Source organism: Diceros bicornis, chromosome 36, assembly GCF_020826845.1.
Source record: "Diceros bicornis minor isolate mBicDic1 chromosome 36, mDicBic1.mat.cur, whole genome shotgun sequence".
NCBI lineage: Eukaryota > Metazoa > Chordata > Mammalia > Perissodactyla > Rhinocerotidae > Diceros > Diceros bicornis.
Genome location: NC_080775.1, coordinates 13,710,547 through 13,782,635, shown reverse-complemented (window position 1 = coordinate 13,782,635; position 72,089 = coordinate 13,710,547). Strand labels below are relative to the sequence as shown.

At 40.3% G+C, this 72,089-nt stretch overlaps 1 pseudogene; it reads left to right on the top strand.

Annotated features, from left to right (window-relative positions):
• Window positions 1-29,090: 29,090 nt before the first annotated feature.
• LOC131398889 (phytanoyl-CoA dioxygenase, peroxisomal-like) lies at window positions 29,091-54,741 on the top strand (annotated as a pseudogene).
• The last annotated feature ends 17,348 nt before the right edge of the window (window positions 54,742-72,089 follow it).

Here is a 72,089-nt window from a genome sequence, read left to right as displayed (position 1 = left end):
GCTCCTCTCACTGCCTGGGGTGTTTGAAAGCTTGAACAAAGGAATACTGCTCACTGCCTCCTCAGTGTGTATGAGCAGTCCGTGAATGAAAGAACAGGATAAGGTGACTGTTCTGGTGAAACTGTTCTCTGAGATGATCACGGAGCCCAGGTGCTTCTCACATGTCTAAATGAGTTTAAGGTTCAACTGTGGTTGCTTAATCACATCAGTCAGAGCCAGGGTTACAGCAAGGCCCGTTGTAAGCAAGACCAGAAAGCAGGGGAAATTGAGTTGGGGGTCATCTCCTTTTTTGAATAGGCCTGTATTTGTTGGCTAGTGCTGCCGTAAAAAGTACCACAGACTTTGTGGCTTTAAACAGCAGAGATTTATACTCGCAATTCTGAGTGAACGGGGTTTGGAACTTGGAGCAATGCACAGAATCCTGCCAAACAACAGAGGGATGAGGTGTCCTTCATGATTCACAACCTTCCTGTCATGGTCAAGATGGCTGCTGTAGGCAAGGCAAGTGGAAACATGTTTGACCTCACACATGAGAACTCCCCAGTGACATTAGCTACAAGGATCCTGGGCTCAAATCTGAGGGTCAAACTAGTGAGGCTAATGGAAACTTTCATGAGAAGGAAGAAGTCAAGTACATGAGGTTGATTGGATTTTGTGTGAGGTCAGTGTTATAACCTGGCCTTCTTTGTGAGGAATGTTCTCAGCCCCCTCCAGTGCTGTAGCTTACCAGTATCCTGCCATTCTGTGTGGGCTTGACGCATTATAAGTGACTTTTTTTAAGTCCAGTGTTTCTGCAGTTGGTGATAGGATGGGAGGGAGGGAAAACATGGGAAAAATAAGCCATTACTCAATTTCATTGGAAAATTAGCATTTGAAATAACTGTAATACCCACCGGTTACGTTGAACAGGCTGTATTTTTTCCTTGAAAAAAGATGTCTAAAATGGCTGTTTTAAGAATGAAATAGTATATTGTATCTCCAAAGTGCCATTTTTCTTTTATTATTTTTGGAATTTTATCTTTTTTTATTTATTTTTAATTTTTTTTTTATTGCAGTGACATTGGTTTATAACATTGTATAAATTTCAAGTGTACATCATTATACTTCTATTTCTGCATAGATTACATCATGTTCACCACTCAACTACTAATTACAAGCCATCACCACACACATGTGCTGAATTATCCCTTTCACCCTCCTCCCACCCCCCTTCCCCTCTGGTAACCACCAATCCAATCTCTGTCTCTATGTGTTTTGTTTGTTGTTGTTGTTATCTACTACTTAATGAGTGAGATCATTCGGTATTTGACCTTCTCCCTCTGACTTATTTCACTGGCATAATACCCTCAGTGTCCACCCATGTTGTCACAAATGGCTGGATTTCATCATTTCTTATGGCTGAGTAGTATTCCGTCGTGTATATATACCACATCTTCTTTATCCATTCGTCCCTTGATGGGCACTTAGGTTGCTTCCAAGTCTAGGCTATTGTGAATAACGCTGCAATGAACACAGGGGTGCCTGTATCTTTACGCATTGGTGTTTTCAAGTTCCTTGGATAAATACTCAGCAGTGGAATAGCTGGATCATATGGTAGTTCTATCCTTAATTTTTTGAGGAATCTCCGTACTGCACCAGTGGCTGCACCAGTTTGCACTCCCACCAGCAGTGTACGAGAGTTCCCTTCTCTCCACATCCTCTCCAACACATGTTGTTTCCTGTCTTGTTATTTATAGCCATTCTGACAGGGGTGAGGTGATATCTCATTGTAGTTTTGATTTGCATTTCCCTGATAGTTAATGATGTTGAACATCTTTTCATGTTCCTCTTGGGCAACTGTATATCTTCTTTGGAGAAATGTCTGTTCAGGTCTTTTGCCCGTTTTAAAATTGGGTTGTTGGTTTTTTTGTTGTTGAGATGTATGAGTTCTTTATATATTTTGGATATTAACCCCCTATCAGCTATATAGTTTGCAAATATCCTCTCCCAATTGTTACATTGTCTTTTTGTTTTGTTTGTGATTTCGTTTGCTGTGCAGAAGCTTTTTAGTTTGATGTAGTCCCATTTATTTTTTCTATTGTTTCCCTTGTCCAGTGAGACATGGTACTTGAAAATATTTTGCTAAGACCACTGTCAAAGAGCATACAGCCTGTTTTTTCCTAGAATTTTCATGCTTTCAGGTCTTACATTCAAGTCCTTAATCCATTTTGAGTTATGTTTGTGTATGGTGCAAGATAATGGTCCACTCTCCCTTTTTTCCATGTGGCTCTCCAGTTTTTTCCAACACCATTTATTGAGGAGACTTTCTTTCCTCCATTTTATGTTCTTGGCTCCCTTGTCGAAAATTAGCAGTCCATAGATGTGTGAGTTTATTTCTGGGCTCTCGATTCTGTTCTGTTGATATGTGTGTCTGTTTTTTTGCCAGTACCATGCTGTTTTAGTTACTATAGCTTTGTAGTATATTTTGAAATCAGGGAGTGTCATACCTCCACCTTTGTTTTTTTTTTCTCAGGATTCCTTTGACTATTCCGGGTCTTTTCTTGTTCGATACAAATTTTAGGATTCTTTGTTCTATTTCTGTGGAAAATGTTGTTGGAACTTTGATAGGGATTGCATTGAATCTATAGATTGCTTTAGGAAGTTTGGTAATTTTAACTATGTTTATTCTTCCAATCCAAGAGCACGAAAAATCTTTGCATTTCTTTGTGTCTTCTTCAATTTCTTTCAACAATGTTTCAAGGTTTTCATTGTACAGATCTTTCATCTCTGTAGTTGTTTATTCATAGGTATTTTATTTTTTTTATTGCAATTGTAAATGGGATTATATTCTTAATTTCTCTTTCAGCTGCTTCGTTGTTAGGGTGTGGAAATGCAACTTATTTTTGTATGTTGATTTTGTATCCTGCAACTTTTACCATATTCATTTATTATTGCTAAAAGTTTTTTGGTGGATTAGTTATGATTTTCTGTATATAAAATCATGTCATCTGCAAATAGCGACAGTTTCACTTCTTCCTTTCCAATTTGGATCCCTTTTATTTCTTTTTCTTGCCTGACTGCTCTGGCTCAGACTTCCAATTCTATGTTAAATGAGCAGTGAAAGTGGGGATCCTTGTCTGGTTCCTTTTCTTAGAGAGATAGCCTTCAGTTTTTCTCCATTGAGGATGGTATTAGCTGTGGGTTTCTCATATATGGCCTTTATTATGTTGAGGTACTTTCCTTCTATACCCATTTTATTCAGAGTTTTTATCATAAATGGATGCTGTATCTTGTCAAATGCTTTCTCTGCATCTATTGACATGATCACGTGATTTTTATTCTTCATTTTGTTAATGTGGTGTATCATGTTGATTGATTTGAGGATGTTGAACTATCCTGCATACCTGAATAAATCCTACTTGATCATGGTGTGTGACCTTTTAATGTGTTATTGTATTTGATTTGCTAGTATTTTGTTTAGGATTTTTGAATCTATGTTCATCAGTGATATTGACCTGTAATTTTCTTTTTTGTGTTGTCCTTGTCTGGTTTTGGTATGAGGGTAATTTGGGCTTTGTAGAAGGAGTTAGGGAGCTTCCCCCTCTCCTCAATTTTTGGAAGAATTTGAGAAGGATAGGTATTAACTCTTTGAATGTTTGGTAGAATTCACCAAAGAAGGCATCGGGTCCCAGACTTTTATTTTTTGGGAGGTTTTTGATTACTGTTTCGATCTCCTTACTGATTGGTTTATTCAAATTCTCTAATTCTTCTTGATTCAGCTTTGGAAGGTTGTATGATTCTAAGAATTTATCCATTTCTTCTAGATTATCCAATTTGTTGGTATATAGCTTTTCATAGTATTCTCTCATAATATTTTGTATTTCTGAGGTGTCTGTTGGAATTTCTCCTCTTTCATTTCTGAGTTTATTCATTTGAGCCTTCTTTCTTTTTTTCTTGGTGAGACTAGCTAAAGGTTTGTCAATTTTGTTCATATTTTCAAAGAACCAACTCTTGGTTTCATTGATTTTTTCTATTTCTTTTTTACTCTATTTCATTTATTTCTGCTCTGATTTTTATTATTTCTCTCCTTCTACTGATTTGGGGCTTTGTTTGTTCTTCTTTCTCCAGTTCCTTTCGGGGCACTCTTACATTGTTTATTTGACATTTTTCTTGTTTGTTGATGTAGGCCTGTATTGCTATAAACTTCCCTCTTAGAACCACTTTTGCTGTATCCCATAATTCCTGGCATGTCATATTTTCATTTTCATTTTTCTCCAGGTATTTTTTGATTTCTCCTTTGATTTCTTCATTGACCCAATTGTTGTTCAGTAGCATTTTGTTTAATCTCCACCTATTTGTGGCTTTCTTGATTTTCTTCCTATAGTTGATTTCTATTTTCATACCATTGCGGTCAGAAAAGATGCTTGGTAGTATTTCAGTCTTCTTAAATTTATGGAGATGTGTTTTGTGGCCTAATATGCGATCAGGCTTGGAAAATGTTCCATGTGCATTTGGAGAGAACGTGTATTCTTCGGTTTTTGGATGGAATGTTCTGTATATGTCTACTAAGTCCATGTGTTCTAGTGTGGATCATTAAAAGCCACTGTTTCTTTATTGATCTTCTGTTTGGATGATCATCCATTGTTTAAGTGAAGTGTTAAAGTCCCCTACTATTATTGTATTACTATCTGTTTCTCTTTTTATGTATGTTAATAATTGCTTTATATATTTAGGTGCTCCAATGTTGGGTCCATAGATATTTACAAGTGTTATATCCTCTTGTTGGATTGTTCCTTTGATCATTATGTAGTGTCTTTCTTTGTCTCCTTGTTATAGTTTTTGTTTTAAAGTCTATTTTGTCTGATATAAGTATTGCTACCCCAGCTTTCTTTTCATTGCCATTTGCATGGAATATCTCTTTCTATCCCTTCACTTTCAGTTTGTGAGTGTCTTTAGGTCTGAGGTGTGTCTCTTGTATGCAGCATATATATGGGTCTTGTGTTTTTATCCAATTGGCCACCCTATGCCTTTTATTGGAGGATTTAGTCCATTGACATTTAAAGTACCTATTGATAAGTTTGTACTTACTGCCATTTTGTTATTTTTTTCTGAGTGTTTTAATAGTTCTTCTCTGTTCCTTTCTTCTTCTCTTGCTCTCTTCCCTTGTGGTTTGATGGCTTTCTTTAGTATGTTTTGGTTCCTTTCACTTAATTTTTTGTGTATTTATTATAGCTTTCTGGTTTGTGATTACTATGAGGTTCATATATAATAACCTGCGTATAACAATCTATATTAAGTTGGTGGTCTCTTTAGTTTGACCTCTTTCTAAAAGTTCTACTCTCATACTCTCCTTCTCCCACATTTCATGTTTTCGATATGATATCATATGTAACCTCTTTTTTGTGCATTTCTATCCGTTACCCCCTTATCATGGAAATAGATATTTTTTTCCTATTTGTGGTCCTCTCTTTCCCTCTTAAATAGGTCCCTTTAGCATTTCTTGTGGGACTCGTTTCTTGGTGATAAACTTCTTTAATTTTTCCTTGTCTGGCAAACTCTCTCTTCTTCCATCTTGAATGATAACCTTGCCGGGTAGAGTATTCTTGGCTGTAGGTTTTTTCCTTTTAGCACTTTATATATATTGTGCCACTCTCTTCTAGCCTGTAAGGTTTCTGCTGAGAAGTCAGCTGATAGCCTTATGGGGTTTCCTTTGTATGTGACTTGTTGCCTTTCTCTTGTGGCTTGCAAGATTCTCTCTTTATCTTTAACTCTGGGCATTTTAATTATGATGTGTCTTGATGTGGGCCTCTTTGGGTTTATATTTTTTGGTGTTCTCTGTGCTTCCTGTATCTGGCTGTCTGTTTCCTTCTTTAGGTTAGGGAAGTTTTCAGCTATTATTTCTTCAAATAGATTATCTGCCCCTTTGTCTCTCTCTTCTCCTTCTAGGACACATATAACACAGATGTTAGTGCACTTGATGTTATCCCAGATGTCCCTTACACTGTCCTCACTCTTTTTAATTCTTTTTTCTTCTACCTGTTCAGCTTGGGTGATTTCTTCTAGTCTTTCATCCAGCTAGCAGACTTGTTCTTCCATATCCTCTACTCTGCTTTTGAGTCCCTGTAGTGAATTTTTCATTTCCAGTATTGTATTCTTCATTTCTGATTGGTTCTTTTTTATATTTTCCATTTCTGTGTTGACGTTCTCACTGAGTTCATCCATTCTTCTCATAACATCTGTGAGCATCCTTATGACTCTTTGTTTGAAGTCTTTGTAAGGTGGATGGCTCATTTCTGTTTCATTTATTTCTGTATCTGGGATTTTGTCCTCTTCACTTGTTTGGAACATACTCCTTTTCCTCCTCATTTTGCCTCTTTCTCTGTGCTTGTATCTATGTATTAGGTAGGTCAGCTATGTCTCCTGATCTTGGAGAGGTGACCTTATGTAAGTGAAGTCTTATGTGGCCCAGCAATGTGCTTCCATCTCGTCACCAGTTCCAAATGTTCGAGGAGTGACCCGCATGTGGGGTACAGGTGTCTTTTTGTTGTGGCAGGCTTGCTGTAGGTGGAGGTACCCAGGGAGGCTGGGCTGTCCCCCTGGCCAGCTCACTGTAATGCTCAGCTCCATGTGGTTGTTGTGGACCCTTCAGTCTCTTTATTGGGTTCGGGGAGTCCCAGCACAGGTAGCTGCAAGGTCTAGTAGCACCTTCCTGTTGCAATTTTTCTATTGAGTACGCCCCCAGTGTGGCTGGTTGTTAGGCTCAGGGGCTTACAATTGCTATGGCCTCCAGTCTATAAGGCTCTTGTCAGTTCTCTGAGGATTGCAGCTCAGTAGGGCTGGTCCCAGGCATGGGAGCACCCAATTGTTTCAGGCTTTGGAAGGTGGGGCTGATCCCTATGTAGCTGTTTGAGAAGCACAAGTCTTCTGCAGCTGACAAGCCCCACCACCCACAGTGCCACACACACTGTCAACACAGTCCTTCCTCCTGCACATGCCCTGACCCCATCAAGCAGACCCAGTTGCCCCACGGCAGAGGCCCCACACACTCCACCAACATCCCACACACTCCACCTGCTCCTCATACGTGCCCTGCCCCACAGAGTTGGACCGAATTGCCAGGCTGCTGGGAAATCAGGCACCCCACTATGCAGGCCCACAAGTTAGCTGAGGGCTTGTCATTGGGTGGGGCCAGTCCCCACGGTCAGCTGCTTGCCTTGGTTGAGCTGGATTCAATCAGTGCTCTAGTGGGTGGGGCAGGCCCTGGGCTAGCAGGCCAGGGAGAGAACTCCAATGGCATCTGCCAGCCTCTGTGTCAGCATGCCCACGCCAGATTACAACGATGGCCTCTGCCAATGTCTCAGTTTCTGTAGAGGTCTCACCTCTCACTGAGATGCACCCAGAACCTATCAGGTGAGTCTCTTTTCACCAAAGGACTCTGAACCTTTCTTTCTGGTGATTTTAGGTTGCTTTCTGAAATGGCTGAATTTGTGCATGGTCTCTTTAAGAGCCAGCTTTAATTTCCTTATGCCCTAGCTATTCTGGCAGTATTCCCTGTTGTTGTTAGTAGCCAGCAAAGCCAGACATTATGACTCTCATCTCGGTTGTGCTGGGTCCAAAAAATGGTTATAGTGCAAATGCTCCCCAGCTCAGGTCCCCCACTCCTCCAGGGAAGGCTGCAAACATTTGGATTGCTCCCGGGTGGCTGTGAAGCACTGCGGCTTGTGAAAGTGGTGTTTTTACTCTCCAGAAGGGAATTTCTGCCTCTTTCACTTCAGTCAGGACTTTTGTTTGTTACAGGGGTTCCTCTTATCCACTTTTCAGTTCTCTTTAAGGGGTAATTCTTCTAAGAGTAGTTGTAAGTCGGCTGTGTCTGTGGGAGGTGGTGAGTTCAGAGTCTGCCTATGCCACCATCTTGACTTCAGGCTGCAGGGGAGGTATTTTTACAGGTTATACTATTTTCAATGAAGTCAAATTGTTACACAAACATTGTATGTGTGCTCTTGTGTGACCTTTTGTGGTCACATTGTTTATAATGTTTTTAGAACAGTTGTAGTAAAATAGTAAGAAATCAATAATAATATTTGAAGTAGCCATTGAGGAGTACTCACGAATTTAATGAGAGAAGAAAAGCCAACGAATCCACTTTGTACAAAGATGGTATCGTAGTTCAAAGACCTGCTCTCAGTCCACATCTCACCTGAACCCAGCAAGGGTTGAGGCCAGGCCATATCACAAATAACATCACTTTCTCTTTTTTCATGGGCTCATAACTGAGCATCACCCAATTCTGAAGAATGCCTCCCAATGGGCTACAACTTGGTATACCATTCACATTTCCCATTTTAGAAGGTTTTTTCCAGGTAGCCACAACAAACAAGGTCTTTCTAGTGGTGGTGGTTAGGGTCTGAGGGTGTGGTGCTTGTGGGAACAGTTCCCCATAAAATGACCAAAGGGCGAGTTGTTTCTCGTATGTGTTTTGACACCAGCAAAGTTCAGACAAGTAAGCCATGGATGAGCTGCTGCTGTTGACTGCTTCACTGTGAACAGTGAAGGTTTGCAAAGGTGTGTTCTTCAGGAAGGAGGCTATTGTCCATCATGGGGAGATGCCCCAAACCCTCAGCAAAATCCCTGGTCACCTAGGAACGTCCCAAAGGACTAGAGGGAAGAGTGCCTCTTTTCTTCAGACTCAGAAGACCCTCATAAAGTTAATTTCTAAATGGAGTTTGTTACAGTCACTAAAAAACTTAGTCCCCAAACAGCCAATTCAATCTAGACAAATGACTTTAATAGACAATTATATATAATACAATTCCACATGTAACATAGATCAGAATGCTAGCCAGACTAGCAGGACTGCTCAGAGGCAGACTACCAGGAGTCCTCATAACCAGATTACCAGGAGTCTTCAGAACCAGACTACCAGGAGTAACTTATGAGTGAACCTTGTATCCTGTTTCTAATGATCTTGGGTGGTTCATGCCCAAGATTTGGCTTATTTCGCTTAATGTAATTTCACTTAACATAATACCCTCTAGGTCCATCCAAGTTGTTGCAAATGGGACAATTTTATCTTTTTTTATGGCTTAGTAGTATCCCATGGTATATATATACCACATCGTCTTTATCCAATCATCAGTCGAGGGACACTTGGGTTGCTTCCATGTCTTGGCTATAGTGAATAATGTGTGATGAACATAGGGGTGCAAAAGCCTCTTTGGATTGTTGATTTCAGGTTCGATGGGTAGATACCCAGTAGTGGGACAGCTGGCTCATAAGGTATTTCTATTTTTAATTTTTTGCGGAATCTCCATACTGTTTTCCATAGAGGCTGCACCAGTTTGCACTCCTAGCAGCAGTGAATTAGGGTTCCCATTTCTCCACAGCACCTCCAGCATGTGTTGTTTTTTGTCTTGGTGATATAGCTGTTCTAACGGGTGTAACATGATATCTTGTTGTGGTTTTGATTTGCATTTCCCTGCTGATTAGTGATATTGAGCATCTTTTCATGTGCCTATTGGCCATCTGTATATCTTCTTTGTAGAAGTGTCTGTTCACTTCCTCTGCCCATTTTTTGATTGGGTTGTTTGATTTTTGTTGTTCAGTTGTGTGAGTTCTTTATATATTATGGACATTAATCCCTTGTTGGATGTATGGTTTTCCAATATTTTTTCCCAGCTGGTGGGTTGCCTATTCATATTGATCCTGGTTTCATTTGCCTTGTAGAAACTCTTTAATCTGATGAAGTCCCACTTGTTTATTTTTTCTTTTGTTTCCCTTGTCTGAGTAGACATGGAATTCGAAAAGATTCCTTTATGGCTGATGATGAATAGTGTACTGCCTATATTTTCCTCCAGTCATTTTACAGTTTCAGGTCTCACCTTCAGGTCTTTGATCCATTTTGAGTTAATTTTTGTGTATCAGGCCCAAGATTTGGGACTCACTTACCAGGATTCCCCAGGATACAAGTTAAACTTATATTTCCAGGGGATAAAATCAGAGAGATGAGGCAAGGGACAGTCACTTTCTTCAAGTTACTCACTCAGAGGCCAGAGACATCTTGATCCTGAAGCAGTTTCTTTTCACAAAAGTTAAAAAAGCACTGAGCAGCCTGAGTGCTGTGGTGGGATAGAGGAGTCTAGTCAGCTGAGCCTCCAGAGAAAGTGTTCTAGGTGGATGCTTAGAGTCAGTAATGAGAGCTCGCATCCTGATGAGGGCTGCAGAGCCTCTGGCAGGTGGGCACAGGACCACAATCCCTTTGTGGTCTCCAGAAATTGTTCCCAAGCAAGCACTCACTGTCCAACACACATAGGAGCAAATACTATGGCTCTGGCTTTTGAGAAAAGAAAAGGCTTTATTGTGAGGTTAACTGGCAAGGAGACAGGAGGCAAGGCTCTCAAATCTGTCTCTCTGATCAAAGGTTTGGGGTGAAATTTAAGGGGTTAGGGGCTACTAAGCTACAGCTGAGGCAGTGTAAGCTGATTGGCTAGTCTCAAATCACTCCATTTATAGTAATCAAGCTACTTGGGCTGCTGGAAGCCAGATTTTCCTTACTGAAGAAAGATTCTTGGTTCCAGGGTCATCTTGGGGCTATGGGGCCCACTGGGCACATGGGCAGTGTTATCTCTGTTATTGAGCAAGGTTTAATTAATCAACCTATTTATAAGAAAGCAAAACTGGTTTAAGGTGGTTAGTGTCTTATGTGCTGTTTCAACATTGCTGCACTTTTCAAAGACAAATGAGTTAGAAAAAAAATTTTCAAGGTATATTAATATTTAAAGGTTCATGACTATTAACTAAAGTGGCTTTTACTCTGGTTTATTTACCAGGAAATATATTTGTCTACCTTATGCTTTTTTGCTCATATCAGTAAGAAACCAGGTGACCTCAGGCTTGCAACCCTATGGATGCTGAATCACGAACATTCATGGAATTGCTTCAGAGAAAGTGCTCACTGTAAAACTGACAGCTTATGCTTTTGCAGGCAAAAAATAGGACTGACATGCTAAAATAATAAAATTTGGAATGTTTATAGCTCATAGTAACCCCAGAAGAGGAAGGTTTATAACATTATTGCTATAGGAAAAATATTATTGACCCAAAGCAAAGATTCTGAACTGACCACCCAGAAATCAGATTCAGCAGGCAGGCATGTTTTTCACCCCTTAGCCTCAGAGTCTTTGAAACTTTTGATTTCATTGCTTACATTAAAAGTTGGGCAACTTCTCATAAATTCTCAGATTTCTTGCTTCTCTAAAATGGAATCTGATAGTACTGTGGGCTCACATTTCCCCATGGCAACATGGCTGTCAATACTAAATATTGGAGGCTTCTTTTGGTGCTTATTCTCTCACAGTTCATGATAGAAGAGGCTTTGGACATTTGGGCCTTGCACAGAAACTGGCCAAGCAACAGAAAGACAAGTTGTCCTTTGTGACTCACAACCTTCCTGTCCTGGCCAAGATGGCTGCTATGAGCAAGGCTTGTGAAAACACATTTGGCCTCATACATGGGACCTGCCTAGAGACATCAGATACAATGATCTTGGGCTCAAATCTGAGGACTAAACTAGGGAGGCTCACTGAAAGTTCCATGAGAAGGAAGAAGTCAGGTATATGAATTTGACCCACTCTGTGTGAGGTCAGTGCTGATAACCTTGGCCTTCTTAGCAAGGAATGTTCTCAGCCCCCTCCAGTGCTGTAGGTTACCCATCTCCTGCAATGCAGTGTGGGAACTACTCATTTAAGTGACTATTTTAAGTCCAGTGATTCCGTGTTTGGAAATAGGTTGGGAGGGAGGGAGAATATGGGGAAAATATGTCATTACTCAATTTCATTGGAAAATTAGCATTTGAAATAACTGTGATGCCTACAGGTTACGTTGAATGGGCTATATTTTTTTCTTGAAAAAAATGTCTAAAATTGCTGTTTTGTGAATGAAATAGTATAATATATCTCCAAAGTGCTACCTTTTTCTTTTCAGTTCCTGCTTTTCTCTCTTCCCATTACCTTCACTCTTGTGTTTCATCCTTTAAGTCTCCCCTTCTCATTTGTTTTCAATTTTTCTTTTTTATATATAATTTTATTTATTTATTTTCCCCCAAAGCCCTAGTACATAGTTGTATGTCATAGCTGCACATCCTTCTAGTTGCTGTATGTGGGATGTGGCCTCAGCATGGCCGGAGAAGCGGTGCGTCGGTGCGCGCCCGGGATCCGAACCCGGGCCACCAGTAGCGGAGCGCGTGCACTTAACCACTAAGCCATGGAGCCGGCCCTCAATTTTTCTTATTTCTATATTTTTTCTTCTATAACTCAATAGTCTGGCTATCCTGACAAAACAGTTAAATCATCTGGGGATTTAAAAAGTCCCCATGCCTAGGCCTGATGCCTAGGAAACCGGGTTACATCAGTCCTGGGTTGGAGCCCGTCATCAGTAATTATAACAGCTCCCAGAAGACTCTGGGGTTCAGCCAGAGATGAAGACCACAAAGCCCTGCCCATGTGATGTGTCAGCCCTGCAGAAGGGCCTGTGGTTCTCCAGTGGGCCTCCCCCAGCCTTTCCAGGGGACCCTTCAACTCCCTGTCTTTAGAAAAGACAAAATTTATTTTCTAGAAATAAGCTCTAAGAAGGCACTGAACCTTGGGTTCAGTGTCTTTCTAGAATGGCGCCTGCCAACTGATGGGCCTCTGGCGCCACCTGGTTGGCGTGGAATAAATGTTAAATAAATTAAGGAATGTTACCAACAAATGCAATTAGCTTCATTTATTCAAAAATGAGAAGTTTTGGTTTTCTTGCAAAAGTACAGTATATATTTTTCCTGATTGTGTTATTTCTACTTAAAAATATATAAAATTTTCTGTCCTAGGTACTGAAATAGCAATGAAGGTTTTATTAGCATATTTTATACTTTTTCTGTTTTTGAGATAACAACAGGGTCAATGACAGAACCTAGATACGTTGAGTCATACTCTCCTTTTTGAATCTTAATTTTTAAATTTAAAAAAATATACAAAAAGTTTTCTTTGTAAGATGAGGAATTCATGTAGAGAATCAAATTGAAAAGGAAATGTTCTCTTTTGTGTTTAAATATTTCCTTCAGTGTAGGAGGGAAATAATAAAAATCAGAGCAGAAATAAATGAAATTGAGACCAAAAAAACAGTAGAAAGGATTAATGAAACAAACAGTTGGTTCTTTGAGAAGATAAACAAAATCGACAAACCCTTGGCCAGGCTTACTAAGAAAAAAAGAGAAAAGGCTCAAGTAAATAAAATTAGAAATGAAAGAGGAGAAATTACAACAGATACCATGGAAATACAGAGGATTATAAGAGAATACTATGAGAAATTATATGCCAACAAATTGGAAAATATAGAAGAAACGGATAAATTCTTAGACTCATACAACCTCCCAAACTGAACCAAGAAGAAATGGAGAATCTGAATAGACCGATCACAAGTAAAGAGATTGAAATGGTAATCAAAAACCTCCCAAAAAATAAAAGTACAGGAACAGATGGCTTCTCCGGTGAATTTCACTAAACATTCAAAGAAGATTTAATACCCATCTTTCTCAAACTATTCCAAAAAATAGAGGAAGATGGAACACTTCCTAAGTCATTCTACGAGGCCAACATCACCCTGATACCAAAGCCAGACAAATACAATACAAAGAAGGAAAATTACAGGCCACTATCACTGAGGAACATAGATGCAAAAATCCTCAACATAATATTGGCAAACCGAATACAGCAATACATGAAAAAGATCATACACCATGATCAAGTGGGATTTATACCAGGGACGCAGGGATGGTTCAACATCCACAAATCAATCAACGTGATACACCACATCAACAAAACAAAGAATAAAAACCACATGGTCATCTCAATAGACACAGAGAAGGCATGTGACAAGATACAACATCCATTTATGTTAAAAACTCTCAACAAAATGGGAGTAGAAGGAAAGTACCTCAACATAATAAAGCCTATTTATGACAAACCCACAGCCAACATCATACTCAACGGGAAAGACTGAAAGCCATTCCTCTGAGAACAGGAACGAGGCAGGGCTGCCCACTCTCACCACTCCTATTCAACATAGTACTGGAGGTTTTGTCTAGAACAATTAGGTAAGAAAAAGGAATAAAAGGAATCCAAATAGGTAACGAAGAAGTGAAACTCTCACTATTTTCAGATGATGTGATTTTATATATAGAAAACCCTAAAGAATCCATTGGAAAACTATTAGAAATAATCAACAACAACAGCCAAGTTGCAGGGTACAAAATCAATCTACAAAAATCAGTTGCATTTCTGTATACTAATAATAAACTAACAGAAAGAGAGCTCAAAAAGATAATACCACTTAAAATTGCATCAAAAAGAATAAAATATCTAGGAATAAATCTTACCAAGGAGGTGAAAGACCTATATAATGAGAACTACAAGACATTATTGAAAGAAATCGATGATGACATAAAGAAATGGAAAGATATCCCATGCACATGGATTGGAAGAATAAACATAGTTAAAATGTCTCTATTACCTAAAACAATCTACATATTCAATGCAATCCCAATCAGAATCCCAATGACATTCTTCACGGAAATAGAAAAAAGAATACTAAAATTCAACAAAAGACCCCAAATAGCTAAAGCAATCCTAAGAGAAAAGAACAAAGCAGGAGGCATCACAATCCCTGACTTCAAAACATACTACAAAGCAATAGTAATCAAAATAGCATGGTACTGGTACAAAAACAGACATGCAGATCAATGGAACAGAATTGAAAGCCCAGAAATAAAACCACACATATACAGACAGCTAGTTTTCGACAAAGGAGCTAAGAACATACAATGGAGAAAGGAAAGTCTCTTCAATAAATGGTGTTGGGAAAACTGGACAGCCACATGCAAAAGAATGAAAGTGGACCATCTGCTATCTCCATTCACAAAAATTTACTCAAAATAGATCAAAGACCTGAATGTGAGACCTGAAACTATAAAACTCATAGAAGAAAATATAGGCAACACACTATTTGACATTTGTCATAAAGGAATCTTTTCAGTTCACATGCCTACCCACACTAGGGAAACTAAAGAAAAAATAAACAAGTGGGACTTTATCAGATTAAAGAGCTTCTACAAGACAAATGAAACCAGAATCAAGATGAACAGACAACCCACCAGCTGGGAGAGAATATTTGCAAAACATACATCTGACAAGGGGTTGAACTCCATAATATATAAAGAACTCACACAACTGAACAACAAAAAACAAACAACCCAATCGAAAAATGGGCAGAGGAAATGATCAGACACTTCTCCAAAGAAGATATACAAATGGCCAATAGGCACATGAAAAGATGTTCAACATCACTAATCATCAGGAAAATGCAAATCAAAACAACACTAAGATATCACTTCACACCCGTTAGAATGGCTATAATCACCAAGACAAAAAACAACAAATGTTGGAGAGGATGTGGAGAAACAAGAACCCTCATACACAGCTGGTGGGAATGCAAACTGGTGCAGCCTCTATGGAAAACGGTATGGCGATTCCTCAAAGAATTAAAAATAGAGATGCCCTATGATCCAGCCATCCCACTGCTGGGAATCTATCCAACGAGCCTGAAATCAACAATCCAAAGAGGCTTATGCACCCCTATGTTCATTGCAGCATTATTCACTATAGCCAAGAAGTGGAAGCAACCTAAGTGTCCCTTGACTGACGATTGGATCAAGATGATGTGGTATATATATACAATGGAATACTACTCAGCCATAAAAGAAGACAAAATCGTCCCATTTGCAGCTACGTCGATGGACCTGGAGGGTATTATGTTAAGTGAAGTAAGCCAGAAAGAGAAAGACAAACAGTGTATGATCTCACTCATATGTGGAATATAAACCAACACATGGACAGAGAAAACTGTATTGTGGTTACCAGGGGCAATAGGGGTGGGGGGTGGGCACAAGGTGTGAAGGGAGACATATATATGGTGATGGACAAACAAAAATGTACAACCCAAAATTTCACAATGTTAAAAACTATTAAAACATCAATAAAAATAACATATTTCCTTCAGTGTAGCACAGAACAAATAGCCTCCACATTTGTTATTGAGGCCTCAAACACATTACTCCTACACTGTGTCAAGGTGTTCACAAATAGGTCATTTTCACAGTTTAAAGTTTGCTGCTGTGTGTTTGTTAACATAGTAGGAGTTTACAAGGAATTACTTAATTACTCTACAGTTTAGTCTGCGGAATAAGTGAAGACAGAACACAGCAGGCTTCTTAGTTGTACGGAAAGGGCAACTGCACAGAGACACACAAGTTGTTGGCTGAACGTGGATCTGTGCAGAAGTGCATTGGAAAGATGATGGCAGGGAAACTGCTCACACAGCATCACAACTAACCATAATCCTTCCTTTCTCTTGTTTTTCCTTTGCCGGGAGGCCTTCTAATCTGTTTACCACGTGAGCAAGCAGCTCGCTTCTGTGCAGAGATAAAGTCCCCCAAATATGGTGAAGGTCACCAAGCCTGGATTATTGGGATTGCAGAGAAGGGCAACTAGATGGCCAGGATCATAGACAAACTCCAGAACATCAATCACCCCACAAGTGACCACTCAGAGTGTGAATCCCACACCTGGTGCCACCTCATAATCTAGACTGAAAGAGCTATTTCATTTTGTTTTTAAATTGATGTATTTCCTTTATCATCATTTCAATTCAAGACTGTAAACAACAACAATCTGATTGTGTGTACTCATCTGGTGACCCTAGTTCGATTTGTGAGCGGTTGCAATTAACAAAATACAGTCTATTGTCTTTGTTTCCTGTTAAATTAACTGAAGATGCACCTAATCCTGAGGCAGCTTCCAAGTAGAGAATTGTATCGTCATCCAATGCTGTTGATTCATTTTGAATCTTTAGACACATCTCTTGCTGCATAGGCTCTTTTTAAAGGTACTTTCACATAGCACAGATATTATCAATTGTAGTGTCAAATAACAGTTGGTGTCTTTTCATTTTATGGATATTTATCATTATCAGTCTGATCTTTTTTAAGTGTCTTGAGTGGTCTTCTGGAAAGACAGAATTGGTAAGTGACACAACGGTATCCCATTGTAGTATCCCAGTAGTAAGAGGGTTGCATGATTCCTTCGAGGCTTTGACATGTAAAGCCTTGTCTTCTAATTCAGAGCATCTCTTTGACCCAGGACATTTCCCAATAGTGCATTCAGTTAAACAAGGCAAGGGCTTAAGTCTACATGGAAAGCACTTTGAAGACAAAAAGGAAATTTTATTTCTTTTTTTGTAACCTTTTTAATATTTACTTTGGTAACATAGTTTTCTTTATTGATAGTGTTGATGCAAATAATCAATAATCATTCTATAGTGGAGAGATTTATTTGAGCCAAGCTGAGGATTATAGCCCAGGAGTGCAAAACACTCCAGAGAAGTGTTGTTTCTAGCACAGTTATATTCCAGTTTGGAACACAGAGGGATATATCAAGCATGACGGATACATTGTTTCCAGGTTTCCAGGAGATATTTTGTTATAGATTAGCACAAACACAGCAGGTCAACATGATTCTGGCGACATGGGAAGGAAAACTTATCTTTCAAAGAGGTACTGGTATTGTCATCATAGGGAGGGAGGCATTCATCCTTATCTTCAAAGAGTACATTTTTTACTTTAGAGTGGGAGTTAAAGAAGATGTACCTTGTATGTTTGTGGTCACAAGAGGTCACATAAAAGCACACATACAATGTTTGCAAAACAATTCGACTTCATTGGAAATGGTATAACATATAAAAATACTTCCTCTGTCAGTGCATACCTCAATGATTGTGAATTATATTCAGCCATTATAGGCAGTTAGGTCAGGCTGCTCTGGTTAAAAACAAATTTAGGCCAATAGGTTCAAACCAGAATGGCTTCCCCAGGTACTTGAAAATATAAAACTTTCTTATATCATTTCCTCTTTTGATCAGTAACGTTTCAATAAAAGGCATTGATGATCTAAGTACTGTCCCTTAATGCCAGGGTGGTTGCTTCCTGCCCTTGGTCCACAACGTCCCTCAGAGGTGGACTTTGTTTTAACTGACCTGTGCAGTTATTTACATCGGGGACAAATGGCTGAATATAATTCACAATCATTGAGGTATGCACTGACAGGGGAAGTATTTTTATAGGTTCTACCATTTCCAATGAAGTTGAATTGTTTTGCAAACATTGTATGTGTGCTTTTGTGTGAGCTTCTGTGACCACATTGTTTATAACATTTATAGAACAGTTATAGTAACAATAATAAGAAATCAATAGTAATATTTGAAGTAGCCAATGAGGAGTAGTCACGAATTTAGTGAGACAAGAAAAGAAGGCAAAGAATCCATTCCAAGTATTTTGGTGATTTCATACTAATTCAAGTATTGGTTTGCCTCCTTTATCCACTGTTATATATACCTTATGATGTTTGGGAAAACTGATGTAATATAATATTATGATCTTTAGTCGCCACTTGTAATGATTTTTCAGGCCAGTGAGATTTCATTGAAATTCCGTCTTGTGGTGGATATAGTTCTAATTCCCAAAACACTTGATCATCAATATCAACATTAGTGTAGTCTTACTATTTTTAGGCAGTTCTATTTAACTAGAAAAGCTAGTATTATGTCATGTAGCAGTAAGTTATGATAAAAGATACTTTGATTATAACATAGGTCCGAATGTATGACAGAGGTGGTTTTTTTGGGGGGGGGGGTTTGGTGAGGAAGATCAGCCCTGAGCTAACATCCATGCCAATGCTCCCATTTCTTTTTGCTGAGGAAGAGTGGCCCTGGGCTAACATCGGTGCCCATCTTCCACCTACTTTATATGGGACGCTGCCACAGCACAGCTGGACAAGCGGTGCATCGGTGCGCGCCTGGGATCCGAACCCGGGCTCCAGCAGTGATGCGCGTGCAGTTAACCGCTACGCCATGGGGCCGGCCCCATAACAGAAGTATTTTGTAAACCTTCCCAGCAAAATTTTTCTTTATGCATATGCCATAAATTTGTTTGCACGGGTGTTGTTATAGGCCAAGTAGATGTAAATCTGGGGTTCCATTGCTATCCAGGACACAGCCATACACTTTGTCAGAATTTGCAAATCTGAGTGGATAGAGGGGTCCTGTAGGAATTATTTGATAATAAGGGCCATCTTCCCCTAATGGGGAGAATTCAGGTAGAATACAATATGATACCTATTCCTACTAATTGAACAATATCATGGTTTGTTGTAAGATTATGTACTAAATTGTGAACTGCAGGATCCTTTAACAAATTTTCATAAGTTAAGTGGGCTATATAATTTCCATAGATGTACATTTTCGGCTTCTGCCATGAGCAAGGGAGGCCACTGGCCCATCGCTACTTCAGAGTCTGTTTGAATTAACATCTCTAAAAGCCCCTGTTGGGTTAAAGTACATGCGCTTTTCCATTGTTGGGTATGGGCATTTTCTGTCACAATACGTTCCGTTTGTTCTAACCATCTTCTTAATGCTAAATCAGCCCAAGCAGATTCCCATCCTTTACCTCCTTCTTGGAATAATAGTCCTTCTAATTTACCTTTTTGTATTAGAATGTTTTTATTTTCTGAGTTTCCTTTTTTATTGAAGGCAAACAGCCTGTCCAAGGATACCTAACTCTGATTCTATAGCTCCTAAAGCTCACTTTTCCCTTTGGGGTCAGTGCTGATTAATCCACCAAATATGTTGTTGCTGTTGCAGGCTAATGGCTTTGGTACAATTAGGACAAAGGTTTTGGACCCAGAAGTGTTGCCTTCCCCAGACTAATGTTAAATGGGTAGTAGTAACACCTGAGTATAATTTTGTTTGGGTATGCCATAAAGCTTCCCATAGTCTTCCTGGTCTTACAGTAAGATTACATTTAGGAGAGGGGGATAGACAAGTGAGTCCAATGTTGTCCAAAGTAGCAGGTGTAATAAAATGGAGGGAAAGGAAGAATACAGGTCTGGCCCTGAGTCTAGAGTGAGCCATCTACCTCAGATGTCCTCTGCTTCTTGGCCGTGAGAGGGCACTCCGGTTTTGGTTAGTTTCAACCACTTCCCAGTGACAGGTTCTGCAGTCTATTTACAAGTAGGATCTGGAGCCTTTTTTAGATGAGAAACACGTATCCATGAATCAATGTCTAGTAATTTAGCTGTGCATGGGTTGGTCAAAAGTACCCGATATGATCCCTTCCAGCGAGGCTAGAGGGAGATTTTTTTTTTAATTTCTAGTATATGTATTTTTTTATTTAACCCAATACATACAAAATAGTCTTATTTCAATAGGTAATCAATATAAAAATTACTAATGAGATATTTTACATTCTTTTTTCATCCTAAGTTTTTAAACTCTGTTGTATTATTTTACACTTATAGAAATCTCAATTTAGATTAGCCACATTTCAAGTGGCTAGTGGCTTGTGACTACCATATTAGACAGTGCAGGTCTAACCAATAAAGGTATATAAGGAAGAGAAATTGACTGAAGGTCACTAGGTAGCTGGAGAAGTGAGCCAGTTGAAGCAGAGGGCCGTGTTCTGAGAGGGGGAGGAAGTGGGTTAGTGTAATATCCAGTAGTGGCATCAGGCTTTGAGTTTACGCACATTCATATTCCTCCGTAAACTTTTTATACCCTTTAACAGCCAGTGAATTGCAAAATTACAGCCGTTAAGTAGTCTAGAGCAATAGTAAACAATAGCTTATTACAAGAACAGAATATATCATAGCTTTTGAATTTACAGAGGGAATTTGGAAACCCAGATTTTTCTTAAAATTATTTTATTGAGGTAATATTAGCTTATAACATTGTGTAAAGTTCAGGTGTACATTATCATATATCAGTTTCTGTATAGATTGCATCATGTTCACCACCAACAGTTTAGTTTTATCTGTCACCATACATATGTGTCCGTTTACCCCTTTTGCCCACCCGACACCCTCTTGCTCTCTGGTAACCACCAATCTGTTCTCCTTATCTATGTGTTTATCTTCCACATATGAGTGAAATCATACGATGTTTGTCTTTCTCTGTCTGGCTTATTTCACTTAACATAATACCCTCAAGGTCCATCCATGTTGTTAAAAATGAGAAGTTTTTGCTTTTTTGCAAAAGTACAGTATATATTTTTTCTTTATTGCATTATTCTACTTACAAAGATATAAAATTTTTATCCTAGCTACTGAAATAACTATGAAGGTTTATATCAATGTATTTTATACTTTTTCTGTTTGGAACATAATGACAAGGCCAATGACAGAAGCTAGATACTTTGAGGCATACACTCTTTCTTGAATCTTAATTTTTAAATTAAAAAAAGTACAAAAAGTCTTCTTTTAACAAGAGGAATTCATGTAGAGAGTCAAATGAAAAAGGAAATGTTCTCTTTTGCTTTTAAATATTTCCTTCAGTGCAGCATGGAACAAATAGCCTCCACATATGTTATTGAGGCCTCAAATGTCGTGCTCCTACACAGTGTTAAATGATTCACAAGTGGAGAGAAGTCAAGATGGCGGTGTAGGCGGACTCTGAACTCACCTCCTCCTGTGGACACAGCCAACTTACAGCTACTCTTGGAAAAATTACCCCTGAGAGACAACTGAAAACTGGATAGGAGGAACCACTGCAACAAACGACAATCCTAATTGAGGTGGAAGAGGCAGAAATTCCCTTCTGGAGAGAAAAAACACCACCTTCACAAGCCCCAGCACTTCACGGCTGCACAGGAGCAGCCCAAATGTACATAGCCATCCCTGGAGGAGTGGGGGACCTGAGCCAGGGAGTGCTGCCACTATAGGGATTTTTTGGACCCAGCACAACCAAGACAGGCGACATAATATCTGACTTCACTTGCTGCTAACAACATTGTGGAATACCCACAGAAATGCTGGTCTGCAAAGAAATTAAAGCCAGCTCTTAAAGGGCCCATGCACAAATTCACCCATCTCAGAAAGCAACCTAAAATCACCAGAAGAAAGGTGCACAGTCCTTTGGTGAAGAGACTCACCTGATAGGCTCTGAGTGCATCTCGGTGAGAGGTGACACGTCTCCAGGGACTGGACATTGGCGGCAGCCATTGTTGTGGCCTGCTGTGGGTGTGCTGACACAGATGCTGGCAGACGCCATTGGAGTTCTCCCTGGGGCCTGCTAGCCCAGGGTCTGCCCCTACCACTAGAGCACAGATTTAATCCAGCTCAGCCAGGGCAGGAAGCCCACCCTAGGGACTGGCCCCACCCAACAACAAGCCCTCAGGCACCTTGTGGGCCTGCATAGATTGGTGACGGGATTCTCTCTGCCTGGTGACTGGGTCCACCTCTGTGTGGCAGGGCGTGCACAAGGAGCGGGTGGATAGTGTGGGGTGGTGGTGGAGTGTGTGGGGCTCCTGCCTTGGAGAGACTGAGTCCACTTCAGGGGGTTGGGACACAAACGTGGGGCAGGACTGTGTGGACTGTGTGCGTGGACTTGTGGGCAGCAGGGCTTGTCAGCTGAAGAAGACTTGTGCTTCCAAAGACCCACATAGGGCATTGGCCTTACCTTCCAAAGCCTGAAAGAATTGGGTGCTCCTGTGCCTGAGGCCAGCCCCACCCAGCTGCAATCCTCAGAGAGCTGACAAGAGCCTTCTAGGCAGGAGGTTTATTGCAATTGTAAGCCCCTGAGCCTAACACCCAGCCACACTGGGGGCCTACTCACTTAATAGAAAACTGCAAGAAGAATGTGCTGTTAGACCTTGCAGCCAACCGTGCTGGGCCTTCCCACACCCAATAAAGAGACTGAAGGGCACACAACAACTACACGCAGCTGAGCATTACAACCAGATGGCCAAGGGGACAGCTCAGCCTCCCTGGGCACCTATGGGAAGAGCAACCCTGCCACAACAGAAGGACACACATAGTCCACGCAAGAGTCACTCCTGGAACATTTGCAACTGGTGACGAGAGGGAAGTACACTGCAAGGCCTCACAAGGTATCACTTATATAACGTCACCTCTCCAAGATTAGGAGACGTAGCTGACCTACCTAATACTTAGACACAAGCACAGGGAAAGAGGCAAAATGAGGAGGCAAAAGAATACATTCCAAGTGAGGGAACAGGACAAAACTCCAGAAAAGGAACTAAGTGAAACAGAAATGAGCAGCCTACCCGACAGAGAGTTCAAACAAAGAGTGTTAAGGATGCTCACTCATCTTGGGAGAAGAATGGATGAACTCAGTGAGAACGTCAACAATGAAATGGAAGATATAAAAAAGAACCAATCAGAAATGAAGAATACAATACTGGAAATGAAAAATTCACTAGCGGGACTCAAAAGCAGAGTAGAGGATACAGAAGAATGGATCTGTGAGCTGGACGAAAGACTAGAAGAAATCACCCAAGCTGAACAGGTAAAAGAAAAAAGAATTAAAAAGAATGAGGACAGAGGCCAGCCCCATGGCTTAGCGGTTAAGTGCATGCACTCCACTACTGGCGGCCCGGGTTCGGATCCCGGGCGCACACCGACGCACCACTTGTCCAGCCATGTTGAGGCGGTGTCCCACATACAGTAACTAGAAGGATGTGCAACTATCACATACAACTCTCTACTGGGGCTTTGGGGAGAAAAGGGGGGAAAAAAGGAGGAGGATTGGCAATAGATGTTAGCTCAGGGCTGGTCTTCCTCAGCAAAAGGAGGAGGATTGGCATGGATGCTAGCTCAGGGCTGATCTTCCTCACCATTATACTAGTTGAACCCTCCTGTTTTTATTTTTTTAATAAAAGCTAGACTTTATTTCTAGCATAACAAGAAATAATACAAAGGAATCAGAAACACATATACCTATAAGTAATTTCTCAAATGTTAGAATACAGCAGTTAAGCTGGACAATTTTAAATGTTATAAAGTTGAGTAGCCATTGTCCACCTACAGCAGTCAAATAGGTCTAGTAAATCCCCACTTACGTTAAGAAGTTTTGAGGTGCTTAAAATCCAGGCGACATTTATTTCTTTTCCTAACTTTTTATTTCGAAAAATTTTAAACACAGAAACTTGAAGAAATAACAGATTGGATCCTCCTAGCAATGTGAAGTTGTTGATATCTACCACACTTCCTTTCTCTCCACATACAACATATGCAGCATCCAGACACATATACACAGTCTTTTTCTGTTTGGCCGAGCCACTCACAGAAGGAAATTGCAGACACTGTGACACTGTCAGGTGGCAGGTGGAGGACATCTACATTGTACCAGCATACACTTTCCTCAGGTGATCGGTTGCCTTGCATGTAGCCATAGTGTTTTCATGGAAGATTTTATAGTTTTAAGGGAAGAATGAAAGAGAATTTCCAGAGTATAATATAATCAAGGTTGAGGAAAACTAACAGAAGTACCATGTGAGAGAAGGCCTTTTTAAAAATTGGTATATGCTACACATATGGTTGTATAACTTGTTTCTTTTCACTTTATATATCCTGGACATGATTTCCTATCATGTTTTATGACAGAAATGGCCCCATTCATTTTCACACTTAGGTAGTATTCCATTGTATGGCTGTAGGATACTCAGTCACTGAAATGTAGATAGATAGGGAAGATATTTCAGATTGTCTGCAGTTCTCTCTCCTTAAGTTTTGTTGACAGCTGGTCCTTGAAATGTTGGAAACCTAAAAGTTGTACTTCCAGAACCTAGCTAATAAGATTTGAGGATTCTCTAAAGTAGCTGTTTACATAGCCCTTCATGGCAGTCTGCCCGAGTTCATTTCCTTTTGAGGCAACAGGTGTTGGCTCAGACACAGTGCTTTTTACACCTATTCACAGGAATTCCTTATGTGGTCCTGCCAAGTGGGGCCAGCAGGGAGGAAGAGGTCTCCACCACTTGCTGCCCAGCCCTGTGCACACAGCAAGCCTGGGCCTCCAGGTGGATTGTGGCATATTCTGCTTTTCTGTGGTGCAAGAATAAGCTTGCAGATTGTGAGAAATATTTTAGAGAAATGTCTACTCACCAAACACTTCATTCATAAAACAGCAGTGAAATTGTGGACATGACAGATCTTGTAAGGACCTTTCCTTCCCCTGGTTCGTAGTGTTTCTCCCTGGCCCACCAGCTGCAGAATCCTACTGTTTTACTAAGAGTGGTGTCAGTGAAATGATGAGAGTAAAAGATTGACTGGCTTCCTAAGAAAATAAGAGGAGGAAAATTGGAGACAGTGAATTTATACAATTTTTTTCAAGTTTTGCTGCAAACAGATGGAGAAATTTGTGAGTGATAACTGGAAGGAGAAGTGGCATCAATGGGGGGCTTTTATAAGATAGAGGAAATATCAGCATTCTCGTATGTTGATGGGGGGAAAGATCCAACAAATATGGAGAAGGAGAGGAGAATCACTGGAACAAGATTCTAGAATAGTTAATGCAGAAGGAGGGGCTGGTTTTTGCTGGGAACACTGAACAGTCTTATAGTCAAAGAGAAAGGTGAGAATGGGCAGAGCTACTGGTAGATGGCAAATGTGTTTGCTTCTGTTTGGCGCATGAATGAATTAAATGAACTTTAAACTTTCTGCCAAATTCCCTGGCCTACAGTGATATCTGTTCTCAGCGGGGATTGGCATTTTTGAATCTGGAATTGATTACAATTTCTCATTCATATGATGAAATGTTCTTTTTTTTTTTTTTTTTTTTTGTGAGGAGGATCAGCCCTGAGCTAACATCCGTGCTAATCCTCCTCTTTTTGCTGAGGAAGACCGGCTCTGAGCTAACATCTATTGCCAATCTTCCTCCTTTTTTTTTTTCCCCGAAGCCCCAGTAGATAGTTGTAGGTCATAGTTGCACATCCTTCTAGTTGCTGTATGTGGGATGCGGCCTCAGCATGGCCGGAGAAGCAGTGCAGCGGTGCGCACCCGGATCCGAACCCAGGCCGCCAGTAGCGGAGCGTGCGCACTTAACCGCTAAGCCACGGGGGCCGGCCCCTGAAATGTTCTTAAGTGTCTGCAACACTTGAAGAATTTACTGCAAGGTTTTCTTAGGTCACACTATTTTTCTTTAGCTGCTCAAATATGGCAATTATTGAAAAATCATTTTCTTTAACTTCTTATACATTTGGGGAAACCTCTTCCTTAGATGAATATGAAAATTGTTGTGTTTCAATATTTGCCTTCAAGGTAACTTTCAATATTTGGCTAAACCAAGTACATTGCTTGAAGAGAAAGGAAAAGATAGTTTTTTTGTTTTTCTGGGGTTTTTTTGTGAGGAAGATCAGCCTTGAGCTAACATCCATGCTAATCCTCCTCTTTTTACAGAGGAAGACTGGCCCTTAGCTAACATCTATTGCCAATCCTCCTCCTTTTTTTCCCTTTTTCTCCCCAAAGCCCCAGTAGATAGTTGTATGTCATAGCTGCACATTCTTCTAGTTGCTGTATGTGAGACACCCCCTCAGCATGGCGCACCCCGACGGTGCGCACCGGGGATCCAAACCCGGGCCACCAGTAGCGGAGCACGTGCACTTAACCACTAAGCCACGGGGCCGGCCTCCAAGACAGTTTTGAAGTAATATTCAAAATTCCAACTTTAATAAGAAATGAATAAATACTAAACACTGAAGGAGAAAGAAATTGTCATTCTTGTAACAATGTTTACTTTTCATTAATGTTCTTTCCATAGTTCTAAATTTTTTTATTTTAATAACACAATTACTAAAGATGTCTACTTAGGAAATTTCTAAATAGTCCAAATTGCTATTTTTAAAAACTAGCAGCATTCATCAAATGACCTCATTACCTAGGAGAAATTTTTCTTTAAATTCTCCATGGGAACATAAATGAAAAATTTTAAACCCAGCACCCCTGAAATTCTAAAAGGCAGTTAACAATTGGAAGCATTTTCTTCATCTCTTGTAATAATCATAAACTTAAACATATGGTTTGAATAATGCCTTATTGTAGATAGGGAGGGATTTTCACACACTTGTAAAATGAAGGTATTTTGGGGGAACATTTGAAATACAAGTGCAGCTAGCCTCATCTCCTTTGTATTTCTCATTGGTCAGGAAAGCCAATAACTTTCAGGCCCTTTGAAGGTAAATGTCCTGATCATTAAATAATTTGGGTGGAGGTGAACTGAATTCACATTTCCAGTTTCTTTCTTTTTCCTCCTCCCAGAAGTCCCCACTTTTCACCAGGCGAGAGCAGTCAGGAGCCACCTAGTTGTCTGTTCCCATTACAGTAGGGCTTTTCTCAGAAACAGAAAGATGATTCCCTTTCCTGTACCTGCCAATGGCCAGATACTTCATTTTAAACAGAAGCGCTTCTCCTGAAAACCCTTGTGGGATTCAATAGACAAGTTCAGGGTCAGTTTCCAGCCCTGGGATGACCAGGGTAGGGGATGAGAGTTAATGAAGGAAGGGCCAGGGCCCTTCTGTTAATCTAAAAGAATCTGGGAGTCTGGGTGAAGAGGATCATGGGAAAAGAAGAAAGAACACAGAGCAGAAGGCGCAAGGGCAGGCCTTGCTCTGGACGCTGACTTTCTCCTCTCTGCCACCCTGAGTCCCAGCCTGCTTCTCTCCGTGACTCAGGCAGGTTTGCCACATGATAGAAAGTCATCACTGCAGAAATGATAGCATGTTTATGAGGAGCACATTCTGGAAATAACTCGTGAAGCCAAAGAAACAGTGAAAAAAATGAGAGAGGAAAATGATGGATTTTCCATCAATCTGTAGACAATGGATGGAAAAGAGATCTTACAGAAAGAATTTCTAGTTTGTACAGCCATCATGAAAAACAGCGTGAACATTCCTCAAAAAATTAAAAATAGAACTACCGTATGATCCAGCAATCCTAGTTCTGGGTGTTTATCCAAATGAATTGAAATCAGGATCTCAAAGAGATATCTGCACTCCCATGATCATTGCAGCATTATTACAGCCAAGACATGGAAACAACCTAAATATCCATTGACAAATGAATGGATAAAGAAAATGTGGTAAATACATACAATGGAATATTATTCAGCCTTAATAATGAAGGAAATCCTGCCTTTGCAACAACAAGAATGAACCTTGAGGACTCTGTGCTAAGTGAAATAAGCTAGTCACAGAAGGACAAATACTACATGATACCACTTATACGTGGAATCTAAAAAAGTGAGACCCATCCAAGCAGAGAGAAGAGTGGTGGTTGCCTGGTGCTGAGAGCGGGGGAAATAGGGAGATTTTGTCCAAGGCTACAACGTTTCAGTTACGCAAGATAAATATGTTCTGGGTATATAAAATACAGCATAGTGCCTATAGCTAACCTGCACTGTATGCTTAAAATTTGCTAAGAAAGTAGATCTTATGTTGTGTTATTACCATACACACACAACATAATGAGATAAAGGGTATGGAAGGAAACTTTGTGAGGTTTTGGATGTTTATGGCCTTGATGGTGTTGATGATTTCATGGGTGCATACCCATCAAATTTTAAAAAAAAAGAATTTCTAGCTCTTGAGAAAAATTAAAATTATACTAGAGTGTAGGGATAAGATTTTTTAAAGAGTTGTTTATTTAATACACTTTTTTTAATGACCTGCCAAATTGTTTCTAATATTTCCAACTGGACTCACCCTAAACTAAACCCCTCTTTTGAACAGCACGTGTTCCTTCCATGGCTGAACATTTTAATTTTTTTTTCCTTCAGCAGCTTAGTGGAAGGAAGAGCCATGTGGAACAAAATAGATGGAAACTCAGCAGTTAGGACTGTGGGTCACATTTTGGCTCAATTTCTTGTTGGGTGACCTTGACCCTGTTAGCGAGCCCTTCAAGACTAGGTTTCCTGCTCTGTGAGGCAAGGATGATCTCTGTGATCCTTTGTAAGCAGGGTGTTGAGGAGGGAAGTTGGCACGGTACAGTGGCCAGCGAGTGCACTCCCGGCTGAGGAGCACGTCCACCCAGCCCTGAAGACTGGCAGGCCTGCGGCATTTCTCTAGAGCCCTACGACCTTGGCCAGGCCACGTCTGCTGGTCGCCCCTCCCGCCCTTTGGGGCAGGGCCTCCCACAGAGTTAAGTGGTGCGGAGGCCATGGCCCCTCATCTCCTTGCCGCAGTCATGGACATGGCCCACGCTGCCTCCCGCCTGCGCATCTTGCTGGGCCACCTTGGCCGCTGCTCTTTTAGGGCCCTCATATCCTTTGGCCTGTGAGGGGCTTGGGCTGGAAGGGGCTCCGCAGGGCCCCTGGTGACCCTGGGTGGGGTAGTGGCCTATGGGGTGCATCGAACAGCCACCATGACCTCTCTTCCCCTTCCTCCGCGCCTCCTGTCCCGTTGGCGGTTTCATCTCTTCCCGGGGGGCCGCAGGGAACAGGAGAGGAAGCTGCATCCCCAGGCGCCCATGGCCCCCAGGCGCCCGGGGGACCTAACCACTAGGTGGGCACGTGACTAGGCTGGCCGCTGTGGCGGAAGGGGCGTCCCTCCACACTCCGGGTCCTCTTAGGGCCTCTGCTCCCCGGCTTTGTGAGCGGAGGGTGGGGAGTCTTTACCAGCAGGGTCTGCCCTCAGCTACCGTGTCATTTTCGGCACTCGGCCGCATGTGACTTCCGCGGCGGCCAGGAGACCTAGAAATGTCTGGAAATGTCAAAGCCCAGTCGCGCTGGACGCCGGAGCGCGGAGCTGCCCGCAGGAGCCACGGCAGGCGGGCGGGCAGCGGGGTCCTCTGGGGTGGACGCGGGCCGGCTCTGCAGGGGGCGCCGGGCTCCATGCGCGCCCCCGTCTTCCCTTCTCCAAGGGCGCTCCGTGTGAGGGGCCCCCGGGTGCCTGCGGACCCCACGGGAGTTGACACCGTCTCTGCGACAGGACTTGGTGCCCTGTGTCCGCCTCCGCAGTTGCCCTTCAGAAGTGAATCCCGAGGGAACGTGTGCTGCCGGTCGGACCAGAGAGATGGCACTGTGTGGCAGGGAAGTCAAACTGCTTTGTAGAATTGTTTTTGCTGCTCAGAGAAAGTGTCTCCTTCAGGGCAGACTTGTGGAAGCTCCGTAGGACACTCTGCCTGGGATTTTTCCATAAGCGACCTGGTTAGCCTCTGTTCTGTATTTAGGATCCTGAAATCTCTCCTAAGATGATGATACAGCTGTTTCTTTTACCTTCACCATTGCTCTGCTGGCTGATTCTGAGAAGTGATATATCAGAACCACTGAAAGTTTAAATCTCGTCCATAGACTGATAAAGGGAACCCAGGTGATTAGGGAATCTCATTTCCAGGTGAGGAATCTGAAACTGAGGCAGAGAGAGATGACAACTCTGGACCAAGGTCGTTTAACTAAAGCAGTGGTTGTCAGAGTGTTGTCACCAGACCAGCACCATCAACATCACCTGGGAACTTGTTAGAAATGCAGATTCTCAGGTAAATCTCAGACCTCAGGAATCAAAACAACTGGGGCAGCCGCCGGCAGTCTGTTCTCACTTGTTTCTGATACCTGCTCAGTTGTGCAGCCACCCATACACTGGGACTAGATATAACTAGAACTAGAAATGAAGGTTTCCTGGTCCAGGGTGTTACTACTTTTAAATTTGATATCTGATCCTGGTGGTTCTTGTTGTAATAGTATGGAGGTCAGAACTTAGTTTTTTCATCTGTATTTTCTAGAACAGCACTATCCAATACAATTTTCTGTGATGGTGGAAATGTTCAATATCAGCACTGTACAGTATGGTAGCTACTAGCCTCTTGTGCCTTAGAGCTCTTTAAATATGAGGAGCGCCACTCAGGGACTGAAGTTTTCATTCAATTCATTTCAATTTAAGTAGATGTGGCCAGTGGCTCTGGTGTTGGACAGCTCTGCCTAGATTTTCAGTGAATGTGTGTGTGGTTTAGGCTTAAATAGACTACTGGAAAATTTGTGACCGTCTTCCCAGCCTCAACTGGTTCTAAAGAAATGTGGGTCCTAGCATAAGGAATAATTCTTGAAGCACAAAACATAATGCAGTTTTTAAATATAGATAAGCATAAAGAAGAAAATAAAATGACCCATATTCCACCACTCTCAGTTCATTATTTGTAAATCTTTTGGTGTGTTTTTTCCTATGCATTTACATAATTACATAATTAGGACCATACTGTATGTCCAGCTTTTTGCATCCATTTTTTCATGTTTACTAACATTATAAACATTTACTAACTTTATATAGTAAAGATTTCCTCATCATTAAGGAAATTCTCCAGGAACAACAAAAACAAAAACCTTAATGCAGGAGTGGTAGAGAGGAGAAAAGAACTTTGGACTGGAAGGCCAGTGTCCATTATGGACCACATTGTGCTGAGAATAATTGAAGAAGATCGTTAACCTCTCTGCCTTGGGGAAAGCAGAGAGTAGCTAGCTAGTAATTCTGCCTCATGGCCTGTCTCTCTCCTTGACGATTATATTGTCCCCAATTATATAAAGACATCATTTAAAAAATGATAATGTGTTAATGAGAAGTGACATTCTGAAAGTAGCTCTTTAAGCTAAAAAAAACAATGAAAAGCTGAGAAGGAAAAAAAGACATGAGATGCGAAGACAATAATCTGTGGTTACTGCATAGGAAAGAAAATTAGAAAGAATTTCTGGTTCTTTAAGATACTCAACTGTGTGGATCACACATTTCTTGGAGACGTCAATTTTAAACATTTTTTTAAGTGAGCAGCCAAACTGTTTACAATATGTTGGACTGGACTGCCCCTAAATTAAATGCCTCTTTTGAATAGCAAATGTTTCTCCTTACTTCTAGAATTGAACCTTTCCATTGTTACTCATTCAGCAGTTTAGTGGAAGGAATACTCGTATGGAAAAGAAGAGATGGAAGCTATGAAGTAAAGAGTGCTGGTCAAGTGTGGGATCAGCCATTTTCTGCTGGGTGACCTTGGACCAGTTGCTGAGCCTTCCAAGACTAGGTTCCCTGCCCTGTGCAGCAGGAATGATAACAAAGCTCTTGGCTTCCAGCCACCTCCTCAGGCTTCTGTGAAAATGAAATGGAGCCATGTCAGCAGCAGTGCAGAACTGTCAGGGGTTATGTGTGTACGCAGTCTGCTTGATGTCCATTTAGGACCCGTCTTCCCTTGTGAGAGCCAATCCAGGGCAGACTGTTGTTTCTGGAGAAGACTGACTCCTAAATTTTACCTTATTTGCCTTAATTCACATCCCAGGTAGCTCACCCCACTTCAGGGACTGTTCCTGCTGCCAGTTTCCATCCTCAGCAATTCTAGTAAGTAGATCTAATTTTAATTTTTATCCATACAATGTATATAAAGGTTTTTCTGGTGTTAACTAGGACATAAAGTACAACATAACATGTTGCCTGATGAGAATTCATTATAGAAATTCTCCATTTCCAAGACAATAGTTAGAACAATTGTGGAAAATTTTGAAGACCCTGACTTTAATTTTCTTTATGTATTTTAAAATTCAGAAAGGAGGAAAAAATATCAGAAAGTGCATAAGGTGATTTTTTAAAAATCAGGCATGGTAGTTGTCTCATTTAAATTAGCCTGTAGTTTAATCATATTGATACATTAGCCAGCATCTTTGGTTTTCCTTAAACTACCTTTGAAGGGAAAGACCTTGATCTCCATGGAATGTTCTCATAGAGTCATAATTCCCATCTAGAAGAATAGACTGAGTATTTGAATTTGTGCATATGCTGTACACTTTTTTGGATTTTGTTACTTTGATTTCTTCTGCGAATACATGAACTAGACAACTAAGAATATAAAATTTATTGAATTTGTTTCCCATCTGAAAAACCATACATATTCATCACAGAAAAAAATTTAAAATCAGATCAATAGAAGATATCTTTAAAAAGCATCAATGGGGGCCGGACCTGTGGTCCAGTGGTTAAGTTCGGCATGCTCCACTTCAGCAGCCTGGGTTTGAGGGTTCGGATCCCAGACATGGACCTACACCCCTCATCAGCAATGCTGTGCTGGCAACCCACATCTAAAAAACTGAGGAAGATGGGCACAGATGTTAGCTCAGGGCTAATCTTCCTCAAGCAAAAAAAGAGGAAGATTGGCAATGGATGCTAGCTCAGGGCTAATCTTCCTCAGTAAAAAACAATCATCCATAATTCCACTACATAAGGCAATCACTGTTAAAAAATTTTTTTGTATTTCTTTGCAGTATTTTTTTTTGACGAATAACGTGTGGTTTTACATAATTGTAATCGTATTTTACTATAATAAGCATTGTCCATCCTATTAAATGCTCAGTCATATACCATTAAGTGGATATAATATAATTAGCTAATTATTCTTCCACTTTGGGGGATAGTCGATAATGCTTAGGATTTAAAGCTTTTTAAATTTTCAGATTATGTCCTGAGAGTAAAGTTTTAGAAATAGAAATGCAGGGTGGAAGAGTATGAACATTTCTCAGGTTTTTGATACATATTGTTAGGTTGTGATTTTTTTGTGTGTGTGTGTGAGGAAGATCAGCCCTGAGCCAACATCCGATGCCAATCCTCCTCTTTTTGCGGAGGAAGACTGGCCCTGGGCTAACATCGGTGCCTATGTTCCTCTACTTTATATGGGACGCCGCCACAGCATGGCTTGACAAGCGGGATCCAAACCTGCGAACCCTCGGGAGCCAAAGCAGAGCGCACGCACTTAACCGCTGTGCCATCGGGCCGGCCCCATGGTTGTGATTTTTTAATTGGACTTGGTATCCCTTTTTTTTTTTTTCCTTTAGATATACTCAGGATAATACTGTTCTAAGTCTAGAACGGAGAAATTTTTATGAAGAAAATGTGTTTCTTGTCATTAAAACTCTGGTATCTGATGCTGATATTGAACACTTTAGGTACAGTAAGACTATTGGTTATTTTACAGAAATAGGTGTTTTATGTACATAATGGGAACAGGAGAAAGACTAGCCTGTGCAAGTTCAGATATTTTTCAGTGATTTGGTTCATTAGGAAGTGGTTGGGAACGTGGGCTCTGGAGCCAGACTGGCTGGCTTCAATCTGACCCCCACCACTGAACGTTGTGTGTCCTGGGCAATTTACTGAACCTGTTCCTGCCTCTGTTTGCTCATCTGTAAAATGGGGATATGACAGCACTTCTGTCCTAGGGTTGTCGTTAGAACTAAATAAGGTAAAATAGAGAACTTGAACAGGGCGGGGCACATGGAAAGTGCTGTGGAAGTGTTTGCTATGATTTTCAGATCTAACCAAATCCCAAGTATCACCCCACTCATCTGCTAAGCTAAGGAATATCTGAATTCTGGTGGTGAACTGCAGCCTCACAGTTGGGAGCCGAGGACTTCTGAGTTGGCCATTTTCTCCTCCTCATCACAACTATTCAACCTGGGGCTGGAGGCCAACTTAGAGCAGAGAAACTACCCCTAAGTCTTCACGTCTTTCCAATAGTAATGACATCATTTGCCCACTTAATTTTCTAGGAATGAGTTTGAAAGAATCTGCAGAGAGGAGGTGAAACCAATGGGATTAATGGTAATGAGAGATGTGACCATTGCAAAATCAGAGTATGTTCCAAGTGAACAAACGATTGCAAAGGTCCAAGATTTCCAAGAAGATGAGGAACTCTTCAGATACTGCACCCTCCCTGAGGTTCAAGACCTTCCTGTGTTTTCTTTCTCTTTAAGTTATAGCCCATCTGCATGCCTGCCTCAGAAATTGGCTGTTTTTACTTGATCTATCTCCTTTCTGCTGTGGCCCTGGAGCAGTGGTTCTCAGTTGGAGGTGGACATTTGTGATGCCTGGAGACATGTTTGGTTGGCACACAGGTTGGATGCTGTGCTACTGGCTTCTGTGGTAGGGGTCAAGGATGCTGCTAATGGGGCCCAGGGATCCTGTAATGCAGAGAACAGCCCCCTCCTCAAATGATGACTCATCCACCACAATGTCAGTAGTGCTGGGATTGAGAAACTCTGCTCTAGACTTTGCAAATTATCTTTGGTTAAGAAGGGCAGGAATTCTGTGTTAAAGAGAGAGGGAGACTTTCTCAAACTCCATAGAGGCATATCAACAGGGATGAAATTGCTGAGGCTATTCATTGTAAATCCATTCACTTTTTGTTTGTTTGTTTTATAAATCTGGTCAGTATGTGTCTCACCCCAATTGCCCATGTCATTATCTGTTTAACGTCATCTTCCCACCAGAACATACGCTGCAAGGGGCAGGGACCGGCTTATCCTGCTCACCGTTGTGTCCCCATTTCCCATCACTCTGCCTGGTTCCTAGACCTCAGTCAAGAGTTGTTGAGCGAGTGGCTGCACTGACTGTGAAGTGTCCTCTGAGCCGCTGCTCTGCTCTCCTCTGGGCTCCTCACGACAGCTGCAAAGGTGTCGGGTCCTTTCACGGTCCCTTCTTATGACCAGTCTCCTGAAGGAGAGGAAGCTGCCTTCTCCCTGAACAACTGTCCACAGCTTTGATTGAAAGAAGGGTATTCCTGTCCCTCCCAGTTGATATCTCACAGAAACTCTTATGTTTCTTGCAGAAAAAGTGGTTAGGTTTCTCACTGGCTCCAGAAGGCCTGTTTAAATCAGAGTGTTGTAGATTTCCAGTTGCTGACATTTTCAGGCTTTATTTGCAATGTTGAGAAATACTGATTTGTTTTTTAGCTATTGCACCTTGATTCCTGTGTGGATAGTTGGACTTTGTGCCACATGTCTATGCATCTGATTTCCCATGAACTTTTCTTCCCCCTTTTCCCTTAGATTGTGAAAAATGTGGAGTGCTTGACTGGACCCAATATTATGGCCATGCATACAATGCTGATAAACAAACCTTCAGATTCTGGTAAAGGAATCTTATATTTTTTTGTTTAATTTTTTGTTTATTGCAGTAACATTGGTTTATAACATTGTATAAATTTCAGGTGTACATCATTATACTTCTTTCTGCGTAGATCACATCATGTTCACCACCCAAATACTAATTACAACCCATCTACACACACATATACCAAATTATCCCTTTCGCCCTCCTCCCTCCCGCCTTCCCCTCTGGTAACCACCAATCCAATCTCTGTCTCTATGTGTTTGTTTATTGCTGTTATTATCTACTACTTAATGAAGGAAATCACACGGTATTTGACCTTCTCCCTCTGACTCATTTCACTTTTCATAATACCATCAGTGTCCATCCATGTTGTCACAAATGGCTGGATTTCATCGTTTCTTATGGCTGAGTAGTATTCCATTGTATATATATACCACATCTTCTTTATCCATTCGAAGGACTCTTATTTTTTAAGGAGAGAAAAAATGTTAATTACTGTACATAAGGTTGATGTTCTAACCATAGCCCTGTGTATAAATGCTAAACTTTGGGCTGGAGAAGTCAAGATGGCGGTGAAGGCAGACTCTGAACTCACCTCCTCTCACAGACACAGCCAATTTACAACTACTCATGGAAAAATTACCCCGGAGACAGAACTGAAAACTGGATAAGAGGAACTCCTGCAACAACGGACAATCCTAATTGAGGTGGAAGAGGCAGAAACTCCCTTCTGGAGAGGAAAAACACCACCTTCACAAGCCACCAGCGTCACGGCCACCCAGGAGCCGCCCAAAGGCACACAGCCTCCCTGGAGGCACGGGGCCCTAAGCCGGGGAGCGCCCCTGCTGTGGGCATTTTGTGGACCCAGCACAATCGAGACAAGTGGCATAATATCTGACTTTGCCTGCTACTAGAACATTGGGGAGTACCCCCAGAAAACCTGGTTCACAAAGAAATTAAAACCGGCTCTTAAAGGGCCCATGCGCAAACTCACCAGTTTCAGAGAGCAACCTCAAATCACCAGAAAGAAAGGTGCACAGTCCTTTGATGAAAAGAGACTCACCTAATAGGCCCTGAGTGCATCTCGGTGAGAGGTGAGACCTCTCCAGGGACTGTGACATTGGCTGCGGCCGTTGTTGTGGCCTGGTGTGGGTGTGCTGACACAGACACCATTGGAGTTCTCCCTGAGGCCTGCTAGCCCAGGGTCTGCCCCACCCACTAGAGCACTGATTTAATCGAGCTCAGCCAGGGCAGGCAGCCCACCCTAGAGACTGGCCCCACCCAACAACAAGCCCTCAGGCAACGTGTGGGCCTGCATAGATTGGTGACTGGATTCTCTGCAGCCTGGCAACTGAGCCGACTTGAGCGGGGCAGGGTGTCCACAAGGAGCGGGTGGAGAGTGTGGGGCAGTGGTGGAGCGTGTGGGGCTCCCGCCGTGGAGAGACTGCGTCTGCTTCGGGAGGTCGGGGCGCGCACATGGGGCAGGACTGTGTTGAATGTGTGTGTGGACCTGTGGGCGGCAGGGCTTGTCAGCTGCAGAAGACTTGTGCTTCTCAAAGACCCACATAGGTGGAGTTTGCCCCACCTTCCAAAGCTTGACACAATTGGGTGCTCCTGTGCCTGAGGCCAGCCCCACCCAGCTGCAACCCTCAGAGAGCTGACAAGAGACCTAAAGGCTGGAGGCTTATAGCAATTGTAAGGCCCTGAGCCTAACAACCTGCCACGCTGGGGGCCTACTCACTTAAAAGAAATACTGCAACACAAATGTGGTATTAGAACTTGCAGCCAACTGTGCTGGGGCTCCCCACACCTGACAAAGAGACTGAAGGGCCCACAACAACTACAAGCAGCTGAGCATTACAACAGCTGGCCAGGAGCATAACTTGGCCTCCCTGGGCGCCTACAGGGAGAGCAAACAGGCCACAACAGAAGGACACACGTAGCCCACATAGGGGTCACCCCTGGAATGTTGAGAACTGAGGGAAGCATACTGCAGGCCTCCCAAGGCATCACTTACATAAGGTCAGCTATCCAAGAACAGGAGAAGTAGCTGACCTACCTAATACATACACACAAGCACAGGGAAAGAGGCAAAATGAGGAGGCTAAAGAATACGTTCCAAGTAAGGCAACAGGACAAAACCCCAGAAAAGGAACTAAGTGAAACAGAAATGAGCAACCTACCTGACAGAGAGTTCAAACAAATAGTGTTAAGGATGCTCACTGATCTGGGGAGAAGAATAGATGAACTCAGTGAGAATGTCAACAAAGAAATGGAAGATATAAAAAAGAACCAATCAGAAATGAAGAATACAATATTGGAAATGAAAAATTCACTAGCAGGACTCAAAAGCGGAGTAGAAGATACAGAAGAATGGATCTGCGAGCTAGACGAAAGACTGGAAGAAATTACCCAAGCTGAACAGGTAAAAGAGAAAAGAATTAAAAAGAGTGAGGACAGTCTAAGGGACCTCTGGGACAACATCAAGTGCACTGACATCTGTGTTATAGGTGTCCCGGAAGGAGAAGAGCAAGACAAAGGGGCGGGGAATCTATTTCAAGAAATAATAGATGAAAACTTCCCTAAGAAAGGAAACAGACATCCAGGTACAGGAATCACAGAGAGCCCCAAACAAGATAAACCCAAAGAGGCCCACACAAAGACACATCATAATCAAAATGTCCAGAATTAAAGATAAAGAGAGAATCCTAAAAGCCACAAGAGAAAGACAACTTACATACAAAGGAAACCCCATAAGGCTATCAGATGACTACTCAGCAGAAACCTTACAGGATAGAAGAGAGTGGCATGATATATTTAAAGGGCTAAAAGGAAAAAACTTACAGCCGAGAATACTCTACCCAGCAAGGTTATCATTCAAAATGGAAGGAGAGATCAAAATTTTCCCAGATAAGCAAAAATTAAAGGAGTTTGTCACCAAGAAACCAGTGCTACAAGAAATGTTAAAGGGACTGATTTAAGGGGAAAAGAGAAGACCACAAATAGGAAAAATTATCTATTTCCATGATTAGAACGTAATGGATACAAATACACAAAAAAGAGGTTAGATATGATATCAAAAACACAAAAGGAGGGAGGAGGGGAGTTAAGAGTACAGCTTTCAGACAGAGGTCAAACTAAAGTGACCATCAATTCTGTATAGAAGAAGAAAGGAACAGAGAAGGACTACTAAAACACTGAGGAAAAAAAAGTTAAAAAATGGCAGTAAGTACATACTTATCAATGGCTACTTTAAATGTCAATGGACTAAATGCTCCAATTAAAAGGCATAGGGTGGCTGACTGGATGAAAAAACAAGACCCATATATATGCTGCGTACAAGAGACACACTTCAGACCTAAAGACACTCACAAACTGAAAGTGAAGGGATGGAAAAAGATATTCCACGCAAATGGCAATGAAAAGAAAGCTGGGGTAGCAGTACTCATATCAGACAAAATAGACTTTAAAATAAAAACTGTAAAAAGAGACAAAGAAGGGCATTACATAATTATCAAGGGAACAATCCAACAAGAGCATATAACACTTGTAAATATCTACGCACCCAATGTAGGTGCACCTAAATATATAATGCAATTATTAACAGACATAAAAACAGAGATAGACAGTAACACAATAATAGTAGGGGACTTTAACACTCCACTTACACCAACGGATAGATCATCCAAACAGAAGATCAATAAGGAAACATTGGCCTTAAATGACACACTAGAGCAGATGGACCTAGTAGATATATACAGAGCATTCCATCCAAAAACTGAAGAATACACGTTCTTTTCAAATGCACATGGAACATTCTCCAGGATTGATCACGTATTAGGCCACAAAACAAGTCTCCATAAATTTAAGAAGATTGAAATAATACCAAGCATCTTTTCTGACCACAATGGTATGAAACTAGAAATCAACTATAGGAAGAAAATCATAAAAGCCACAAATACTTGGAATTTAACAAAATGCTGCTGAACAACGACTGGGTCAAGGAAGAAATCAAAAAATACCTAGAGATAAATGAAACTGAAAATATGACATGCCAGAATTTATGGGATACAGCAAAAGCGGTTCTAAGAGGGAAGTTTATAGCAATACAGGCCTATCTCAACAAACAAGAAAAATCTCAAATAAACAATCTAACAATGCACCTAAAGGAACTGGAAAAAGAAGAACAAACGAAGCCCAAAATCAGTAGAAGAAGGGAAATAATAAAAACCAGAGCAGAAATAAATGAAATAGAGATCAAAAAAACAATAGAAACAATTAATAAAACCAAGAGCTGGTTCTTTGAAAAGATCAACAAAATTGACAAATCTTTAGCTAGACTCACCAAGAAAAAAAGAGAGAAGGCACAAATAAGTAAAATCAGAAATGAAAGAGGAGAAATTACAACAGACGCCTCAGAAATACAAAAGATTATAAGAGAATACTATGAAAAGCTATATGCCAACCAATTCGACAATCTGGAAGAAATAGACAAATTCTTAGAATCATACAACCTTCCAAAACGGGCCAAGAAGAAGTAGAGAATTTGAATAGACCAATCAGCAGTAAGGAGATCGAAACAGTAATCAAAAACCTCCCCAAAAATAAAAGTCCAGGACCAGACGGTTTCCCTGGTGAATTCTACCAAACATTCAAAGAAGACTTAATACCTATCCTCAAACTCTTCCAAAACATTGAGGAGGGGGGGAAGTTCCCTAACTCATTCTACGAAGCCGACATTACCCTGATACCAAAACCAGACAAGGACAACACAAAAAAAGAAAATTACAGGCCAATATCACGGTTGAACATCGATACAAAAATCCTCAACAAAATACTAGCAAATCGCATACAACAATACGTTAAAAAGATTATGCACCATGATCAAGTGGGATTTATTCCAGTGATGCAGGGGTGGTTTAACATTCGCAAATCAATCAACGTAATACACCACATTAATAAAATGAAGAATAAAAATCACATGATCATCTCAATAGATACAGAGAAAGCATTTGACAAGATACAGCATACATTTATGATAAAAACTCTGAATAAAATGTGGATAGAAGGAAAGTACCTCACCATAATAAAGGCCGCATATGAGAAACCCACAGCTAATATCATCCTCAATGGTGAAAAACTGAAACCTATCCCTCTAAGAGCAGGAACCAGACAAGGATGCCCACTCTCACCACTCCTATTTAACATAGTACTGGAAGTCCTAGCCAGAGCAATCAGGCAAGAGAAAGAAATAAAAGGGATCCAAATTGGAAAGGAAGAAGTGAAACTCTCACTATTTGCAGATGACATGATTTTATATATAGAAAACCCTAAAGAATCCACCACAAAACTTTTAGAAGTAATAAACAAATATGGTAAAGTTGCAGGATACAAAATAAACATACAAACATCAGTTGTATTTCTATACACTAACAATGAAGTAGCAGAAAGAGAAATTAAGAATACCATCCCATTTACAATTGCAACAAAAAGAATAAAATACCGGAATAAACTTAACCAAAGAGGTGAAAGATCTGTACACAGAAAACTATAAAACATTGCTGAAAGAAATTGAAGAAGACACAAAGAAATGGAAAGATATTCCGTGCTCTTGGATTGGAAAAATTAACATAGTTAACATGTCCATACTTCCTAAAGCAATCTATAGATTCAATGCAATCCCTATCAAAGTTCCAAAAACATTTTTCACAGAAATAGAACAAAGAATCCTAAAATTTGTATGGAACAACAAAAGACCCCAAATAGCTAAAGGAATCCTGAGAAAAAAGAACAAAGATCGAGGTGTCACACTCCCTGATTTCAAAATATACTACAAAGCTAAGTAACCAAAACAGCATGGTACTGGCACAAAAACAGACACACAGATCAATGGAATAGAATCGAAAGCCTAGAAATAAACCCACACATCTGTGGACAGCTAATCTTTGACAAAGGAGCCAAGAACATACAATGGATAAAAGAAAGTCTCTTCAACAAATGGTGTTGGGAAAACTGGACAGCCACATGCAAAAAAATGAAAGTAGACCCTTACCTTACACCATACACAAAAATTAACTCCAAATGGATTAAAGACTTGAATGTAAGACCTGAAACTATGAAACTTCTAGAAGAAAACATAGGCAGTACGCTCTTTGATGTCAGTCTTAGCAACATATTTTCAAGCACCATGTCTGACCAGGCAAGAGAAACAATAGAAAAACTAAACAAATGGGACTGCATCAAACTAAAAAGCTTCTGCACAGCAAAGGAAACCATCAACAAAATGAAAAGACAACCTAACAATTGGGAGAAGATATTTGCAAACCATACATCTGATAAAGGGTTAATCTCCAAAATAAATAAAGAACTCATGCATCTCAACAACAAAAAAACTACCAACCCAATCAAAAAATGGGCAAAAGACCTGAAGACACATTTCTCCAAAGAAGATATACAGATGGCCAACAGACACATGAAAAGATGTTCAAAATCATTAACTATCAGGGAAATGCAAATCAAAACTACAATGAGATATCACCTCACGCCCTTCAGAATGGCTATAATTAACAAGACAGGAAACAACAAGTGTTGGAGAGGATGTGGAGAGAAGGGAACTCTCATACACTGCTGGTGGGAGTGCAAACTGGTGCAGCCACTGTGGAAAACAGTATGGAGATTCCTCAAAAAATCAAGGATATAACTACCATATGATCCAGCTATTCCACTGCTAGGTATTTGTTCAAAGACCTTGAAAACACCAATGCATAAAGATACATCACCCCTGTGTTCATTGCAGCGTTATTCACAATAGCCAAGACTTGGAAGCAACCTAAGTGCCCATCAAGTAACTAACGGATAAAGAAGAACTGGTATACATACACAATGGGATACTACTCAGCCATAAGAAACGATGAAATCCAGCCGTTTGTGACAACATGGATGGACATTGAGGGTATTAAGCAAAGTGAAATAAGTCAGAGGGAGAAGGTCAAATACCGTATGATCTCACTCCTAAGTAGAAGATAATAACAACAACAAACAAACACATGGAAACAGAGACTGGATTGGTGGTTACCAGAGGGGAAGGGGGGAGGGAGGAGGGGTAAAGGGATAATTCGGCGCATGTGTGTGGTGATGGGTTGTAATTAGTATTTGGGTGGTGAACATGATGTAATCTATGCAGAAATAGAAGTATAATGATGTACACCTGAAATTTATGCAGTTATAAATCAATGTTACTGCAATAAACAAAAAAATAAAAATAAAAAAACAAATGCTCAACTTTGTGTAAATGAAAATGTTTATGTTTATTGAAGTCTTAAAATAGTTTACATCCTAACCACATTGAAGTGTAATAGTGATTTCAGATATTCACTGTAGGGTTATTGCTGGAATTTCGAATGACTGGCTTCTCAAAAATGCATTTTAATAAAGACAACTGTTCATGCACCAGAAGCTCCTGTTTTTCAACATCTCTGAGCTTCGTTAACCATTATCACCTGTGATAGTCTGTATTCTGCCTTCCTGATCAAAAGATATTATTAGTACTATCAAAGTTAAAACTATTCTTATAAATCACATAATACAATTGTTCTTAAGTTTCCTGTGCTTGCTAACATGGAGCTTGTAAGACCTCACTCCCAGAGAGACTGATTCAGTCTAGGAATCTGCATTTTTTGAACCATCCCCAGAGACTTTAATGCAGGTGGCTCTTGGGCCATGCTGAGAAATTCCGCTCTACCCACAGTAGTAAATCGGCCCTTAGAGATCCTTCCTCCTTTTCTACCTTTTCTTCCTCTGGATGCCAGGAGAGGTTTCTGTGACAGGCCTGTAGCTTAACGTCACCAGGGATATCCCTCCCTGGATGTCTTGTCTGGAGAGATCAGGTGGCCCAGGGAACCAAGTTCAGAGAGCAAAACCAGGGAAAATGTAAATGTGGTCATGGTGTCTCTCATTCTTCACAGTGATTGTACACCAAATACCTCTAGCTTGGTGGGAAAACCACTGAGAAGCCTTTTATTTAGTTAGTTAATTAATTAATATTTTTTGCATCAGCCACTTAGAATGCTATGAGGGGACCTCAAATGACCACTTTTTAAATTTAATTACTGAAACTTTTTTTGAATACTAGGCTCTGTGTCCAAACCAGAGTTACAAAGAAATATATAACAATAGAACTGATGACTTACATACGACTTGCTATAAAATACTGTGTGCAAGTTCTCAGCTACCAGAAACACAGAAAAAAGTACAGGATCTGGATTGCCATGTTGATTTGATGTTCCAGTTTGGTGCTTATTACTCAAGGCTTATTTTCTAAGTGTTAGTTCATTTGTTTGGCTTTGGCTGGGATAGTCACCGTTCCAGTTTTTCAGGCAGAGGAGAAGGATTCTGAGACCCGAGCATCTTTTAACAGCAGGTTCTGCTTCAGGCAAGAAGACATCCTGTCATCCCTTGCACCAGGATCTGCACTATTTCTCCTTCAGGCCCAGCAATAACATTGTTTGTGCTTGGACGGCCATGGAGCACATCGACCAGAACTATGGCTGTCTGGCTGTGGTCCCAGGTGCACACAAAGGCTCCCTGAACCCAGACGATTATCCCCAGTGGGAGGTAGGTCTGCCTAGGGGCTGAGTTTTGATCAGACTCTTATATTGTTTCAATTTCAGTCAGTATACATAAAGAGATTTACCAATGTGATGGTATTTCCTTTCTCAGCAAAATGTTGTTCTAGGATTTCCACCTAGGATCAGGGAAAATTCCAGGATGTCAGATAAAATCATCATTTTGTTCTTTCAACAAGTGTTTGAAAGCCAACCATTGTGAAGAACTTTGGTAGGTGCTGTGTAGGACCTGAGATGATAAAGCCGACTGCAGAGGTAAGACATAAACATGGCCACACCAGATGCACATGACAAGTGCCAAGTAAGTCTTACATCTGACTGATGGCCCTTGGAATAAGGAAGAGGAAGGACTCCTCTCCTACAAGCTGGAGAGACCAGAGAAGCTCTGGTCCTCCCTTGCATTGCTGTTCACAGTTTATTGATTCAGGTGCTGATGCTAGAGGACTATTAAATGCTTTCAAGCCTATGAATGATGAGATCAACTTGACTCTTCAAGAATGATAATCTTAGGGTCTGGGCAAGATGTTTTGGAGGGGTAGGAGTCCAGAGACAGAGAAACCAGAGAGGAGACTATTAGCATTTTAGGTATAAGACCATGAGGTCCTGAAACCCCATAATGATGGTTGGAATGGGACAGCACCTGTTGTTAAGGCAGGAACAATGAATGTGGTTCTGTAGGAAGTAAAGACTATGGCTTTAAGAACTTCTGTCTCAATTAGTTAGAATTCTGCACTGATGATTAGTGCCAAGTGAAAATATTTGTCTGGATTGTGATACAAACTCTGAAATTGTGAGATTCATCAATTAAGTTGAGTTTTAGAAAGGTTTGGTGCAAACAGCAGAAGTGGGCTCTCGCTGAGTTAAGCCAAAGGGTGGCAGGCACATGCTGAGTCCGTGGAAAGGCTGGCTAGCTCTAGCGGGCAGGAAAGCAGGAGTCCTTGCTTGGCAGGCCAGTCAGGGAGGGAAGCCTGGCCTGGGCACTTGAACCCTGACTATGTCTATCTCTGATCCTCTGCTCAGATTTGAAGGTGCCCCAGTGGGAGGTCAGATTGGTTTAGCTTGTTTCACCTAACCACTCTGGCCAGGAGAGAAGCACACTGGATCAAAGTGCCAACACAGTCCAGTAAGGAAGGAGTCACTCCCCAAAGGAATTCGAGACAGTCTCAGGAAGGGGAATGGGATGCTGCCCCTCTTCCAACAAAAAAACAACAACCCCCCGAACAAGGCTTGTAAACTTTAACTCACTTCTCCCTTTAGTTTCTTTAATAAAGACAAAACCATACCTAAAGCAATAACTAATTCTAGAAATAGTTATAAACAATCACAATGTTTTAATTTACTATTCTTTCTTTACTCTGGATGTTACATGAGTGGTTTTTGAGCTCAGAAAAATTGAGCATTTTCTCTCCCCGAGTTTGGGAGCATATTAGCTTCTCAGAGATACTCCTGAGTAATAGAAGAATGATTTATGCAAAGTTCCAGGTGAGGAGAATATCATGTTGGGAAAGAATGATTACAGTTTCAGGCTGGGACGGTGGTCTCCAGTGTTTCCGCAAAATGCAAAGGTGATCTAGATCTTCATTTATTATTCAGTAATGAAGGGTAGGTGGAAAATTCCAAATTTTTCATTTGGTCCATGAAATCCATGATTTTAATATCAACATGCGACTGTCTAAAAACAGACCTCCAAGACTTGGTATATTCCATTTTTTATTTATGTTTTAATAGTTTATAACATTGTGAAATTTTGGGTTGTACAGTTTTGTTTGTCCATCACCATATATATGTCTCCCTTCACCCCTTGTGCCCACCCCGCACCCCCATTGCTCCTGGCAACCAGAATACAGTTTTCTCTGTCCATGTGTTGGTTTATATTCCACATATGAGTGAGATCATACACTGTTTGTCTTTCTCTTTATGGCTTATTTCGCTTAACATAATACCCTCGAGGACCATCCATGTTGTTGCAACTGGGACAGTTTTGTCTTTTTTTTATGGCTGAGTAGTATTCCACTGTATATATATACCACATCTTCCTGATCCAATCATCAGTCGAGGGACACTTGGGTTGCTTCCACTTCTTGGCTATAGTGAATAATGCTGCAGTGAACATAGGGGTGCATAAGCCTCTTTGGATTGTTGATTTCGGGTTCGTTGGATAGATTCCCAGTTGTGGGATAGCTGGATCATAGAGTATTTCTATTTTTAATTCTTTGAGGAATCTCCATACCGTTTTCCATAGAGTTTGCACCAGTTTGCATTCCCACCAGCTGTGTATGAGGGTTCTTGTTTCTCCACATCCTCTCCAACATTTGTTGTTTTTTGTCTTGGTGATTATAGCCATTCTAACAGGCGTGAGGTGGTATCTTAATGTTGTTTTGATTTGCATTTCCCTGATGATTAGTGATGTTGAACATCTTTTCATGTGCCTATTGGCCATCTGTATATCTCCTTTGGAGAAGTGTCTGTTCATTTTCTCTGCCCATTGTTTGATCAGATTGTTTGTCTTTTTGTTGTTCAGTGTGTGAGTTCTTTATATATTATGGAGATTAACCCCTTGTCAGATATATGTTTTGCAAATATTTTCTCCCAGCTGCTGGGTTGTCTGTTCATCTTGATTCTGGTTTCATTTGTCTTGTAGAAGCTCTTTAATCTGATAAAGTCCCACTTGCTTAATTTTCTTTAGTTTCTCTAGTCTGGGTAGGCATGTCATCCGAAAAGATTCCTTTATGACCAATGTCAAATAGTATGTTGCCTATATTTTCTTCTATGAGTTTTATAGTTTCAGGTCTCATGTTCAGGTCTTTGATCCATTTTGAGTTAATTTTTGTGAATGGCGATAGCAGATGGTCCACTTTCATTCTTTTCCAAGTGGCTGTCCAGTTTTCCCAACACCACTTATTGAAGAGACTTTCCTTTCTCCATTGTATGTTCTTAGCTCCTTTGTAAAAAATTAGCTGTCTGTATATGTGTGGTTTTATTTCTGGGCTTTCAATTCTGTTCCTTTGATCTGCGTGTCTGTTTTTGTACCAGTACCATGCTATTTTGATTACTATTGCTTTGTAGTATGTTTTGAAGTCAGGGATTGTGATGCCTCCTGCTTTGTTCTTTTTTCTTAGGATTGTTTTAACTATTTTGGGTCTTTTGTCGCCCCATATGAATTTTAGTATTCTTTTTCCTATTTCTGTGAAGAATGTCACTGGGATTCCGATTGGGGTTGCATTGAATCTGTAGATTGTTTTAGGTAATATAGACATTTTAACTATGTTTTTTCTTCCAATGCATGTGCATGGGATGTCTTTGCATTTCTTTATGTCATCATCAGTTTCTTTCCATAATGTCTTTTAGTTTTCATTGTATAGGTCTTTCACCTCCTTGGTAAGATTTATTCCTAGATACTTTATTCTTTTTAATGCAATTGTAAATGGTATTATCTTTTTGAGCTCTCTTTCTGTTAGTTCGTTATTGGCATACAGAAATGCAACTGATTTTTATAGATTGATTTTGTACCCTGCGACTTTCCTGTAGTTGTTGATTATTTCTAATAGTTTTCCAATGGATTTTTTAGGGTTTTCTATATATAAAATCACGTCGTCTGCAAATAGTGAGAGTTTCACTTCTTCGTTGCCTATTGGGATTCCTTTTATTCCTTTTTCTTGCCAATTGCTCTGACCAAAACCTCCAGTACTATGTTGAATAAGAGTGGTGAGAGTGGGCAGCCCTGCCTCATTCCCGTTCTCAGAGGAATGGCTTTCAGCCTTCCCCATTGAGTATGATGTTGGCTGTGGGTTTGTCATAAATAGACTTTATTATGTTGAGGTACTTTCCTTCTATACCCATTTTGTTGAGAGTTTTTATCATAAATGGATGTTATATCTTGTCAAATGCCTCCTCTGCGTCTATTGAGATGGCCATGTGGTTTTATTCTTTGTTTTGTTGATGTGGTGTATCGTGTTGATTGATTTGCGGATGTTGAACCGTCCCTGCGTCCCTGGTATAAATCCCACTTGATCATGGTGTATGATCTTTTTCATGTATTGCTGTATTCGGTTTGCCAATATTTTGTTGAGGATTTTTGCATCTATGTTCATCAGCGATAGTGGCCTGTAATTTTCCTTCTTTGTATTATCTTTGTCTGGCTTTGGTATCAGGATGATGTTGGCCTCGTAGAATGATTTAGGAAGTGTTCCATCTTCCTCTATTTTTTGGAATAGTTTGACAAGGATGGGTATTAAATCTTCTTTGAATGTTTGGTAAAATTCACTAGAGAAGCCATCTGGTCCTGGACTTTTATTTTTTGGGAGGTTTTGATTACTATTTCAATCTCTTTACTTGTGATTGGTCTATTCAGATTCTCCATTTCTTCTTGGTTCGGTTTTGGGAGGTTGTATGAGTCTAAGAATTTATCCATTTCTTCTAGATTGTCCAATTTGTTGGCATGTAATGTCTCATAGTATTCTCTTATAATCCTTTGTATTTCCATGATATCCATTGTAATTTCTCCTCTTTCATTTCTAATTTTATTTACTTGAGCCTTTTCCCTTTTTTTCTTAGTATGTCTCACTAAGGTTTTGTCAATTTTGTTTATCTTCTCAAAGAACCAACTGTTTGTTTCATTAATCTTTTCTACTGTTTTTTTGGTCTCGATTTCATTTATTTCTGCTCTGATTTTTATTATTTCTCTCCTTCTGCTGACTTTGGGCTTTGTTCTTCTTTTTCTAGTTCTGTTAGGTGTAATTTAAGGTTGCTTATTTGGGCTTTTTCTTGTTTGTTAAGGTGGGCTTGTATCGCTATGCGTTTCCCTCTCAGGACTGCTTTTGCCGCATCCCATATGATTTGGTATGGCATATTTTCATTTTTGTTTGTTTCCAGATATTTTTTCATTTCTCCTTTAATTTCATCAATGATCCATTGGTTGTTCAGTAACATGTTGTTTAATCTCCACATTTTTGTCACTTTCCCAGGGTTTTTTTCGTGGTTGATTTCCAGTTTCATAGCATTATGGTCTGAAAAGATGCCTTCTGTGATTTCAATCTTCTTAAATTTGTTGAGGCCCTTTGTTTCCCAACACATGGTCTATCCTTGAGAATGTTCCATGTGCGCTTGAGAAGAATGTGTAGTCACCTGTTTTTGGATGGAGTGCTCTCTATATGTCTACTAGGTCCATCTCATCCAGTTTTTCATTTAAGTGCACTGTTTCTTTATTGACTTTTTGTCTGGATGATCTATCCATTGATGTAAGTGGGGTATTAAGATCTCCTACTATTATTGTGTTGTTGTTAATGTCTCCTTTTTGGTTTGTTAATAGTTGCTTTATGTACTTTGATGCTCCTATGTTGGGTGCATATATATTTATAAGTGATATGTCTTCTTGGTGGAGTGTCCCTTTTATCACCATATATTTCCCTTCTTTGTCTCTCTTAACCTGTTTTATCTTGAAGTCTACTTTGTCTGATATGAATATGGCAACACCTGCTTTCTTTTGTTTGCCATTAGCTTGGAGTATTGTCTTCCATACTTTCACTCTGAGCCTGTGCTTGTCTTTAGAGCTGAGATGTGTTTCCTGGAGGCAGCATATTGTTGGGTCTTGCTTTTTAATCCATCCTGCCACTCTGTATCTTTTGATTGGAGAGTTCAATCCATTTACATTTAGGGTAATTATTGATATATGAGGGCTTAATGTTGCTGTTTTGTCACTTATTTTCTGGTTCTTTTGCATTTCCTTTGTTTCTTGTCCCATTTGTTTCGGAATGCCAATTCAGTTTGGTTCTTCTGTCTTATGACTCTTCTAGTTTTCTCTTTGTTTATCATGTGATTTTTTTTGGTTATTTGTTTAGTGGTTACCTTGAGGTTTGTATAAAAAATGTTGTGTATGAGGTAGTCCATTATCTGATGGCCTCTTATTTCCTTATACTAAGTCAATTCAATCTCTTTCCTCTTCCCTGTCTAAGTCGTTCTTGTTACACCTTATTCTATCTTGTGTTGTGCGTGTGTGTTTACAGTGATGAGGTTACATTTATTTTTGGTGAATTCCTTCCTTTGATCTTTGATTTTTGTATTTAAGTGGTTGCTAACCTAGTCTGGTAAAGATCTACTATTTTTCTGGTTTTGTCTACCTATTTTTCTCCTTGCTCCAAGCTTTGTATTCCCTTTCTCTTCTTTTTTTCAGACCTGAGGGCTTTTTTGAGTATTTCTTGTAGTGGGGGTCTCGTGGCCATGAACTCCCTTAGCTTTTGTTTATCTGGGAAAGTTACTATTTGTCCATCATATTTGAAGGATATTTTTGCTGGATAGAGTATTCTTGGCTGAAAGTTTTTGTCTTTCGGTATTTTGAATATATCATTCCAGTCTCTCCCAGCCTGTAAAGTTTGTGTTGAGAAATCCACTGAGAGCCTGATGGGAGTTATTTTTATGTTACTTTTTGTTTTTGTCTAGCTGCCCTTAATATTTTTTCTTTGTCATTGACTTTAGCCAGCCTTACCACTATCTGTCATGGAGTGGGCCTTTGCCTGTTGACGTATTTAGGCAACCTATTGGCTTCACTTACTGGTATTTCCTGCTCCTTCCCCAGATTTGGGAAGTTCTCAGATATTATTTCCTTGAAGAGGCTCTCTGTTCCTCTTTCCCTCTCTTCTCCCTCAGGAATACCTATAATTCTTATGTTACATTTCCTCATAGAGTCAGATATCTTGGAGACTTTCTTCATTTCTTTTTAGTCTTAGTTCTCTCTCCTCTTCCATCTGGAGCATACCTGTATTCCTATCCTCTATAATGCTAATTCTTTCCTCCATATTGTCAGCTCTGTTCTTTAAAGATTCCAGATTCTTCTTTATCTCCTCCATTGTGTTCTTCATCTCCATCACTACTGATTGGTTTTTCTTTATGATTTCAATCTCTTTTGTGAAGAAACTCCTAATCTCATTGAATTGTTTGTCTGTGTTATCTTGTATTTTGTTGAGTTTTTTTATGATAGCTATTTTGAAATCTCTGTCATTTAGATTATTGATTTCTGTGTCTTCAGGGTTGGTTTCTGGGTGCTTGTCATTTTCCTTCTGGTCTGGTGATTTCATGTACCTTTGCATTGTGGTTCCTGTATTGGCTTTGTTTTTCCTCATCCTGGAAATATCTGGTTGCAATTTCCACCCACAGCCACCATGTGGGAGTTAAGGGCTGTGTAATCTGAGCCCCCTGCACTCTTCCCCAGCTGCTGGCTGCGATCGGCCGGCTGCTTGGTCTGGTCTGGTCAGCTGAGCTGCAGTGTCCAGCATGCAGGGGGAGGAGGTTCTCTCTTTTGCCCGCTGGGTCCCTGGCATGGGGGGCTTCTCACTCACCCCTTGTTATCTGCTCTCCTGGGGTGCTCAGATGTTAATGGTATCCCTGTAGCAGTTCTGAGTCCTCTGTGTGGGAGTTTCCCACTGGCTGAGAGAGCCCAAAGAGCTACGGTTTCCCCGCAGAGGGCCACCCCTCCCCCCTCTCTGGGAGCCACGCAGACTGGGATCACTGATCGGATGGGGAGGAAGAGGAGTTCTCCTTACCTCTCCCCACTTCCTCCGGGGGCCCCAGCATGTTCCACTCTCAGATGTGCAGCAGTGTGGATCTTTCCAATCTTCTTTTTCACTGTCTAGGAGTCCATTGTTGGTCTGTGACTATTCCTTTTTTGTATCTTATCGAGGGAAGAGTTTATGGGAAAGCTCACTCTGCCATGACGCTGACGTCACTCTATTCAATTTTTTAAACAATCTAATTTATTTATCTTTTTCTCTTGGAAGAACTTAGAGAAACTTTGTTCTTCCTGATGAGTCATTGATAAAGTTTCGAATTATTGTGCTTCCTCAAATGCAGGATTGGCTTCTCTTACATGTTCTAGGGGGGAGTTAACATAATGTCGTGGAATCTAGGACTATGATGAAAACAACACCCAAGTGCACCTCATGATGGAGAAGGGAGACACTGTGTTGTTTCATCCTTTGCTCATCCAAGGATCTGGTCAGAATAAAACTCAAGGATTTCAGAATGTATGCATTAACGTCACTGCACTTTCCAAAGATGAATGGGTTAAAAACAGAAGTGTCAAGATATATCAATATTTTAAAAAGTTGTGACTTTTAACTAAACTGGCCTTTAGCCTGGTTTATTCACCAGGAAATATATTTGCCTATGTCATGCATTTTTGCTCATATCACTAAGAAGCCAGGTGACCTCAGGATCCCAACCCTATTGATACTAAATCACGAACATCCATGGAATTGCTTCAGACCAAGAGCTTAATTCATAGTTGACAGCTCGTGATTTGGGGGACAAAAACAATGGCTGAGAGACTAAAATAATAAAACTTAGAATGTATATAGCTCATAGTAACCCTAGAAAAGGAAAGTTTATAGTATTATTGCTATTGGGAAAAATATTATTGATCTGAACAAAGATTCTTACCTGACTGCCCAGAAATAAGATTTAGCAGGCAGCCATGTTTTTCACCCCTTAGCTTCAGAGTGTTTAAAACTTAATGATTTCATTGCTTACATTAAAAATGGACAAACTTTCTCATAAACCCAGATTTCTTGCTTCTCTACAATTCAGTATATTTGACAGTACTGTGGGCTCACATTTTCTCATGGTAGCATAGTTGTTGATACTAAATTTGGGGGCTTATTTGGGGCTGAGTGAGGCTTTCCAGTTTGTCACATTAACCCCTGTTGTCTCCCCGAGACCCAGGCTTAGTTGCCAGATTTTATCTTCTATTCATTCGTATTTCCACCAGGCTCAACAGGACAGGGATGAGGGTGAGGTGAGAAGGCATTCTCCTCAGGGCAAAATTTAAGGGGGTTGGGGGTGTCCAAAAAACTCAGCAATCAAGTTAAGTGATATTTTAATGCAGTATTTTAAAAAATAAAAATTATATGCCCAAAAAAATCCATGATGAGCACAATGCCAAAATGTTAAATAAAGACAAGATCAGACTCTCCACCAGCATGACCCTCAGAACCGTGCTGTGGGGTGTACACGGCACAATGATAGAAATAATGTGAATATTAATATGCTGACTGCAATTTTTCCATATTTTTTCCAACTACTTTGTGTTTGGAAAAATTTTAACCATTAAAAAATACATAAAAACATCTTTATAGGAGTGCTCATTTTCCCTTTTGTCTCAGGCTCCAATATGGCTTGGCAAGACACTGAGGCTCACATGGGAAATGGAGTTTATGACTCCACTACCTAGAAAGCTGATGTTTTGGACAAGGTAGAAAGTCCTTCTGACAAGTGTGGTCACCTTAATGTAACTAACTTGTGATGAGGAAGGTGAGTTTTAAGTACTGCCTTGCAGCTTAGATCTGTTTATAGCTTTTTCAGTAATGGGGAGAACCAAGTAACTTCCCTCTTACCTTCAGAGGGAAACGAGACAGATATCATATGTGATGCTACTGGACTCTAAATGTCCTTCTGATTTGGGAGGAGGGTGTGTATGTATATTATTTTCCTTTGTAAGGTATTTCCAGTTTTTTTTTTCATGATCTGTGGCCATTGAAATAACAACCCATCACAAACTGGATTGAGTAACTAACTTCTGTGACTAAGAAGATGATGAAAAACCCAGGAATACATCCCTTTTTAGGACTTGCAGTTATCCACTCATTAGAAAAATCAAATGCTGAGGGCTGGCCCAGTGGCATAGTGGTTAAGTTCGTGATCTCTGCTTCAGCGGCCCGAGGTTCACGGGTTGGGATCCTGGACATGGACCTACACACTGTTCATCAAGCCATGCTGTGATGGCATCCCAGATACAAAATAGAAGATGGTTGGCACAGGTGTTATCTCAGCAATAATCTTCCTCAAGAAAAAAGAGGAGGATTGGCAACAAATGTTAGCTCAGGGCCAATCTTCCTCACCAAAATGAACAAGAAAAATCAAATGCTAAAAGTTAAAGACTGCTTACTTATGTAATTATGTTCCCTGCTCCATATATACCTTTTGAACATAAATATCACAGCTAGTTAAAAACTTCTTTTAATTTCTCAGCCTATTTGACAAAAAAAAAGAGACTGAGACACAAAGAGACTGATTTAGGACACAGTGGAACAGCTTTCAATCTAGAAATCAAATGCTGAGTGAAATAACTGACTTTCTAAAAGACAGCTTCATGCTTGGGTGGTGGTGTTAATGGGATGTTTTTTCTCATATTAGTTGGTTAACTTTGCACAGTCAATTTCCTGCCATTTCACCACTGCCAACTGCCACTACATCAATGTGAAGGGCACCAGTCAAAAACTCATTGAGAAGGAAATTGTAGGGTTTCAAGATAAATTGTTTCAAGTTAAACAAGACATCAACCAGAAAGTACATTTGTATGAAATGACAAGGTAAAGATCTTGGTTTTTTCTTTTCTTCATATGCTTAATAATTCTCATACCTGACAACTTGAAATTATAAAGTGCTTGGTTTAGAGCTCATTGCAGAAATGCTGCTGAGACCTACTAGGAATGACAGTGGAATTTCTGGTTTTACTTGCTTCCCCAGTGTGGGGACCCTGAGAACTGCATGCTTCTCTTTATGTCTTTGGGCTGTCCTGTGGAATATGGGCAATCCTGTTCCAAGATGGACAGGGAAAGAAGGCAATAGAAAACAGATTTAGAGTAGAGGAACTGAAGGACAAAAGGCTACTTTCTGAATGCACAGAAGGAAACCTAAAGGTTTGGGCTATCAAACATAGGTCTCCTTTATTTGTATAGAATAGAGTATTTATACATTTGAAAATCCAATAATACTCCCAGAAAGCAAATCTCAAACAAGTCTTTTGGGGGTCAGTTTGCATCTGGCATTTAACGAGAGGCATAGCTTGCATGTAGCAGAGATTAAAGATCACTGCTGCTTATCAACAGGGGGCATGAGACAATATTCCCTATGCTTTCCTAATAAACACACATTGCTTATAAACTATTTGTTTCTCAGTAGTGGATATTCGATGCTTATGATGGTCAATACACAAATACCAATCAAGGCAAATAAATACACAAAGTTCCTTTGCAGACTATTTACATCTTATGTTCTGAACCAAGAAGCTGATTCTGTGTTTTTAATTTGCATTAGATAACCATCCATGAATGCATTTCCCATGGGAGTGACATGACCTCCCCCCCACCCCAGATAGACTGAGTGGAGTGATGACTCTGGCCCTTCCAGTCCTTTGAACAGCATTGCACACCAATGGCAGCTACCATGCTAGTGGGAGTCAGCTTCTGAAACACCTTCCCAGCTCAAGAATCTTACTTCACCCTTTACTCCTTCACCCTTTAGGATCTATAAATACATCCCATACATGAAAATGCTCTGATTTCACATTTGCAGATCCTAGAAAGTCTTGTCCTTCCCCCTTTGTCCAGTCCTTAAAATGTCTTACAAAGGCAACATATTTTGTCAACTGTGGCTTCTCTCCAACACCCTGAAACTATAAGGCAGAAAAAAGTTGTATACATTCTGTTTGAGATTTGTCAAGGTTGTACTCAATGAATTACCTCCTGTATTCATTTTAGTTACTCTCTAGGTTATACTTTCTCAGCATTAGTTAGAACAACAATACTAACTTCTGCTGTATAGCTCTTTGTAAGGTACTAAAGCATTTTCATATCCCTTTTCATATTTCCTTCACCAAAACCCAATGGAGCAGTCCTTATAGCTCTGTGGTATTAATGAGAAAATAAAGAGTCCAAGAGGTTGGCCTGAGTTACGTGAGTGACAGGGCTAGATTTCAGAGTCAGGTCAAATTCCAAAATCCTTCTTCCCACCATGCATTGCTGTTTACTCAAAAATAAGCCAGAAATAAATAAGAAAGTCTGAATTGCTTTATTAAGAACAAAGAAAACAGGGGCCAGCCCAGTGGTGTGGTGGTTAAGTTCGCACGCTCCATTTCAGGGCCCGGAGTCTGCAGGTTTGGATCCCGGGCGTGGACCTATGTACTGCTTATCAAGCCATGCTGTGGCAGGCGTCCCACATATAAAGTAGAGGAAGATGGGCACAGATGTTAGCCCGGGGCCAACCTTCCTCAGCCAAAAAAAAAAAGAACAAAGAAAACAAACAAACCAGTCACCCAGAACATCATTTTCATGATGTGATCTCATCAAGAGTGGACCAGTGAGGATGGGGCCAGCAAATAACACAAAGGAAAGCAGAAAACTGGGCAGTAAACTGTCTGTATTGTGAGCAAACATCACACTCAGCCAGTTGGATACCTGTGATCAACAAGAATGCCCCATAAAACAGGCCTGACAGTTTGGGAACTCACTGTCGTAGTTTACTGCACAATATTTAGATGTTGACAAGTAAATTAATTGGAGTCTCAGAGTATGGTTTATTTACTAACTGATATGACTGTTGTGGAGATATTTTTTTTTCTATTTAACTATTTGTAGATGCTAGAAATCTACTCTATGTTATGGTGAATAGAAAAATTGAAGTGTTCCATAAACTCTTTCTCTTTGGCATTATTTCCAGCATTTTTGGACATTGTGAGCACAACTGGTGAAAGGAAAAAGGATCAACCTTCTAAACACCCCTTTGCTATACCTGTTTTAAAGAAAATCAAAATGAAACCAGGTTCTAAGGAAATGTTTTCTCAATTATCCCTTTTCTATCTTTTTCTACCCCTTGTTCACATAATCAGATTGCATGTATCAGGTACTTAATTGCACATTGGTAATTCTGCATTGAAGTGGTGTTGCTTTATGGATCTCAAAACAGTAAAAGTGAAATATTATTGTTTTAAGGAAAGCTAACTTAGGGCTGCAGCTAATAAAGATGATTGATGCATAACTGAAGTATGTTAAATCCATTTCTTTCATTCAATTAGCTCTTTACCCAAGCAGAAATGAATGCTCTGAAACTCAGGGTGTGTTGAATTTTGCATCCCTCTCCTAGAAAACCCACCACCTACCAATTTCTTGTCATGAGAGACATCTTTTCAAATCTAGAACAATGTATAATGCAGACACATTTAACGAAGGACATATGAAGGCATTCATGGAGTAAAATTAAGGGTGGATACTCATGTTCTGACACAGGATTCCTTCCATGAATTTTCTAACCCAACCACCCTCCTTAAAAAAAAATAGACTAGATCTTTCCTAGTCTACTTCTCTGGTCCTAAAGAATGAAGGCAAAGGTACTTCATCTGCTACTTCTTATTGAGTAGGACAGCTGAAAACCTTCAGCATTTATGGATGAAATATAACCTCTTGCAAGGTAATTTTTACATACTTTTGGTTTGGATTTCTAATGATCGTGAACTGGGGGAATTTATTTTAATAGAGCACCATATTTCTGTACCAGCTGAGAGCAGCAAAGAGACATAGTCCTGATTTTTTAAAATTCCAGTTAAAGTTTAATAAGAAAGAATTAAAGAGTCCCTTTCTTGTCATTCTCCGAAGCACAAGTTTTCCTAAATCTAGTTTTACTGTTTTCGTTGGTTTCTTTGTGAGCACACCCAGTTTAAGCTCAGTTCCAGCTGGAAACTGGGGAAGGCCAGACTGTCACTGACAGTTAAAGGAAACTGGATTATGGAATAATTGGAAATAAAATGTACATAAGCAATGCCAGTGTAAACAGCATGTATGGAGCACTGTTCTGCAATAAGCTTTTCAAACTAATATCATATTTAAAATACATTTGAAAAAATAAACTTCAATAGGAAAACCAGACAGCACAATTTAGTTCCGTTGTGCATTTTTGAGTGAATGCCAACTAGTCAATCAGGAAACAAGTCATTTCCCATCTTATCGGTGTCCTTTTTGCCCATTAATTCATTTAATAAATATCCAAGCATCCATTCCGTGGATGGAAGGACGTGAAAGGAAGACAATACCAGGATGAGCTAGGACTGCTCATTTGTCTGTGTGGATCCCCCTGTGAAAGGTGAGAGCCAACGTCAGCTGGAAAATTAAGAGCTGGGATAGGAATATCACCAGATTTGCGCAGAAAGAGGAAAAGCCTGGCTTCACAGTGAGTGACAGGGGATTTGTCCTGGGCTTATGTTTATTTCACCAGAGACTAATCTAAAAGGAGGATACGAGGTACTTAAAACATGGAACAAAACAAATGACCCCTTTCTATGATATTTGAGACTGACAGCCTCGGAAAACCGGAAAACTTGGCTCCTGGTAGCTGCTTGGAGCTCTCCCTTTTTAAGCCACAGATTAAACCAATTTGAAAAGCTTCTAATTGAATCAACAAAATATGGTAACATTTCCCAAAGCCACTTCTACTAATACAGCTCTATGGTTCAAACCAGCTCAAATCTACCTGTGCAAAATCTTTTCTTACTAACCCAGTGCAGCCTGAATTAATCTCTCCTTCAACTTCACTCCTGTACCCATCCTGTATTTAAAGTACACATCACCACTTGGCAAGTGATACATTTTATGAAAGTACAATTTTTCCCATTTGTAAATATCCTGGTTTCTCAAATAGAGATGGTAAGCCCCTGTCTATTCCTTTTGGGCCCCTCGTACCACTTACAGTGCCTTCACATACGAGGCCTTTGCTATTTATTGCTTGTTCGATGTGAACAATAAACTTCACATTTTTGTAGCTTTCCCTCTTACATAAGAGAGTGCCCTCCTGGACATTTATATACTTGGCCTGTACAGCCTTAGCACCTATTTTGGGTCCCAGACATGGGACTATTGTTCCAGTCACTTCTAATTCCATTGCATGCTTCACCAATCCCTCTTCCATACATGTTGAGGGGTGGGGAGGCTAGGAAATGAGGTTTCTGTGACTGAGAAGTTTGGTTACTCATCAGAAGCTCTAGAATATGTTTGATTGTGTTGAGTTTGATACACATTTTTTAGTTTGATATTCTTTAAAAATTTTGATGTAAAGTGCACATAACATAAAATTTACCATCTCAACTATTTTAAGTGTATATGTGGCATTAAGTACATTCACGTTGTTGTACAACCATCACCGCCATCCATCTCTAGAATTATTCATCTTGCAAAACTGAAACTCTGCACACATTAAATACTAACTCCCCAATTCCCCCTCTCCCCAACCCCTCGTAAACACTATTCTATCTTTGGTCTCTATAAATTTGACTACTCTAGAAACTTCATATAAGTGGAATCATACAGTATTTGCCTACTTGTGACTGGCTTATTTCACTGAGCATAATGTTCTCAAGGTTCATCCATGTTGTAGCATGTGAGAATTTCCTTCCGTTTTTTAAAATTATTTTACTGAAGTCATATTGGCTTATACAATTGTGTAAATTTCAGGTGTATATTATTATATTTCAGTTTTTGTATAAACTGCTTTGTGCTTACCACCAATAGTCTAGTTTCCATCTGTCACCATACATATGTGCCCCTTTACCCCTTTCGTCCTCTCTCTACCTCCTTCTCTGGTAACCACTAATCTGTTCTCCTTATATATGTGTTTATCTTCCACATATGAGTAAAATCATATGGCATTTGTCTTTCTCTGTCTGACTTATTTCGCTTAGCATAATACCCTCAAGGTCCATCTATGTTGTTGCAAGTGGCATGATTTTGTCTTTTTTATGGCTGAGTAGTATTTCATTGTATATATATCTACCATGTCTTTTTTGCACATTCATCAGTTGATGGGCACTTAGGTTGCTTCCACCTCTTGACTACTGTGAATAATGTTGCAGTGAATATAGGGATACATAAATCTTTTTTTTTTTTATTGATGTTTTAATGGTTTCTAACATTGTGAAATTTTGGGTTGTACATTTTTGTTTGTCCATCACCATATATATGACTCCCTTCACCCCTTGTGCCCCTCCCCACCCCCAACCCCCACTGCCCCTGGTAACCACAGTCCAGTTTTCTCTGTCCATGTGTTGGTTTATATTCCACATATGAGTGAGATCATACAGCATAAATCTTTTTTAATTGCTGATTTCATGTTCTTTGAAGAAACCCAGTAGTGAGATAGCTGGATCATATGGTATTTTTATTTTTAATTTTTTGAGAACTTTCCTTACTATCTTCCATAGTGGCTGCACAAGTTTGTTCCCACGAGCAGTATATGAGGGTTCTCTTTTCTCCACATCTTCTCCAACACTTGTTATTTCTTGTCTTGTTAATTATAGCCATTCTGATTGGTGTGAGGTGATATCTTAGTGTACTTTGATTTGCATTTCCCTAATAATTAGTGACGTTGAACATCTTTTCATGTGCCTGTTGGCCATCTGTATATCTCCTTTGGAAAAATGTCTGTTCATATCCTCTGCCCATTTTTTGGTTTGGTTGTTCATTTTTTTGTTGTTGAGTTATATGAGTTCTTTATATATTTTGGAAATGAACCCCTTGTCAGATATATGATTTGCAAATATTTTCTCCCAGTTGGTGGGTTGTCTTTTCATTTCGTTGATCGTTTCTCTTGCTGTGCAGAAGCTTTTTAGTCTAATGTAGCCGTATCTGTTTATTTTTAATTTTGTTTCCCTTGCCTGAGTAGGCATGGTATTCAAAGATACTGCTAAGACCAACGTCCAAGAGTGTACTGCCTATATTTTCTTCTAAAGGCTTTATGTTTCAGGTCATACATTCAAGTCTTTAATCCATTTTGAGTTAATTTTTGTATATGGTGTAAGATAATGGTCTACATTTATTCTTTTGCATGTGGCTGTCCAGTTTGCTCAGTAACATTAATTGAAGATACTTTCCTTCCTCTATTGAATGTTCTTGGCTCCCTTGTCAAATATGAGCTGTCCATAAGATGTGTGATTTTATTTCTGGGCTCTCAATTCTGTTCCACTGATCTCTCTTTCTGTTTTTCTCCCAGTACCATGATGTTTTGGTTACTATAGCTTTGTAGTATACTTTAAAATCAAGGAGTATAATACCTCCAACTTTGTTCTTTTTTCTCAGGATTGCTTTGGCTATTTGGGGTGTTTTGTTGTTCCATATAAATTTTAGGATTCTTTGTTCTATTTCTGTGAAGAACGTCATTGGGCTTCTGATTGGGATTGCATTCAATCTGTAGATTGCTTTAGGTAATAGGGACATTTTAAGTATGTTTGTTAACTATGTTTATTCTTCCAGTTCATGAGCATGGAATATCTTTCCATTTCTTTATGTCTTCCTCAATTTCTTTCAATAATGTCTTATGGTTTTCAGTCTATAGGTCTTTCACCCCCTTGGTTAAACTTATTCCTAGGTATTTTATTCTTTCTGTTGTGATTCTAAATGGGATTGTATTCTTGACTTCTCTTTCTGCTAGTTCCTTATTAGTGTATAGAAATGCAACTGATTTTTGTATGTTGATTTTTTACCCTGCAACTTTATTTGTTGATTATTTCTAATAGTTTTTTGGTGGATTCTTGGGGTTTTATATTTATAGAATCGTGTCATCCACAAATACTGACACTTTTACTTCTTCCTTTTCAATTTGGATCCCTTTTATTTATTTTTCTTGCCCAATTGCTCTGGCAAAACTTCCAGTACGATGTCAAATAAGAGTGGCAAGTGTGGGCATCCTTTTCTTGTTCCTGTTCTCAGAGGAATGGCTTTCAGTTTTTCATCATTGAGTATGATATTAGCTGTGGATTTGTCATATATGGCTTTTCTTATGTTGAGATGCTTTCCCCTATACCCATTTTACTGAAAGTTTTTATCATAAATGGATGCTGGATCTTGTCAAGTATTTTCTCTGCATCTATTGGGATGATCACATGATTTTTATTCTTCTTTTTGTTAATGCAGTATATCACTGATTGATTTGCAGATGTTGAACTATCCTTGCATCCCTGGAATAAATCCCACTTGATCATGTTGTAGGATCCTTTTAATGTACTGTAGTATTCGAATTGCTAATATTTTGTTGAGGATTTTTGCATCTATGTTCATCAGCAATATTGGCCTGTAATTTTCCTTTTTTATGTTGTTCTCATCTGGTTTTGTTATCAGGGTAATGTTGGCCTTGTAAAATGAGTTAGGAAGTGTACTGTCCTCTTCAGTTTTTGGAATAGTTTGAGAAGGATAGGAATGAAATCTTCTTTGAATGTTTGGTAGAATTCGCCAGAGAAGCCATCTGGTCCTGGACTTTTTTGGGGGGGCGGGGGGGTGGTTATTACTATTTCAATCTCTTTACTTGTGATTGGTCTTTTCAGATTCTCTATTTCTTCCTAATTCAGTTTTGGGATGCTGTATGATTCTAAGAATTTATCCATTTCTTCTAGGTTATCCAGTTCGTTGGCATATAGCTTTTCATACTATTCTCTTAAAATCCTTTGTATTTCTCTGGTGTCCGTTGTAATTTCTCCTTTTCATTTCTGATTTGAGTCCTCTCTCTTTTTTTCTTTTTTTTTTTCTTGTGAGGAAGATCAGCCCTGAGCTAACATCCATGCCAATCCTCTTCTTTTTGCTGAGAAAGACCGGCCCTGAGCTAACATCTATTGCCAATCCTCCTCCTTTTTTTCCCCTAAGCCCCAGTAGATAGTTGTATGTCATAGTTGCATATCCTTCTAGTTGCTGTATGTGGGGCGCCGCCTCAGCGTGGCCTGACAAGCGGTGCATCGGTGTGCACCCGGGATCTGAACCCAGGCTGCCAGCAGCAGAGCGTGCACACTTAACTGCCAAGCCACAGGGCCGGCCCCTCTTCTCTCTTTTTTTCTTAGTGAGTCTGGCTAGGGGGTTGCCAATGTTGTTTATCTTCTCAAAGAACCAGTTCTTAGTTTCATTGATACTTTCTGCTGTCCCTTTAGTCTCTATTTCACTTATTGCTGCTCTGATTTTTATTATTTCCTTCCTTCCACTGACTTTGGGCTTTGTTTGTTCTTTTTTTAGTTCTTCTAGGTATAGTGTAAGATTGTTTATTTGAGACCTTTCTTGTTTCTTCAGGTAGGCTTGTATTACTATAAATTTCCCTCTTAGCATTGCTGTTGCTGCATCCCATAAGTTTTGGTATGTTGTATTTTCATTTTCATTTGTCTCCAGGTATTTTTTGATTTCTCCTTTGATTTCCTCATTGATCCAATAGTTGTTCAGTAGCATGTTGTTTAGTCTCCACATAGTTGTGACTTTCCTAGATTTTTTATTGTAAATTTCTAGTTTCATAGCATTGTGGTCAGAAAAGATGCTTGATATTATTTCAATCTTCTTAAATTTGTTGAGACTTGCTTTGTTTCCCATCATACAGTCTATCTTTTATAATGTTCCATGTGCACTTGAGAAGAATGTGTATTCTGCTGGTTTTGGATGGAATGTTGTATATGTATATATCCATCCACTCTCTCCTAGCCTGTAGAGTTTCTGCTGAGAAACATTCCTATACATATATAAAGTCCATCTAGTCTAGTGTTTCATTTAAGGCCACTGTTTCCTTGTTGACTTTCTGCCTGGACGATCTATCCACTGACGTAAGTGAGGTGTTAAGGTCCCCCACTATTATTGTGTTGCTGTCAATTTCTCCCTTTAGGTCTGTTAATAGTTGCCTTATATACTTTGGTGCTCCTGTGTTCAATGCATAGACATTAATAAGCATTACATCTTCTTGGTGGAATGTTCCTTTTATCATTATAAATGCCCATCTTTGTCTCTTGTTATCTTTTTTATCTTGAAATCTGCTTTGACTGTATAAGTATGGCTACACTCATTCTCTTTTGCTTGCCATTTGCTTAGCGTATCATCTTCCATCCCTTCACTCTGACTTTGTCTTTAGAGCTGAGATGTGTTTCCTGGAGGCAGCATATTGTTGGGTCTTGTTTTTAATCCATCCAGGCACTCTCTGTCTTTTGATTGGTGAATTCAATCCATTTACATTTAGAGTGATTATTGATATATGAAGACTTAATACTGCCATTTTATCTTTTGTTTTTCAGTTGTTCTATATTTCCATTGTTTCTTTTTCCTTTATTTCTGTCTGCCATTTCAGTTTGGTGGTTTTCTGTGATGGGTTTCTCATTATTCGTGATTTGTGACTCTGCTCTTATTTTTTGTTTTCTGGTTACCATGACGTTTGTATAAAAGATCTCATAGATGAGATAGTCCTTTTTCTGATAGCCTCTTATATCCATTAGCCTATACAGGTTCCATCCCATTCCTCTTCCCCTTCCATGTTTTTGTTGTCACAAATTATTCATCTTTGTGTTGTGAGTTTGTGACCAAATTGAAGTGATTATAGTTATTTTTTATTTTTTATTTTTATTTATTTACTTTATTTATTTATTTATTTATTTATTTTGTGAGAAAGATCAGCCCTGAACTAACATCCATGCCAATCCTCCTCTTTTTTCTGAGGAAGACCTGCTCTGAGCTAACATCTATTGCCAATCCTCCTTTTTTCCCTCAAAGCCCCAGTAGATAGTTGCATGTCATAGATGCACATCCTTCTAGTTGCTGTATGTGGGATGCCGCCTCAGCATGGCCAGAGAAGCGGTGCGTCGGTGCATGCCCAGGATCCAAACCCGGGCCGTCAGTAGCAGAGTGCACACACTTACCCACTAAACCACAGGGCCAGCCCTGGTTATAGTTATTTTTGATGCTTTCTTTCCCCTTTATAATTGCTTGCTAACCTATTCTGATAGAGAGATGCAACTTTCTGATTTTGTCTATTTCTCTCCTTGCTCAAAGCTTTGTAAACTTTTGCCTTTTTGTTTGAAGTAGGAGGACTCCCCTCAACATTTCCTGTAAGGCAGGTCTAGTAACGATGAAATCTCTCAGCTTTTGTTTGTCTGGGAAAGCTTTTATTTCTCTGTCAGCTTGGCTGATAGTTTTTGTCTTTCAGTATTTTGAATGTATCATTCCACTCTCTCCTAGACTGTAGAGTTTCTACTGAGAAATCTGCTGAAAGCCTGATGGGGGTTCCTTTGTAGGTTATTTTCTTCTCTCTTCCTGCCCTTAATATTTTTACTTTGTCATTGACTTTTGACAGTTTTAATATTATATGCCTTGGAGAAGGTCTTTTTGCATTGAGCTAATTATGGAGTCTATTTGCTTTATGTACTTGCATGTCCAGTTCCTTCTCTAGGTTTGGGAAGTTCTCAGTTATTATTTCTTTGAATAAGCTCTCTGCCCCTTTATCCCTCTCTTCACCTTCTGGGATACCTATATCCTTATGTTATTTTTCCTAATTGAGTCAGATATTTCTCAAAGAGTTTCTTCATTTTTTTTTTAAATCTTAGTTCTGTCTCCTACACCTGAATCATTTCTAGGTTTCTATCTTTGAGCTCACTAATTCTCCCCTCCATAACATCAGCTCTATTTTTAATGCTTTCTGCATTACTTTCTATCTCATTAATTGTGACTCTTCATCGCCAGAATTTCTGTTTTTTTTTTCAGAGTTTCAATCTCTTTGGTGAAGTACTCCCTCTGTTCACTAATTTTATTCCTGAGCTCACTGAACTGTCTGAGTTTTCTTATAACTCACTGAGTTTCTTTATGACATCTGTTTTGAATTCTCTGTCAGTTAGATCTGCTGTAACTTCAGGTTTGGTTTCTGGAGAGTTGTCATTTCCTTCTGCTCTGCCATGTTACTGTAGTTCTTCATTGTGTTTGATGAATAGATCCTCTTCTTGCACATTTGTGGTAGTAACCACCTTTTCTTATTTGGGTACAGCCTTTGTACTTTGGTTCTGAGCTGCTTCTGATTGTATTTGAAAGCCTGCACTTTCCAACCTCTACTGCCTCTGCCTGAGGTGTCATCAATGCCCTCCTTGTGCCATTTGTGCCTCTGGGGTTGCTGGTGCCTTGCTGCTTATGATGTCACTGCAGTCTCAGGTGACACTACTGGGGTCACCAGGCTGTGAGCACTTCTGCTGCTTCCATGGTCACCTTGGTGTCATGTTCCTCCACTGGCTCTCTGCGGGCTCAGATGCTGCTGCCCCATGCACCAGCTGTGCTGCTGTTCTCAGTTGTCTGAGGGTGCTGGTTGTACCGCTGCCAGAGGTGCTGGATTCACAGGTGTTGCTGTAGCTGCTGGGGGCCCGAGGACCCAGGGACTTGTATGTAGCCCCCACTGCTGGTGGAGCTGGTATTGGGGGTGCTGCCACTGGGACCTGGGTCACCAGTTCTGCTGTGGTTCCTGATGCCTCTGGTTTCAGGTTCCACCTGCTACTGCTGGAGGGGGGACAGAGGTTGTTTTTCTACTCTCACCCTGTCCACTCACAGTCATGTGGGTGGGGCCATTGCCACTGCTGCTCCATGTACGTCCTTTTCTTTAAAATTTTTTTTATTGAGGTAACATTGGTTTCAGGTGTACATCATTATATTTTGAATTCTGTGTAGACTACATCATGTTCACCACCCAAAGACTAATTACCATCCATCACTGTACACATGTGCCCTATTACCCGTTTTGTCCTCCTCCCTCTCCCCTTCCCCTCTGGTTTCCTTCCTTTTTAAGGCTGAATACTATTCTATTTTATAGATATACCACATTTTTCTAATCCATTCATCAGTCTGTGGCCACTTGGTTTACTTTCACCTTTTGCTGATTGTGAATAAAGCTGCCATGAACGTGGTGTACAAATATCTCTTTGAGACTGCTTTCAATCCTTTGGGGTATATATCCAGAAGTGGAATTGCTGGATCATATGGTAATTCTATTTTTAATTTTTTTAGGAGCTACCATACTGTTTTCCATGGCAACTACAGCATTTTACATTCCCACCAACAGAGCAAAAGGGTTCCAATTTCTCCACATTCTTGTCAACACTTATTATTTTCTGGTATTTTCACTGTAGCCATCCTAATGGGTGAGAGATTGTGTTGAGTTAGACATTTTTGACCAAAGTAAAATTCTTAGGTCAGACTTCTAAGGACAACTGAAAGTTGACTATGACTTCATAATGACGCAGTGACTGAACCCATTTTGAGGCAAGTTAGATTTAAGCTAAAGGGTTAGACAAGCCAAAAAAATGAATTGGTGTTATGAAGGGGTTGATGATACATTAAAAAGCTGTTTTCCATGTTTATGGGGGATCATGCTAACAAAGAAAGCAGGATTTTTAGTTGACTCTAAAGAGAAATGCCTTGCAAATGAATGGGGCAATGATTCTACTGTCTTCCTCTCTGAAGGGCAGATGGTCCTCCATAGCTGGATGCTTTGGAACAGGGGAGTTTCATGGGAAGTGGGAGAGCATTGGGATTCTGGCTCCACCATTTCCCACCTCTCTATGCCTGCTTCCTCATCTCTAAAGTAGCAACAATTATGACTGCTTTCTAGGGTGATCATAGGGAATAAACAGAATAATATACTGTGGTGGGCACCCCTAGCCTTCCCAAACTCCTTTCATAAATAAAAAATATATACCCAGCTGTTGGAAGTGCTGTCAACAGACATCCTTCAGCTATCAGCCCCTTCAGGGATGGACTCAGCTGCAGAGCTGCCTGGGCCAAGGTCACGTCCCTTCCCCACATCCAGTAGCTGGTCCTATGTGGGGGTATGAAGTCTTAGCCATCTCAGCCCAACTGAGGACACTGTAAAGGGTCATCTCATCTTCAGAATGTCTCTCAGGGGTGCCTATTTCTCTACACTTTGCCAACACAGATGGTCTTAATCTTTTTAATTTTTGACCTTCTAATAGACAGGTGATATATAAGTGATTATTAGAATTTGCATTTATTTGATAATAATGAGATCAAGGGTTTTTCTTATCTTTTTAGGCTGTGACTGACCTGCTGAATGCTGGTCTCTTCTTAGGCCCAAGAGTATACTTTATTCTAGAAATGCCATAGAAAAGCTTTCAAATAGCCACTTTTGGCTGGAATGTCTTAAGAGATTAAACTTAGTTTTCCCTCTCGTTCATTTCAAGCCTGACCCAGGTGTTCTAATTGCTAGGCTTGGAGTTTTAACAGAAAGCAGAGGCAACATGATGTCAAGTTCTAAACTCACTGAAGGGCACTGTTATGTGTCCTGGAAGGGAGGGGTGGGGAGAGCAGGGACAATGGTTTGTGCAGGGGTGATGTTCAAAATATGTAACAAGGGCACCCTTAATCAGACACCATGGATACAGTGTGTTCCCACGTCCTGATGTTTTGTGAATTCCCTGAGAAGCGAGCACCTCATCCAGTTCCCTGGAAGCACCCTGGGAAAGTGGTCAAACTCCAGAAGGGCATTGAAGAAGGCTGGGTCTCAGGCACTGGACTCCCTGCCTCAACCAAGACGCCAGTCCCCAAGTGTGACAGGTCGGTCCTGGATCCTGCAGGCTGGCTCAGTTTGTGTCTGCAGGGCATGAGCCATTTCCAGGACAACACACGCCCTGCTCTCCTTCCCTGGTGCCTCAACTCTGAGTAACATTTAGGAATCTTTTCACAAGGTAGATAGGTACTGGAGGCACAGGAATGACTGGGGTTGAATTTTTCACCATCCAAAGGGATGGAGTCTTGGAATAAAAATTAAGTTGCTTTAAGGGAAATAAAGAACTGCTGTATCTCTTGTACCCTGGAGTTTATGGGCTAAGATCCATGCAGATCTCTACAGAAGGGACTCCAGAATGTCGGGAGTACTAGACTGAGAATATGACAGAAGAGCTAAACAGATCAAACACTGTATCAGCCTTATAAGGATCACAGCATTTAACTTCCATCAGTGGCAGCTTTGATATCCCAAGCCAGCCCAGCTGAGATGGTATGGGATGACCCAGGTGGCATATCTCCTCCCACCCCCAACTTCATCCTTCCTTACTCAAACAGAGTTTCTGGAAGTGGTGTACATCTCTATTATTATGTAAATTCCCTCCATGTCCTAACCTGGAAACTTCTCCATCTCACAATACTTCGGTGTTTGGTTAGAACATTTCCCCTTGAACTATCAATTCTATCTTCTTTAGAAGGATATGCTAGTTCTGGGAGGTCACAGGGACAAAATTATTCCAAATAAACATAAGCCATTCTTAGGCTTTAGTTGGTAACACCATTATCCTGAACAAGGCAGGTCCCTACACAGGCTGACCTCATTTGTCATGTATTTGAAAGAGAGCTGAGAAGGTTCCCATTGCCAAAGCATGTTCCATCCATGTCTGAAATTCCACCACTAGTCATGAGTTTGAAGACAAAGCCTCATTCTAGATGGTCTCTTTTAAAACTCAAGTACCACAAGAAGCCTGGCATTGAATTCTAACATCTTAGTGAAGACATTTCTTCTTCACTAATGGGAGAAATGAAGCAGCACTTGGGAACAAAGGAAAGATGAAAAAATGGGTCAGAAAAGCGCAAGGGAAGAGGATCACAGGTGGTGTGTAACAGTGGTACAAAGGGACATAAGCCAAAATTGGCCTTTCACCAAAGCTGACGCTGAGCTGGTGTGCGCCAGGGCAGTTGTTATCTGCGGTTAAAATAGTGACAACTCTCAGAACAGTGGATAAATAGCCATTGTCCTGAGCATTTCCACCCCCCCCCCACCCTAAGCCAAGTGCCACCTCTCCATTCCAGCTGCTCCAAGCTCTCTCCTGGGACCCCTCCCCACCTCGCCCCAAACCCAGCAACCAAAGGGGTCATGCCACGTTTGCCGGGAGCCTCCAGGACCTGCCCCAGCACTACGGACACCCCAAGCCAGATTGGTTATTCAACATCTTAATATCACCTGCTTCCAACAATTGTCAGGTTAACAATGAAAACAAATCTCAGAATAAATTCTGCTGCGTATTCAAACAGTTGTTGGCAAATGGACAGCTGAGTCAGTCGTCTAATCTGGTCTCTTAATCTCAGAGAATTTCCCCTCTCTCTCCTTTGCCAATCTGGGCAGAAATGATGATCCGAGAGCAGGTCAGTCAGTCTTTTCATTTGATCTGGCAACAGAGTTCTTGTTAAATGGGGGGGACTCAGACTTAAAATGCCATGCTGTAAGGGTTTGGTGGCTGTTTGCTTCTGTGCTGTGTATGCAAGGAGAGTTGTGCCCACACACTCTTTCTTGCCAACCACATTTCTTAACAATCATATTACAGATGAAAAACTGTTTCTATTTTCCTTCATGATAATTACAAACCCTCTGGTGAAGATTTAGATAATGACATTTAAAGCATTTGAATGTGAGTTCCTGATGGGGATGCTTCAAATACTGCCTAATTACTATTAGGGTGTAGATTAAACTTAGTTAACGTGCATGCATATGCTGCACTATTTTTTGTTAAATAACAGCTTCATTGAAATATAATTCACATATCATACAACTCATCCATTTAAAATGTACTTTTCAATGGCTTTTAGTAGATTCACAAATATGCAAACTATCACCACAGTCAATTTTAGAACATTTCTGTCACCTCAAAAAGAAAGCCTGTATACATACAATGGAATAGTATTCAGCCTTAAAAAGGAAGGAAATTCTCACATATGCTACAAATTGGATGGATCTTGAAGATATTATGCTAAGTGCAATAAGCCAGTCACAAAAGGACAATACTGTATGATTCCACTTATATGAGGTACTGAGAGTAGTTAAGTTCATAGATTAGGAAGTAGAATGGTGATTACCAGAGGAATGGGGAGTTACTGGTTAGTGGGTGCAGACTTTCAGTTTTGCAGGATGAAAAGAGTCCTGGAGATGGATGGTGGTGATGGCTGCACAACAGTGTGAATGTACTTAATGCACTGAACTGTAGGCTTAAAAATGGGAAAATGGTAAATTTTGTTATGTGCTTTTTACCACAATTGAAAAAAAAGCCCATACTCTTTAGCTATCATCTCTTCTCCCCCACTCTCACCTCCTCCCAAGGCCTAAGCAACCACTCATGTATTTTCTGTCTCTACAGATTAGCCTCTTCTGCACATTTCGTATGAATGGAATCATATAAAATGTGGCCATCTTGACTGGCTTCTTTCACTTAGCACAATGTTTTCAAGGTTTGGCCATGTTGTAGCACGAATTAGTACTTTATTCCTTTTTATGGCTGAATGACATTCCATTGTATGGACAGACCACATTTTGTTTATCCATTCTCCAGTTGATGGACATTGGGTTGTTTCCACCTTTTAGTTATTATGACCTCCATCACTTGGCTGAGGCAGTGTTTGTCAGCTTTCTTTTCTATACACACAGTTCCCGACTTACGATGGTTCAACTTATGATTTTTATACCATACAATGGTGCAAATGTGATACACATTCAGTAAACTGTACTTCAAATTTTGAATTTTGATCTTTTCCCAGGCTAGCGATATGTGGTAGATACTCTCCTGTGATGCTAGGCAGTAGCAGCTCCCAGTCAGCCCTGCGATCACGATGGTGAACAACTGAGCCTTACAACCATTCTGTTCTTCACTTTCAGCACAGTATTCAATAAAGTACATGAGATAGTCAATACTTTATTATAAAATAGGCTCTGTGTGAGATGATTTTGCCCAACTGTAGGCTAATGTAAGAGTTCTGAGGACATTTAAGGTAGGCTAGGCCAAGCAAGGATGTTTGGCAGGTTAGAGGTATTAAATGCATTTTCTACTTATGATATTTTCAACTTATGATGGGTTTATTGGGATGTATCCCCATCATAAGTAAAGGAAGATCTGTATATCTACTCTTCCCCTCACGCTTTTCCATACTGTACTCCTTGGAAGGAAATCATTATGAACAGCCCACAGTTAAGGAGTGGGAATTTATGTCTCCTCCTTGAGGATGAAGTATCTTCATATGATATTTGGAATTCTTCTGCAAGAGTGATTTGTCCCTTCTCCCCCAATTATTTATTAAATCATTTATTTATTTCAATATGGACTTACGTATATATATTTTTTATTCTTGGTGTAACAACCCACCACT